Raw genomic sequence first — 72,089 nt, 5'->3', positions numbered from 1 at the left:
GAGAGAGATGGCAGCATAATAATAGTGGGGAACTTTAATACTCCATTGACAGCACTAGACAGGTCATCAAGACAGAAAGTCACAGGGCAACTGACAGTAGTTGACTGACTGATTTCTGAAGTACAAAAACTAGACTTCTTATCTCCAGGTGGAACACTCATGCTTCAGAGCTACCTGTGGGATTCCACTAAGACTTAGCTTCTTCCTCTTCTTTATCCTTCTCCCTTGTTTCCTTATAGATTTTACTGTGAAACTCCCTCAGCAAATCAGTTAGATAAGAGCCCCTGTCTCAAGCTCTGTTTTCTACAGACCCAACCTAAGGCACTGAGGGAAAATATTTTAAGCTGAGGAAACAATTAAGGCAGTTCTGAAACTTTATCCTTCATCACAGGCTTTCTTACATTTGGCTTTCTTACCAGCTGAGTGTCCCGTCAGCTCATGGGTTACTGAGCACACTTCCCACTTTCAAATGTATGCCATTGTACATATTCAAGTGTACTGGAGAGTCACCATAAATTGGTGAAACCATAATAAAATCTAAATTTCTAAATCTGACTGTAACAGAATATGGATCAAGTGGTTCAGTCTCAGAGAAGTAGTCCAATTAAAGACCCGATGCAGATTTCAAATTAATAATATCCTTTACTTGTATTTTTCCCAAACACCATGAGGGAAAAATAAGTCTCCCACAAAATGTTTTTGACCTGTTTTGATCTAATGGCTATGTAGCACAGTTGTTCTTTTCAAAAACATTTACAAATTACTTCTCCTGGGATTCCTTTTCGTTCATTTTTTCCTTGTCATTTTCTCTAATTCTTCATCATAATACAAACGTTTTGTCCCAGGATAGTAAGGCAGGTTCCCTTATCCTGAAAAGAGATTGAATTGTCTTTATAATTCTGTAGAAAGAGGGGGAGGGATGGTAACATTTGTGAATTAATTATCTTATAAAATTAGTTGCTCAGTTTTTTAAAGACAAGTTGAGATGTGTTGTGACAACATGTGATCACTTAGTAAGTAATTTCACTAAATCCCAACTTGAAACAAATGTACTTATATATGTCCACTATCTTATCTATGCCATCAAGAGACCTACTTAAGAGCCAAACGTTTTAAAAATAAATTATATTTATGCCTAATAGCACCTTGACTTTCAGCGTGTGTGTAAGTCATAAAACTACTCTTCTCCCTTGCTCCCATCATGTACCTCACAAAGAGATAACACAGGCCTGCCTCGGCCAGAGAATTTCTAGGATGTCTGGTAAGGAATAACAAGGGAAACATAGCAGAATGTGGAAGTCAGGTAGTAGCAGGAGGTCAGGTGGCATGGGACCTTATAAACCATAGTTAGAATTTAAATCTTTATATGGAGTAAATCAGAAGTCATTGCAGTGGTTGTAGCACAGAGGGACGTGGCTTGACTAATAATATCTTAGAAAGAATTAAACACATTGCATTAGAATGAACTGGAGGAGAAACAAGTGAGAGCAGAGAGACCAATTAAGAAAATGTTATGATGGTAATCTACAGGAGACATGGTATGGGAGGCCAAGGTCATAGCAGTGAAGGTATAAAATATAGATGGTTCACAGATCTATTATTAATGCAATGCCCATATGATTTCCTGACTGAAAATGGCATGTGAGAGCAAAAGTAAAGTACAACTGTAAAGTTTTTTTCCTGAGTGACAGGAAGGAAGATTTCATAGAGAAAATACCAATTTCAAGCCTAGGGAGAAGCAGGAGCTCATTAAAGAGGTGAGAAAGAGCCCAATGCTCTGAGGTCTGATTAGTTCAGGAGAACCTGATAATGAGGACTTCTTAAATGGAGGTGCTAATATCCCATAAATTACACTGACAGGAAAGAGGAGGTATCTGAAGTCACCAGATAAACAAAGATCTTCCTTGTACCTCCATTTTACTCAAATGGTAAATTATTTAAAATTTATTTCATTGTGTACATTTATGAACTAAAATATAAAAGTCATGTAAGTGTTGAAGTTAAATCAAGAGAGTCCAAACCGCTTCTCAAATGTGGTGTCCCATCCGAGTGTGTCAGGGTTAAGAAAGCATTCTCCTGAGAATAACGCTTGAAGCAATGTGAAGGACAAGAATTACCTTTTAAGGCCTTTGGTTAAGTTTAAAACTGTCAGAGAGGTTTTCAGCCAAGTAGTTTGGAGCTAAACCCAAGAATCATTTACCAGTTTGAAAACAGATTTCCCAGTAGCCTCTTACATCTTTCTTTTTCAGTTGTTAATGGTCACATGCTAGTTTCTTGTGAAATAGAAAATAAAAATGTCAAGGTAAGGAGAGTAAGAATATGAAAATGTCAAGTTAGTGATTAATTATAGTGTGTGCTTCTCTTCGTTGATATTTAGAGATTCCTGAATCAGACAATGCTTTAGGGACTTTGTAACTTCAGCTTAGAGGCCTTGAACACTTTTTCTCCGTTGTCCATCATTTCAGAAACATCAATTCTCTCCCCTGCAGTGGCTTTTCCCTTAAAATAGGTAAGAGGACACAGAGGATTCCTTACTCACATTAGAGGGAGATGTCAACACAGGTGTAAGTGACATCTCTGGATATTTCATAAGGTTAGTATATTTTGTTAGTTTTTATGTAAATAATAGTTCCATAAATGCTAAAAAAGTGAAATAAATAATTATGAAAACATTTGTGTCCCAAATATCCTGAATTTGTTATGTCATTTTGTTTTAGTGACAAAAAGTTCTTCTAAAAATTCTTCTGACATTTCATTAGTGAAATGAATACATAGATGTAAAATGTAGAATGTATAATTTTCCAGCAATCTCCATCCAGTTAGTCCAAAAGAGGCAGCTGAATACAGTAAGAGGGGCAATGGTCTGAGTCAGGAAAAGTAGTTTTAGTCCTGTGGGAGTAACTAGGTTTCTTTTGTTCTCTGATGAATTATCTGTTGCTAGGACTGTAGAAACCATGATCTTTATGTAGTACTATATTTTGCTACCCAAATTCTCTATATTTTATTATCAGTTTGATACTCTAATTAAAGGCTAGAGTTTATGCCAAAACAATATTTTATGAGTCACTGATAGCGTTATATAGAGGCTCATGGATCTATTCATGGTAGTATCATTTGTTGTGTGTCTTGTATTTCTAGAATAATTCAAAAGCTTTTGAGGAAGACATTAATTTTCTTAAAACAATGCCTTTTTGAGTGATACAATTTAAGAAAACACAGTAAACAATGGATTTATTTTTATAATCAATGCTTTTTTCTACATAAGAGTGGTAAAATTTGTAGGATGTAATCAATTGTATTTGTTAGCATGACTATATCTTATAAGGATATGTACTCCCTAGAACAGAAAGTATCTCATTTAAGATGTTCTGAAATTGAGAATCAGAGGAAAACACAGAAAAGAAAAAATAAAAAAAATCAAGGCAGCTTGTGTGGTGTTGCTTATCTATCAATCAATTATCATCATCATTATCTCTATCTTTCTACATACTTACCTATCTATATACCTATCTTTGGCTAACATTTGATGTTAAATGATCCCATTTCATCCTCCATGCACTTATTCCAAATTCCAGTATTTACCTCTCTCTAGATTTAATTCATTTTATTGTATTTGTACTGGATACATTCAATATTATAAAGAATAAGAAGTGAGCCAGTTGTGTTGGCTCGTGCCTGTACTCCCAGCAATTTGGGAGGCCAGGGCAGGCAGATCTCTTGAGGTCAGGAGTTCAGGAGCAGGCTGACCAACATGGTAAAACCCCAACTCTACTAAAAAAATACAAAAAATTTAGCTGGGCATGGTGGCACACACACCTGTTATCCCAGCTACTAGGGAGGCTGAGGCACAAGAATGGTTTGAACCCAGGAGACAGAGGTTACAGTAAGCTGAAATAGTGACACTGTACTCCAGCCTAGGCAATAGAGTGAGATTCTGTCTCAAAAAAACAAAAAAAGTGATATATAAGAATATTTGTATAAACTGAATGAATATATCTTACCATTCAAAGTAAAAATTCAGTAGTTTAAAAAAGATGGGCCTTTCTTACTGTAATATTTAAAACATTTTATATGCAAAAATAAACAAATCAAAAAAAATAAAAATACCGTTTATATATTAAAAAGTAAACGTGTATATGAAAGTATATTTAAAAAGCAAAGAAGGATACATAAGTTATAAACATTGATGGCCTCTAGAAAGGGAGCAAGGCTTGTTTCCCCATAGAATTTTTTTTTGTGTGTGTACGGTAAGAACACTTAGCATGAGATCTATCCTTTAAAATTTTCAGTACACATCATGTTTCTATTAACTACAGGCACTATGTTGTACAGCAGACCTCTAGAGCTTATTCATCTTGCATAACTGAAACTTTATACCCATTGAACAGCAACTCCTAATTCTCCCTCCCTCTAGCAACCATCTTTCTACTTTGTTTCTATGAGTTTGACTATTTAACATATCTCATATATGTGGAATCATGCAATAGTTGTTTCTCTGCAACTGGCTTATTTCCCTTAGCATAATGTCCTTCAGGTTACCCATGTTGTTGCATGGGCAGATTTCTTTGATTTTTGAGGCTGAATAATATTCCACTGCTATGTACATACTACATTTTCTTTATCAGTTCATTGGTTGATGGATGTTTAGGTTGTTTCTATATTTTGATTATTGTAAATAATGCAGCAATGACCACAAAGTATATATCTCTGAGATTCTGATTTCAATTATTTTGGATATACAGGTTGAGTATCCTTTATGCAAAATGGGTGGGACATGACATGTTTTGAATGTCTAATTTTTTCAGGTTTTGGAGTATTTGCATTATACTTACTCATTCTGCATCCCTAATCCCAAAATTCACATTCTGAAATGCCCCAATAAGGACTTCCTTTGGGTGTCATGTTGGCACCCAAAAAGTTTCAGATTTGGAACATTTCATATTTTGGAGTTTCGGATTAAGAATGTTCAATTGCTACCAAAAATGGTATATCCATTTTTTTGAGGAATTTTTGGAAATGCCAAAATTAAAAATGCTGGATCATGTGGTAATTCTATTTTTAACTTTTTTAAGGAACCACCAAACTGCTTTCTATAGTGGCTTTACATTTCCACTTTACATCCCCATCAACTGTAGAATTTGAGAGCAATATTTTTTGTTTAAAAGTATAATTTGGGAGGCCGAGGTGGGTGGATCACCTGATGTCAAGAGTTCAAGACCAGCCTGGCCATCATGGTGAAACCCCGTCTTTAAATATATATATAAAATTCATATTGTGGTTGTGTAATTTCCATTAATTTTTGTAAATTTTTTGTGAATTCTTGAAAATAATATGTTTGGTAATTGTGGGTACAAGCCGTATGATCATTCTTGCAATTGTTTTGCTCCAAACTCCTATGTTGCTATTGATTGTTTTTATTGTTAGATTGATGCACCCATTTATGAAGCAGCTGGATTTAAGTGTCTTATAAGCCAAGTATATAATATCTCTAATGCCTTAATAGTCTCTGAAGTTTTAAATGTGAGCCTAATTTAGTTAAATTTATCAAGATAATTGAAATAGTTGTATTGCTGCCTCCTTCTTATTTGTTGTTTCATTCACCAAAATTTTCTTCGCTATATTTTTTGTTTTATTGGATTTTATAGAATTGAAAACCTTTTTGTTTGTTTTTCCCTCTACTGTACTGAGAATTACAAATTGCAATGTTCTGTTTTTAAGGATACCCCTTAAAATGTTTAAAACAATCTGCTTACTCATCCATTTTCCTCATGTACTTTTAAGTTACTCAATATCATTAGCCTCCTTACCTAGATAAGAAATATGCTCTAATTAATCTCTCTTTTTAAAAAAAATTTTTTTACTTTAAGTTCCAGGATACATGTGCAGAATGTGCAGATTTGTTACATAGGTATACATGTGTCGTGGTGGTTTGCTGCATCTATCAACCCATCATCTAGATTCTATGCCCAGCATGCATTAGCTATTTGTCCTAATGCTCTCCCTCACCTTGCCCGCAGAGGCCAGGGTATATATTGTTCTACTCCCTGTGCCTATGTGTTCTCATTGTTCAACACCCACTTATGAGTGAGAAGGTGTGTTTGTTTTTGTTTTTGTTTTTTCCTGTTCCCATGTTGCTTTGCTGAGAATGATAGTTTCCGTCTTCATCCACATCCCTGCAAAGGACATTATCACGTTCTTTTTTATGGCTGCATGGTATTCCATAGTACATATGTACTACATTTTCTTTATTCAGCCTATCATTGATGGGCATTTGGGTTGGTTCCATGTCTTTGCTATTGTAAATAGTGCTGCAATAAACATATGTGTGCATGTGTCTTTATAGTAGAATGATTTATATTCCATTGGGTATATACCCAGTAATGGGATTGTTGGATCAAATGGTATTTCTGGTTCAAGATCCTTGATGAACTGCCACAGTGTCTTCTACAATGGTTGAACTAATTTACATTCCCACCAACGGTGGGATATATATATATATATATTTATATAGAATAATATAGTCAATATATATATATGTTTATATAGAATATATATATATATGTTTATATAGAATATATATATATTCACATACAGATTTTGAATCTTGGTGCTCCTATATTGGATGCATGTACACTTAGGATAGTTAGCTCTTCTTGTTGAATTGATCCCCTTGCCATTTAAAAAAATTATTATACTTTTTAAAAAATTTATTTTATTGCATTTTAGGTTTTGGGGTACATGTGAAGAATATGCAAGATTGTTGCACAGGTACACACATAGCAGTGTGATTTGCTGCCTTCCTCCCATCGCCTATATCTGGCATTTCTCCCCATGCTATCTCTCCCCAACATCCCACACCTCCGTCCCTCCCCTGTTTCCCCCCCCAACAGACCCCAGAGTGTAGTGCTCCCCTCCCTGTGTCCATGTGTTCTCATTGTTCAACACCCACCTGTGAGTGAGAATATGCGGTGTTTGATCTTCTGCTCTTGTGTCAGTTTGCGGAGAATGATGGTTTCCAGGTTCATCCATGTCCCTACAAAGGACCCAAACTCATCGTTTTTGATGGCTGCATAATATTCCATGGTGTATATGTGCCACATTTTCCCTGTCCAGTCTATCAGCGATGGGCATTTGGGTTGGTTCCAGGTCTTTGCTATTGTAAACAGTGCTGCAATGAACATTCGTGTGCACGTGTCCTTATAGTAGAACAATTTATAATCCTTTGGGTACATACCCAGTAATGGGATTGCTGGGTCAAATGGAATTTCTATTTCTAGGTCCTTGAGGAATCGCCACACTGTCTTTGGTTGAACTAATTTACACTCCCGCCAACAGTGTAAAACTGTTCCTATTTCTCCACATCCTCTCCAGCATCTGATGTCTCTAGATTTTTTAATGATCGCCATTCTAACTGGTGTGAGATGGTATCTCAATGTAGTTTTGATTTGCATTTCTCTGATGACCAGTGATGATGAGCATTTTTTCATATGTTTGTTGGCCTCATGTATGTCTTCCTTTGTAAAGTATCTGTTCATATCCTTTGCCCACTTTTGAATTGGCTTGTATGATTTTTCTTGTAAATCTGTTTTAATTCTTTGTAAATTCTGGATATCAGCCCTTCGTCAGATGTGTAGACTGCAAAAATTTTTTCCCAATCTGTTGGTTGCCGATTCACTCTAATGACTGTTTCTTTTGCCGTGCAGAAGCTGTGGAGTTTGATTAGGTCCCATTTGTCTATTTTGGCTTTTGTTGCCAATGCTTTTGGTATTTTGGTCATGAAGTCCTTGCCTACGCCTATGTCCTGAATGGTTTTGCCTAGATTTTCTTCTAGGGTTTTTATGGCATTAGGTCTTATGTTTAAGTCTTTAATCCATCTGGAGTTAATTTTAATGTAAGGTGTCAGGAAGGGGTCCAGCTTCTGCTTTCTGCACATGGCTAGCCAGTTTTCCCAACACCATTTATTAAACAGGGAATCCTTCCCCCATTGCTTGTTTTTGTCAGGTTTGTCAAAGATCAGATGGTTGCAGATATGTTGTGTTGCCTCCGAGGCCTCTATTCTGTTCCATTGGTCTATATCTCTGTTTTGGTACCAGTACCATGCTGTTTTGATTACTGTAGCCTTGTAGTATAGTTTGAAGTCCAGTAGCGTCATGCCTCCCACTTTGTTCTTTTTGCTTAGAATTGACTTGGCTATGTGGGCTCTCTTTTGGTTCTGTATGAAGTTTAAGGTCATTTTTTCCAGTTCTGTGAAGAAGGTCATTGGTAGCTTGATGGGGATAGCATTGAATCTGTAAATTACTTTGGGCGGTATGGCCATTTTCACAATATTGATTCTTCCTAACCATGAACATGGAATGTTTCTCCATCTGTTTGTGTCCTCTCTTATTTTGTTGAGCAGTGGCTTGTAGTTCTCCTTGAAGAGGTCCTTTACGTTCCTTGTTAGTTGTATTCCTAGGTATTTTATTCTCTTTGTGGCAATTGTGAATGGCAGTTCGTTCTTGATTTGGCTCTCTTTAAGTCTGTTATTGGTGTATAGGAATGCTTGTGATTTTTGCACATTGATTTTGTATCCTGAGACTTTGCAGAAGTTGCTTATTAGGTTCAGAAGATTTTGGGCGGAGACAATGGGGTCTTCTAGATATACAGTCATGTCGTCTGCAAATAGAGACAATTTGACTTCCTCCTCTCCTATTTGAATACCCTTTATTTCTTTTTCTTGCCTGATTGCTCTGGCTAGAACTTCCAATACTATATTGAATAGGAGTGGTGAGAGAGGGCATCCTTGTCTAGTGCCAGATTTCAAAGGGAATGCTTCCGGTTTTTGCCCATTCAGTATGATATTGGCTGTTGGTTTGTTGTAAATAGCTTTTATTATTTTGAGATACATTCCGTCAATACCTAGCTTATTGAGGGTTTTTAGCATAAAGGGCTGTTGAATTTTGTCAAAGGCCTTCTCTGCATCAATTGAGATAATCATGTGATTTTTGTCTTTGGTTCTGTTTATGTGGTGAATTATGTTTATAGACTTGTGTATGTTGAACCAGCCTTGCATCCCGGGATGAAGCCCACTTGATCATGGTGGATAAGCTTTTTGATGTGCTGTTGCAATGGGCTTGCCAGTATTTTATTGAGGATCTTTGCATATATGTTCATCATGGATATTGGCCTGAAGTTTTCTTTTCTTGTTGAGTCTCTGCCGGGTTTTCGTATCAGGATAATGTTGGTCTCATAAAATGATTTGGGAAGGATTCTCTCTTTTTGGATTGTTTGGAATAGTTTCAGAAGGAACGGTACCAGCTCCTCTTTGTCTGTCTGGTAGAATTCAGCTGTGAACCCGTCTGGACCTGGGCTTTTTTTGGGTGGTAGGCTCTTAATTGCTGCCTCAACTTCAGATCTTGTTATGGGTCTGTTCAGGGTTTCGGCTTCTTCCTGGTTTAGGATTGGGAGGAGGCAAATGTCCAGGAATTTATCCATTTCTTCCAGGTTTACTAGTTTATGTACATAGAGTTGTTTGTAATAATCTCTGATGATGGTTTGAATTTCTGTGGAATCTGTGGTGATACCCCTTTATCATTTTTTGTTGCATCAATTTGGTTATTCTCTCTTTTCTTTTTTATTAATCTGGCTAGTGGTCTGTCTATTTTGTTGATCTTTTCGAAAAACCAGCTCCTGGATTTATTGATTTTTTTGAAGGGTTTTTTGTGTGTCTGTCTCCTTCATTTCTGCTCTGATCTTAGCTATTTCTTGTCTTCTGTTAGGTTTTGAGTTTTTTTGATCTTGCTCCTCTAGCTCTTTCAACTTTGACGATAGGGTGTCAATTTTAGATCTCTCCTTGCTTCTCATGTGGACACTATTGCTATATATTTTCCTCTAGAGACTGCTTTAAAGGTGTCCCAGATATTCTGGTATGTTTTTTCTTCATTCTCGTTGGTTTTGAAGAGAAGAACATCTTTATTTCTGCCTTCATTTCATTGTTTATCCAGTCAATAGTCAAGAGCAAGTTGTTCAGTTTCCATGAAGCTGTGCGGTTCTGAGTTAGGTTTTGAATTCTGAGTTCTAACTTGATTGCATTGTTGTCTGAGAGACTGTTAAGATTTCTGTTCTTTTGCTTTTCCTGAGGAGTGATTTACTCCCAATTATGTGGTCAATTTTAGAGTAGGTGTGATGTGGTGCTGAGAAGAATGTATATTTTGTGGATTTAGGGTGGAGAGTTCTGTAAATGTCTATTAGGTTTGCTTGGTCCAGATCTGAGTTCAAATCCTGGATATCCTTGTTAATTTTCTGTCTTGTTGATCTGTCTAATATTGACAATGTGGTGTTAAAGTCTCCCACTATAATTGTGTGGGAGTCTGTCTCTTTGTAAGTCTTTAAGAACCTGCCTTATGTATCTGGGTGCTCCTGTATTGGGTGCATATATATTTAGGATTGTTAGCTCTTCTTGTTGCATTGATCCTTTTACCATTATGTAATGTCCTTCTTTGTCTCTTTTGATTTTTGTTGCTTTAAAGTCTATTTTATCAGAGATAAGAATTGCAACTCCTGCTTTTTTTTGCCCTCCATTTGCTTGATAAATCTTCCTCCATCCCTTTATTTTGAGCCTCTGTGTATCCTTGCATGTGAGATGGGTTTCCTGGATACAGCACGCCGATGGGTTTTGTCTTTTTATCCAATTTGCCAGTCTGTGTCTTTTGATCGGGGCATTTAGTCCATTTACATTTAGGGTTAATATTGTTAGGTGTGAATTTGATACTGCCATTTTGGGGCTAGCTGGCTGTTTTGCCCATTAGTTGATGCAGATTCTTCATTGTGTTGATGCTCTTTACCATTTGGTATGTTTTTGGAGTGGCTGGTACTGGTTGTTCCTTTCTGTGTGTAGAGCCTCTTTCAGGAGCTCTTTTAAAGCAGGCCTGGTGGTGACAAAAATCTCTGAGTACTTGCTTATTCATAAAGGATTTTATTTTTCCTTCACTTATGAAGCTTAGTTTGGCTGGATATGAGATTCCGGGTTGAAAGTTTTTTTCTTTAAGGATGTTGAATATTGGCTCCCACTCTCTTCTGGCTTGTAGGGTTTCTGCTGAGAGATCTGCTGTGAGTCTGATGGACTTCCCTTTGTGGGTAACCCGGCCTTTCTCTCTGGCTGCCCTTAGTATTTTCTCCTTCATTTCAACGCTGGTGTATCTGATAATTACATGTCTTGGGGTTGCTCTTCTTGAGGAATATCTTTGTGGTGTTCTCTGTATTTCCTGGACTTGAATATTGGCCTGCCTTGCTAGGTTGGGGAAGTTTTCCTGGATAATATCCTGAAGAGTATTTTCCAGCTTGGTTTCATTCTCTTCGTTGCATTCAGGTACACCTATCAAAAGCAGATTAGGTCTTTTCACATAGTCCCACATTTCTTGGATACTTTGTTCATTCCTTTTTACCCTTTTTTCTCTAATCATGCCTTCTCGTTTTATTTCATTGAGTTGATCTTCGACCTCTGATATCCTTTCTTCTGCTTGGTCAATTCGGCTGTTGAAACTTGTGCATGCTTCACAAAGTTCTCATGTTGTGATTTTCAGCTCCATCAATTCACTTATATCCTTTCTAATTTGTCCATTCTCGTTAGTATTTCGTCAAATCTTTTTTCAAGGTTCTTAGTTTCTTTGCATTGGGTTAGAACATGTTCTTTTAGTTCACAGAAATTTCTTGCCACCCACCTTCTGAAATCTGATTCTGTCATTTCATCACACTCGTTCTCCATCCAACCTTGTTCCCTTGATGGTGAGGAGTTGTGATCCCTTGTAGGAGGAGAGGTGTTCTGGTTTCGTGTGTTTTCATCCTTTTTGCGCTGGTTTCTTCCCATCTTTATGGATTTATCTGTCATCTTTGTAGTTGCTGACTTTCAGATTGCTGACTTTCAGATTGGGTCTCTGAGTGGATATTCTGTTTGTTGATGATAAAGTTATTTCTGTTTCTTAGTTTTCCTTCTAATAGTCTGGCCCCTCTGCTGTAGGACTGCTGAGGTCCACTGTAGGCTCTGCTTGCCTGGGGATCACCTGCAGCAGCTGCAGAACAGTAAGGGTTTCTACCAGTTTCTTCTTCTGCTAGCTTTGTCCCAGAAGGATACCCACCAAATATCAGTCTGATCTCTCCTTCATGAGGTGACTCTTTGGATATACAGGGGTAGGGAGCTGCTTGAGGAGACAGTCTGTCCTTTATAGGGGCTGAAGTGCTGAGCTGTGAACTCCATTGTTCATTCAGAGCTGCTGGGCAGGTACATTTAGGTCTGCTGAAGCAGAACTCATAAACCACTTTTTGTTCCCAGGTGCTCTGTCCCAGGGAGTTAGGGCTTTATTTATGAGTTTCCGTTGTGCTGCTGCCTTTTTTTTTTTCAGGGCTGCCTTGCCCAGCAAGGAGGCAGCCTATTCACAGTCTGCCTGCAGAGGCTTTGCTGAGCTGCTGTGGGCTCCGCCCAGCTGCCCTGTGAACTTCCCTGCAATTTGTTTAAATGGGTGTAGTTAGAACTGCCTCGGCAATGGCGCCCTGCCTCTGTATTGGCAGACTCTCTCTGTAATGGCAGGTTGCCTTGGCAACGGCTGGTTGCCTTGGCAATGACAGGCAGCCTCAGCAATGGCGGGTTGCCTTGGCAACAGCAGGCTGCCTCAGCAATAGCATCTGCAGTGGTGGAGTGCCTCGGTAATGGCGGACGCCCCTGCCCCACAGAGCTGGACCGACCCGGGTTCAGCTGCGCTTGCTGTGAAACTCTCAGTCCAGAGAGTTTCTGATTGCTGTTCTTTTGTGGTGGTGGGACCGAGCCTGATCACCTGGCTCCCTGCCTCAGAGCCTTTTTTTTTCTTTTTTAGTTGAACAGTCAACTCTATCCCAGTTTCCTGTTGAAATGGTGGTGGGATCTGTTTGATTTCCTGTGGGGCGACTCACTGCAAGCTGTCTTAAACAGCTGCGCTGAGATTCGTGGCGCTTTTTTTTGCCCAGGAATCTCCTGGCCTGGCTCCCTGTTCAGTCCTCTCTTTAATCAGATGAATGGGCAACTTCCCGGGTCTCCAATTGCCAGCCAAAAGGGCACCCGGACCAGTGTATTTTGTATGGAGAACTGCCGGCTTGGGCGCCGACAAAGCAGCCGAGCAGGGCAAAGCAGCTGCACAGACCAAAAGAACCGTGTCAGCCACAACACCCGCACTGGCAACCCATGGGGCTCCTCCGCCTGGGAATCTCCTGGTCCGTGGACAATAAAAATTTGCGGTGTCTACTCACCCTCTGTGCTTTCACTGGGAGCTGCAACTTCGCACTGTTCCTAAACGGCCATCTTGGATCTTCCCCGTGTATTTATTATACTTTAAGCTCTGGGGTACATGTGCAGATTGTGCAGGTTTATTACATAGGTATACACGTGCCATGGTGGTGGTTTGCTGCATCCATCGTCCTGTCATCTACATTAGATATTTCTCCTAATGGTATCCCTCCCCAATCTCCCCACACCCTGCTATTTCCTCCTCTAGTCCCCCATCCCTCTGGCCCCAGTGTGTGATGTTCCACTCCCTGTGTCCATCTGTTCTCACTGTTCAACACCCACTTATGAGTGAGAATGTGTGGTGTTTGGTTTTCTGTTTTTGTGTCAGTTTGGTGAGAATGATGGTTTCCAGTTTTCATCCATGTCCCTGCAAAGAACATGAACTCATCCTTTTTTGTGGCTGCATAGTATTCCGTGGTGTATATGTGTCACATTTTCTTTATCCTGTCTATCCTTGATGGGCATTTGGGTTGGTTCCAAGTCTTTGCTTTTGTGAACAGTGCTGCAGTAAACATATGTGTGCATGTGTCTTTATAACAGAATGATTTGTAATCCTTTGGGTTTATAACCCAGTAATGAGATTGCTGGGTCAAATTATATTTCTGTTTCTAGATCCTTGAGGAATTGCCATACTGTCTTTCACAATGGTTGAATTAATTTACACTTTCACCAACAGAGTAAAAGCATTCCTATTTCTCCACATTCTCTCCAGCTTCTATTGTCTTCTGATTTTTTAATGATCGCCATTCTAACTGGCGTGAGGTGATAGCTCAATGTGGTTTAGATTTATACATCTCTAATGACCAGTGATGATAAGCTTTTTTCCCATATGTTTGTTGGCTGCATAAATGTCTTTGAGGTGGCTCAAGCCTGTAATCCCAGCACTTTGGGAGGCCGAGGCGGGTGGATCACGAGATCAAGAGATTGAGACCATCCTGGCCAACATGGTGAAAACCCGTCTCTACTAAAAATACAAAAAAAATTAGCTGGGCATGGTGGCATGCGCCTGTAGTCCCAGCTACTCAGGAGGCTGAGACAGGATAATTGCTTGAATCCGGGAGGCGGAGGTTGCAGTGAGCCGAGATTGCACCACTGCACTCCAGCCTGATGCCTGGCGACAGATTGAGACTCTGTTTCAAAAAGAAAAAAAAAAAAAGAAAAGTGTCTGTTCATATTATTTGCCCACGTTTTGATGGGGTTGTTTTTTTCTTGTAAATTTGTTTTAAGTTCGCCATAGATTCTGGATATTAGCTCTTTGTCAGATTTTTTGCAAAAATTTTTTCCCATTCTGTTGATTGCCGGTTCACTCTATCAATAGTTTATTTTGCTGTGTGGAAGCTCTTAAGTTTAATTATATCCCATTTGTCTTTTTTGGCTTTTGTTGCCATTGATTTTGGTGTTTTAGTCATGAAGTTCTTGCCCATGCCTATGTCCTAAATGGTATTGCCTAGGTTTTTTTCTAGAGTTTTTATGGTGTTAGGCCTCATGTTTAAATCTTTAATCCATCTAGAGTTAATTTTTATATAAGGTGTGAGGAAGGGATCCAGTTTCAGCTTTCTGCATATGGCTAGCCAGTTTTCACAACACCATTTATTAAATAGGGAATCCTTTCCCCATTGCTTTTGTCAGGTTTATCAAAGATTGGGATGGTTGCAGTTGTGTGGCATTCTTTCTGAGGCCTCTGTTCTGTTCCATTGGTCTATATATTTGTTTTGGTACCAGTGCCATGCTGTTTTGATTACAGTAGCCTTGTAATATAGTTGAAGTCAGGTAGTGTGGTGCCTCCAGCTTTTTTTTTTTTTTTTTTTTTTTTGCTTAGGATTGTTTTGGCTATGTGGGCTTTCTTTTGGTTCCAGATGAAGTTTAAGGTGGCTTTTTCCAATTCTGTGAAGAAAGTCAATGGTAGCTTGATGGGGATAGCATTGAATCTACAAATTACTTTGGGCAGTATGGCCATTTTCATGATATTGATTCTTCCTAACCATGAACATGGAATGTTTTTCCATCTTCTTGTGTTCTCTCTTATTTCCTTGAGCAGCAGTTTGTAGTTATCCTTGAAGAGGTCCTTCATATAACTTGTCAGTTATATTCCTAGGTATTTTATTCTCTTAGTAGCAATTGTGAATGGGAGTTCACTCATGATTTGGCTGTCTGTCTATTATTGGTATACAGGAATGCTTGCTATTTTTACACATTGATTTTCTATCCTGAGACTTTGCTGACGTTGCTTATCATCTTAAGGAGATTTTGCACTGAGACAATGGAGTTTTCTAAATATACAATCATGTCATCTGCAAACAGGGACAATTTGATGTCCTCTCTTCCTATTCAAATACCCTTTATTTCTCCCTCTTGCCTGATGGCCCTAGCTGGAACTTCCAATACTATGTTGAATAGGAGTGGTGAAAGAGGGCATCCTTGTCTTGTGCCAGTAAGATCACTCCTGTATAGGGTGTCTGACAACGCCTATTTGCATCAGTTTTCTTGCTTATAAAATGGGAACAGTTACCTTTGAGGGCTGCCTAAGTTGTTGAATAATCAGTAATTTGACTCTGGATTCCTAGAAATGTCATTTCTACCTTCTTCCTTTCTTCAAGTTAAAGTCACACCACATAGGCAGCAGAGCCGAAGCTCTGGGCAGCACAAGTGTAGAGCTCCTCACAGTTGCCCCACTGCTGTCCCAGCCACAGACTCCAGAAGATTTTCAGTTTACATTGTTGAAGAAAGTAGTGATTCCACGTGAGAAATCACTATTTATGGCATCAAAAGCCTTATAAAATGTATTTTTTAAATAATTGGATTTGAAAGTTAAAATTATTTCTTTATACATGTGCTGCAGAATAGATACTTTGATAGCAGGCATGGCAAACAAGTTAATCTCATTGAACATCTCCACCAGAGTTTTTGGGGGACAAGGTGCATTGTCAAGAAGCAGTAATATTTTGACAGAAATCTTTTTCTCTGAGCAGTAGGTCTCAACGGTGGGATTAAAATATTTAGTAAATTATGCTGTAAATAGACATGCTGGCATCCAAGCTTTGTTGTTACTTTTATAGTGAACAGCCAGAGCAGATTTAGCATAATTGTTAAGGGCCCTAAGATACTCAAAATGGTAAGTGAGCATTGGGTTCAACTTAAAGTCACCAGCTGCATTACCCCCTAATAAAGCCTGTCCTTTGAAGCTTTGAAGCCACACATTGACTTATTTTCTCAAGCTATGAAAGTCCTAGATGGCACTTTGTTCCGACAGAAGGCTTTGTCTACATTGAAAAATCTTGTGTAGTGTAGCCACCTTCAAAAGTTATCTTAATTAGATCTTCTGAATAATTTGCTGCAGCTTTTACAGCAGTCCTTGGTATTTCACCTTGCGCTTTTATACTGGTACATAATGGATGCACATATTTTGGGTCACATGTGATAATTTGATATATTCATATAATATGTAAAGGTCAAATCAGAATAATTGTGATATACCTCACCTTAAATATTTACCTTTTATCGATGTTCAAAAAATTCAAATTATTCTTTTCTATTTTGAAATGTACATTAGATTATTGTTAACTGTAATCTGTTTGATAGATCTACTGATCTATCAAACACTAGGGCTTATTTCTTTTATTTCTTTTATCTAACTCTGTACTTGTACCCATTAATCAACCTCTCTTTACCACCTCCTCTACCCTACCCTTCCTGGCCTCTGGTAACCATCAGTCTACTCTCTGTCTTCATAAAATGCACCTTTTTTTTTTTTTTAGCTCCCATGTATACGCGAGAACATGCTATATTTGTCTTTCTGAACCTTGCACTTTTGTGTTATGGCTCGTTTGATGTTTTACCGAGACCACTGAAACTTTTTCCATATAGCCATAAATCTGTTTCCCTTTCTTATCATTCATGTCTTCACTAGGGTAACACTTTTAATTTCCTTCAACACCTTTTTCTTTGCATTCACAACTTGGCTGTTTGTCACAAGAAATCTAGCTTTGGGCCTGTCTCAGCTTTTGACATGCTTTCTTCACTAAGCTTATCATTTCTAGTCCTTTATTTAAAATGAGACTTTTCTTTTCACTTGAACAGCTCAGAGGCCATTGCAAGGTCATTGGCCTGATTTCAATATTGTTGCCTCCTAGGAGAAGGAGCAAAACGGGAGAACAGCTGGTTTCATAGCCTATGGTTTTCCAGCCTCTTATCCAGACCCAGATTGCTGGTTAAAGTGAAAACAACAGTTCTGATTAAATTTTGATATTTATTTGTTTTCCCTAAGAAATCCCCAGATCCTTCAATACATGCTGTACATGTATTCATAGGAAAGAGAAAGGAGAAAGAAAAAGAAGAAAAGAGAAGACAAGGGTTATGGAAGACAGGAAAGGGAAAAATGAGCAGAATTGAGGACTGCTGAGAAAATAAGCACAGTCATTGCACATCTTACAAAACTATTTGTATTTTATTTCTATCTTTTGCAGAAATGTCCTCGAGATAATTCAGAATGTTCCTTCAGGTGTTACTAATGTTAGCTCATACTAAAATAAAAAGTAGCATTAAAAATCACAGAGAACAAAAGGTATTAAAATGTCAAACTATTGAAGAAGTCCAAACAGTAAAGTCTTTTATTTTCCTCTATGCACCCACTTTTATTTACCCAGCAAGTAAGATGTAGTTAATTTCAAAGCTAAAATTTTCTACACAAGATTATCTTATCTTCATCTTCCAGTTAATAGCCCTCAGAAGTGCATGCTGATTTTTTACCTTAAACTTGAGGAAAAGTAGAAGGTTATGTTAACTGTACCAAGTTGACATTATCCATATTGTACACTTGGGGAACTGAATGTTTTCAAACTGTTACTCCTTGTTCTCCTTTCCGCAGTTTTTGCACATAAGGCAAAAGCTTATAATGCTTTATGTTCAGTGATCTTATAGCCATTCCGAGTTATGCATTATAATAGAAAGTTCACAGGACTGTATTCTAGTTGCAGTCCTGCTACTAACCAGCTATATGTGCTTTATGGACAAATCACCTCACCTCTCTGTCTCCACATCACCCTTTGAAACAAGAGGTTTTGGCTAGATGAGTCTAAAGGTACTTTAATTTCTGTCCTAAAATATTTTTATAGGACAATATCATTAAAATTAAATCTGATTTTTCAAGGTGAAATTGCTAAACTGAAAAACATGCAGGGAGACCCAAGCTCTATTTTTCTGGGTGGTAGAAAGTTTCATTTCAAGGGTTTGTGTAGATGCTCCTTGCACATAACAAAACAAAAGCAGGAGAGTTGAGGCATGATTAAATAAATAGTTATCTTCTCTATGAAGCACGTGTGCTCTCTGCTTCTTGATCTTGGAGGTGGAATCATTATCTAGTAAGCATTAAGAGTCATTTTTTTTTTTTTCGTTTTTAACGAGGGGATTGTGAACAATAGAGGGCAGCATTAAGAGAAATAGGGAGGAGAAATAGTTATTTTCAACTTAATCTTTAAGTAAATGTTTATACCTTTATGATCTACCTCCATCCTCAGAATATTACTTGTATATATGGTGTATATATTTCCTATGCTCTGTGAATGTGAGAGATGATCTAGTTGGATCCTGGTACCCAAAAGCAAGCAATAAACTTGAGACAAGAGTGGAAATTTTCTTTCATTTGTAGAACTCACACCTACAATCCCAGCCCTTTGGGAAGCCAAAGTGGGTGGATCACTTGAGGTCAGGAGTTCGACACCAGTCTTGCCAATCATGGCAAAACCCCAACCCTACTAAAAACACAAAAATTAGCTAGGTGTGGTGGCGCACACCTGTAATCCCAGCTACTTGAAAGGCTGATGCAGGAGAATCATTTGAACTGGGAAACGGAGGTTGCAGTGAGCCGAGATCATACCACTGCACTCCAGCTTGGGCGACAGAGTGAGACTTAGTATTAAAGAAAAAAAAAGGTACTTGTTCTTGGGTCATTACATAGGCTGGAATGTGAGGGAGTGAAAGCAGACTTCATGTTCATGGATGCTTCAAGTGATCCATGTCTTCTATTCACAGAGCTGGGAATTAATAAACATTAACCTTGATGCCTGAGCTAAAACCAAGATGGAGTTGACCAAGGTGATCAAAGCTATGGGTTAGATTTTCTATAGCTGGGTACAAAGGCATTTCCAGTGCCCTGAGTCTAAGTAGTCTATGGTTAATCACGGAATCACTTATTAGAATCAACTCCAAATCTCAATTAAGAGACAAGAACATTTGCATCCCAAGAGGCTGAGACAAGTGCCCCAGCACTTGATAAGAGTTTGATTCTTCGCTCAGTACTTTTTGTCTTGAGTTCTGTCTACTGTCATTCTCTGACCAAAATCTTGGTGAGTTACGAATTTCATAATTACAAGCTGTATTTCACCCCATGTTTCATGGTGTAAATTAAAATCAAATATCAGCAGATGCATTTAAAAATGTATTTGGTCATCAATATAAGATACAAGTGGTAAATTATCTTGATAAACAGCTCTATATGACTTTCCCAAATTATTCTCCTAAAGAACCTGAAGACTAGCAGATGGGGTTTGTGTTGCTGCTTATTGTTTGATGTTCATATTATGTTATCCACTTTCATCTTTTAAAAATCAAATAACTGAAGGATTAATAGTAGGTTCTCTTCTCACTGTAAACTTTATAAGATACTGAAACTATTCTTATGGCTTCAGGTGCTAGTTTTATGTTGATGACTTCAAAATTTATTTCTTCTGCTCAATCCTCATCTTTTAGTGCCAGGTCTATAGCTTGAATTTCCTTCTCAATGACTCAGATTGAATGATTCACATGTGTTTCAAACTAAACACACCCCATCTAAACCTATCATCTTACTTTTCAGTCATGACCCCTTCAGGCCACCAATCTTTAAATGGTACACCACCAATATGCCCAATTCAGAAACTGATCATTTTCCTTGTCTTGGCCACTTCGTGAATCTTTGTAGCCAATTAATTATTAAGTTCACTTGATTCTGTCTGCTAAATGTGTTTTAAACCTGCCACCTTTATAAATATCATCATCCTTTTCCAGGTCACTATCATATTTCACCAGGAATCCTGGAAGAACTCCGTTCAGTTTCCAGAGGCAGTCTTGCCCCTCTGGTCAATTCTCCACACTACCATTAGAATGAGGTTTGTAGAAAGTAAATATAATTTTGTCAGTCCCTTCTGATTAACACAACTCAATGGCTTCTTTTGTGCTTAAACTCCAAATTCTAAAAACGACCCATACAGTCCTATGAAATATAGTCTCTATCATTCTAAGTAGTCTCACTTTTGGTACTACCTTGAAAATTAGAGCTTCATTCACATTATCCTTCTTTCAGTCTTTGAAATTATCATTTTTATGCTACTATAAGGGCTTCATGGATGCCATTTCCTCTACCTGAATTATTTGCCTCTGTCAAACTAACTTTGCCAAAATCTTGCTTTCAAGATGTGTCAAATATTTCATACTCATTCTGCTCATCCAGTGTGAATGTGATCTGTTCAAAGTCAGCATTTCCTTAGTTGCCAAACTAGTTTATGAATCATCATTATACTATTTTATAATATAACACACTTCTCTTTAGTGGCACGTAACACTGTGCAAAGCTATGCTTAAATAAATACAGATGTTTGAAGTTATGGCTAAAGTCAGAATTTTTATTTTGCATCATGTTTTTGTCAAATGGTTGTCTTGTTGACCAAATACCATGAATGTAGAAATACAGAGAGGGACTGCAAAGAGAAAAATTAAAGCCAATTTCTTCTGAGAAGGAAGAAAAATAAGGAGAAAGGAATATGTGGCTACTACCAGAGGAGGTAGAAAGTTTATAGAAAAAGCGATACCTAAAAGAGGAGTTTTAAAACTTTCAGATTGCTATGGAATGTAAACACTCTTCTCAGTCTCCTTACAAATTTTAGTTCATTTTCTGCTTTCACATTACTGCTTTCAGAGTTGGAAGGTTATTGGTTTCATAAGAAGATTGCAGAAGCCAATTACAGTGGCTCATGCCTGTAATCCCAACATTTTTGGAGGCTGAGGCAGGAGGATACCTCGAGTCCAGGAGTTTGAGACCAGCCTGGGCAAGATGGTAAGACCCCTTTCTCTATAAAACACCTAATAAAGTCTGCTTCCAGTATCCAGTTATATAGTGTTAGTGAAGAAAAGACAAGTGCACCAAACATGTCAAAACAATATGATAGAAGTTATACAAAAAGTAGAGCCAAAGAAAAATAATGGCACAAAGGAGGAATGGCATTTGCTTGGGGAGAACACAGTAGAATCCATCATAGAAACATTTGAAATTGATCTCAAATAAATAATAGAAGTTGCTCACATGGAAAAATTGGATTAAAATCATTTCAGGACAAGGAAGCAAAAGTACCAAACTGAAAAGGCGAACAAGAACATAGTGCTCTTTAGAATGTATTAGCAGTTCAATGTAGAGTCATGATTCTCAAGCTAGAGATCTCCCAGGGACACACCTAAATATCAGAGACAGAAGCAAGCAATGTGAAACCGAAGGACAGGGGGAATGAAGGAGGATAATGATGCCAGGGTGGGTTATAGAGTGATGGTGAAGAGGTAGTCATTTCAAACTTAACATGTCCATATCTAACCTCTAGATTTCCCTTTCATAACCTGTCAGTTTCCTAGTCTTTATGAACTCATTAAATGGCAAAATAATAACTTCATTGGGCCAGGTGAGAAATTTGTTCATGTCTGAAATAGCTCATTCTATCTCTTAAATTTATCTAAAATCTGTCTGCACCCAGGCCATCCCTGTAGTCCAACCACTGTTGGTTCTCTGCCTTTGATCTGAGTCTCTGCCTTTGACCTGTGTTTATGTGACCCCCTCTGACACATCTTTCTCATAGTTGCCAGAGCAATCTATTAACCAGGTAAATAGTTTATCATCATTCCACTCATCTCACTCAACTCTCATCCTCATTCTTGATTCTTTAGTAATTGGGCCTACTTTCAGTTACTCAAACCAGTGTCTTCCAAGCTGAAAGTTTTAAGTTCCGTTCCCTGAAATAATTTCCCTACACTCCTCACCCAGCTAGCACCTTCTCATCCTTCCATTATCATATTTAAATATTACTTTCTCAAATCATTCTCTATGAAAGCAGCTTGACCTTTTCCTTACTTCTACGCTTTAGTCTTATTGCTTGTGTATCCATCACATTGCCCTTATAAAAGTATCTGTGTGCCAGCTGTTTAATGTCTGTCATAAGCCACTATACTGTAAACTCTATAAGGACAGGAAACATATCTGTTTTGGCATGATTTACTCGATATAATGTCAAGAAAACAGTAGCTTCCTGATGAATCGATCCATCAGTGATAAAACTCGTGTCACTTGGAGTGCTTATTTACATAAATCCCAGGCCCCATCCTAGGAGATTATGATTCAGCAGGCCTGAAGCTGAGTGAAGGAATCTACAATTTTAACTAGCACTTTAGGTGATTTGGAAACTGGTGACCCACAGAACACTCTAAGAGAAACAAAGAGTTTGGAGTCTGATACCATAATGAAGGCAAAATAATGAAGTTTTGAACTAAAGTGGAGGAATTGAAAATAGGAAGTAGAGAGTGAAACAAGAGCACCTTTAATTCACTAGGAATTCGGAAAGTTACTTCCTACATATCGTGATGTAATGGGTCTCAGAAATACCCTTCAAATTTATTTCCTGTATCTTTTTTCCTGAATTCTTCATTTTTGCTATCACCTCTTTGGAGGTTATTTTTTCTTTTTTATCTGCAGAAGTAAGGCAAAACCCAGTGTATATATCAGATAAAATGCATTCATGTGATTAAACCACAATAGCCATTAATACCCAATAGACCCCAAACCAAAAGCAGAAATTGCCAAAGGCCCTAAGTATATGAATACATGGAGTATGTAAAGGGAGGTAGCGTTTGTTCTCTGGGAGAGTGAGAGATGCTACAAAACTGGAGAGGATGGGGCAGATTCTCCAAAGGTCACTGTGAACACTGGAATTAGGGGATAAGGGAAATTGAACAAGAGAAAGAAACTCAAAAGATCAACTCTGCTTCTTGTATGGTATCCTAAGAACTGCAGCAGAAGGGAAGACATGCAAGAAAAGAGGATTTGGGGGATGGACTCAGAGATTCATTCAGGAATAGATGCTTTCCCTCTTCTCTTTCCCTTTTAATATTCTGACATTTGTGTAATATTTTGATATAAAACAGGTAACAAATTGTCAAGTTGGCAATAGATTCACCTCTGTAGAATTGTTTATGAAGCCTTGGATTTAACGACTCAGATTATTTAGTGGCCACAGTAGGCTTAGATGATACAGCCCATTTTCTTTCTTGCCATTGTCCATTCCTCCCAAGAAAAGCCCTCCTTCTCAGTCATGTCATCTTTACTTCAAAACATCTCCACTTATTGAAGTTGAATTGCTTACTTGCAGCAAAACTTCAGTTATAAATGTAATCCCAGATAATTCACCAAAGTTACTGTACTAAATTAGGGCTGATAAAAGAAGAATATCATTTTTAAGGGGCATAGAAAACATGAATAACATAATTTAAACACTAAATTTAAATATGAATACTGAAAAACTACACACTTTGGGCATTAGACCAATGATTCAGAACTATGGTAATTGGTTTCAAAGTAAAACTGTTTATCAAGTTTAAATCAAGTGTTTATAAGAGATGACCAAATGTGAAAAATAATACATAAAAATATTAAATTACTTTGTATCATTTGAAAGAGGGCATTGGTATAATGAAGAGAGAAGTGACTTGGTAGTCTTCCCTGATTCTATCAGTAGCAAGTTTTACAACTCTGTCAATCTCCTAGAGCCTTAGTTCCTAGTCTATAATACTTGAGGACCTGAGGCAAACCAGATAGTTCTCTTCTACTCTTAATATTTAATTCTAGGTCTTGCAAAAAGAATGCAAAAAGAAGTTGATGCATTGCTTTCCTTTGAAGTACTCACAGCCTGGTTTGGGAGATCACAGAAAACAAACCACCCCATTTATAACTTTTCTTTGTTCTTAATCACAGTGAATAAATACATAATCAGTTGTAACTTTTTTTCTATGTCTGCCTCTCTCACCTAATTCTAAGTGCCACAAAAGCAAAAACTATGATTCACTTAGTCCCAGCGATGTGAGCCTGGAAGCTGGAACACCTTAAATGCTTAGCAAATCTCTATATAAATGAGAAAATTAAAAAAGAAAGGAAGGAAGGAAGGAAAGAAGAAAGGGAGAGAAAAAAAGAAAAAGAGAAGAAAGTCTCAAAACAAAAAACAAAAAACCAAGAAAGTTGTCATGAAATCCAGGAAAAACGGAGTGCACTCTTCTTGAACCTGACACTTAATTGTCTCCATGCTCCTGCCTCTTCTGAGTCCCACCAATCCCTCTACAATAATGCACACATGTATGCAAGTATACACACTACAAACGAGGAAGTCTGTGAAGCATCCCATATGCCATGAAGATGAGGGAAAATGTTGGGGGAAGGCTTTGAATCAGCTGAAAGGGGGAAGATACTGAGGGCACCTGGCCAAGAACTCTGCCCAACTCATGAGGTGGGCAGAAGAGGCTTTCTCCATAGTTCTCTATACAGGTATTCCATGGAAGGGAAAATACTCATTAGTCTCTACTTCTATAGTGTACAAATAAGGTGAAAATAAAGTAAGTAATCAACCAGACTTAGATTCTTTCAGCATCATGTACCCTCTCCTATTCATTCATAAATTTGAAGTGTTAAGGTCTCACACTTGCTATGAAACTTCCTGTTGAGATGTCCAAGAGGAGAAAGATCATTAGAACTGGCGCTGCTGAAAAATTCCGATTAGTCATTTAAAGTTGAATTAAGACCTATGGCCCTCTTCAGAGAACTGGAAAAAACCACCTTAATCTTCATATGGAACTAAAGGAGAGCCTGCATAGCCAAGACAATCTAAGCAAAAAGAACAAAGCTGGAGGCACCATGCTACCTGACTTCAAACTATACTACATAGAAAAAAAGTTACAACTGATTATGTATTTATTCACTGTGATTAAGAACAAAGAAAAGTTATAAATTGGATGGTTTGTTTTCTGTGATCTCTACAAAGAACTAAAACAGATTTACAAGAAAAAAACAGACCCATCCAAAAGTGGATGAAGGACATGAACAGACACCTTTCAAAAGAAGACATATATGAGGCCAACAAACATGAAAAAAATGCTCATCATCACTGGCCATTAGAGAAATGCAAATCAAAACAACATGACACTGGTAGCAAAACAGAGATATAGACCAATGGAACAGAACAGAGGCCTCAGAGGCAATGCCACACATCTGCAACCAATCTGATTTTTGACAAACCTGACAAAAACAAGCAACAGGGAAAGGATTCCCTGTTTAATAAATGGTGGGAAAACTGGCTAGCCATGTGCTGATAACAGAAACTGGACCCCTTCATGGTACCTTACACTAAAATTAACTCCAGATGGATTAAGGATTTAAGCACAAGACCTAACATCATAAAAACCCTAGAAGAAAACCTAGACAAAACCATTCGGGTCATAGGAATAGGCAAGAACTTCATGACTAAAACACCAAAAGCATTGGCAACAAAAGCCAAAATAGACAAATGGGATCTAATTTAACTCTAGAGCTTCTGTACAGGAAAAGAAACAATCATTAGAGTGAACTGGCAACCAACAAAATGGGAAAACATTTTTGCAATCTACCCATCTGACAAAGGGCTAATATCCAGAATCTACAAAGAGCTAAAACAGATTTACAAGAAAAAAACAAACCCATCCAAAAGTGGATGAAGGACATGAACAGACACCTTTCAAAAGAAGACATATATGAGGCCAACAAACATGAAAAAATGCTCATCATCACTGGCCATTAGAGAAATGCAAATCAAAACCACATTGAGATACCATCTCACGCCAGTTAGAATGGTGATCATTAAAAAATCTGGAGACAACAGCTGCTGGAGAGGATGTGGAGAAATAGGAACATTTTACACTATTGGTGGGAGTGTAAATTAGTTCAACCATTGTGGAAGACAGTGGGGTGGTTCCTCAAGGACCTAGAAATAGAAATTCCATTTGATCCAAAAATCCCACTATTGGGTATATATCCAAAGGATTATAAATTGTTCTATTATAAAGACACATGCACACATATTGCACACATATGTTCACTGCGGTGCTGTTTACAATAGCAAAGACCTGGAACCAACCCAATGCCCGTTGCTGATAGACTGGACAAGGAAAATGTGGCAAATATACACCATGGCATACTATGCAGCCATAAAAAATGATGAGTTTGTGTCCTTTGTAGGGACATGGATGAATCTGGAAACCATCATTCTCAGCAAACTGACACAAGAACAGAAAATCAAACACTGCATGTTCTCACTCACAGGCAGGTGCTGAACAATGAGAACACATGGACACAGGGAGGGGAGCATCACATACTGGGGTCTGTTGGAGGGGATTGGGTGGGTAGGGAGGTTGGGAGCAGGAACATGCGGAAAAATGCCAGATATAGGTGACAGGGGGATGGGTGCAGCAAACCGCATTGCCATGTATGTACCTATGCAACAATCCTGCATGATCTGCACATGTACCCCAGAACCTAAAGTACAGTTTTATATATGTGTGTGTGTGTGTGTGTCTATATATATAAAAAGAAAGAAAGATTCCAAAAAAAATTTTTTTTAAAAAGATTGAGGATAAAGGATCTCCTTTACTCCTTCACACCACAATTCCCAAGTCTAAAAACTTGCTATTTCCAAACTTTCTGCATTTCTTTAGACGTTGACCTTGAGTTGTCAGGTACTGAGGGAAAGAGGAATAAGAAAGAGGGGTTTCTGAGGAAGTTAAAATATGTTTTTATCCCAGACACACACAACTTTTAAGAATGTAAATGACGAAATGTAAAATTGTGTGGTTCCTTTAGAAAAACAGTTTAGCAGTTTCTTAAAAAGTTAAACACACACTTATCATATGACCCAGAAATTTTACTCCTACATATTTACTCAAAAAAATGAATGCATATATCATTCCAAAAACCTGTACACAAATGTTTATAGCAGCCTTAATTCTAATAGCAAAAAAAACAAACAAAAACAAAACACTGTAAACAAAGTATCAGAGGTAAATAGATAAATCTGTGGCATATTCAGACAGCAAATACTACTCAGCAGTATAAAAACAAACTATTGGTACGTGCAACAACACAGATGAATCTCACAGCTACATTGATGAATGAAAAAGAATACATACTGTATGATTTGTATTGATTATAGGAAAACAATCCATATCAATAGAAATCAGGCTACTGTTTGCCTGGGGAAGGGGATGGAGAAAGATTGACTACAAAGGAGGAGTGTGAGGAAAGTTTCTGGGTAGATAGCAATGTTCCGGAACTTTACTGGCTGGTGGTTACATGGATACAGAGGTTGTCAAACTCATTAAGTGTTCACTTAAATGGTGTGAATTTTATTGTATATAAGTTAGACCTCAATAAAATTAATTTTAACAAAATTTAATTTACTCGGAAGCTGAAGTTTTGTGGTATCCTTTATGGGTGTCAGAAGTGAAAAGAAAGTACTAGATTCACATAGTTAATTACCACCTACCAGCTCTCCCCAACTCTAATCAGCTATATAAATCCCAGGGAGAAATTGGTGGTTAAAATATGTAACACTGAAGTCAAAATGAGAGGAATTGGAGCATAGAGTATGCTATATAGAAAGTAAATTAGGAATATATTTATTTAAATAAAAATACTGACATAAATTTTAGAAGATTGATCAAAGCATCAATCTGAAAGTTGTTTAATAATCTAGCAGGGGTTAGGCATCACTGCTCATGCCTGTAATCCCAGCACTTTGGGAGGCCAAAGGAGACAGATCACTTGAGGCCAGAGTTGGAGACCAGCCTGGCCAACATGGTGAAACACCATCTCTACTAAAAAATACAAAAAGTAGCCAGGTATGGTGGCGGGCACCTGTAATCCCAGCTACTCCGGAGGCTTAGGTGGGATAATCGCTTGAACTTAGGAAGCACAGGTTGCAGGAGCCAAGATCATGCACTACACTCCAGACTGGGCAACATAGTGAGACTTCATCTCAAAAAGATAAAAACGCTAATCATTATCATCATCATTATTCAGTAGGAAGAAGGCTAATGTTACATATCTTCATGCAGTAAGGAAAGCTTAATAGCTGGGACTGAGGTGGGAGGTTCATCTGAACCCAGGGAGGTTGAAGCTGCAGTGAGCAGTGATTACAACACCACAATTGCATGCCAGTCTTGGTGACAGAGTGAGATCCTGTTGAAAGGAAGAAAGGAAGGAAGGAAGGAAGGAAGGAAAAAGAAAGAGGATAAAAGAAACAAAGAGAAAGGAAGAGAGAGAAAGAGAAAGGAAGAGAGAGAAAGAGAAAGAAAGAACGAAAAAGATGAAAGAAAGAAAGAAAAAGGAAGGAAGGAAAATCTTAATAGTGGTCATAATAATTATCATTAATTGTATGCTTATTGTATGCCTGGCACTTTACATACAGTCTCACTGAATTCTTAATACTTTGCAGTAGGTATTAACAATCTTATTTTAGAGTTGAAGAAGCATATTTACAGTGATTAAATAACTTGCCAAGGATTCTACAAATAGTAAATAACAGAACCAAGATTCTATCCCAAAATGACAGTTGGATATATGGTAATTAAGTTTAGGAGAAAGATTGGGTTAGAGATATTGTTAGTCATTTCTGTACCAATTAAATGGGCTGGACAAAGAAAGGATGAAAAGAATGAGGAAACCAACAAGATGATGACAGGATGTTACAATGTTGGACCTGAATACACATATAATACATATATGTAGCAAATATGTATTATATACAAAATATACAAATAGTAGATATGTATTATATGCATATATATGCTAAATATGTATTACATATACATATATGTATTATATATACAAAATATACTACACACACATAAAGTTATTTAATTATTATTTATTTTCTCTTTAAAGAAAAGGGCATTCCGCACCTGGGAATTATGGAGAGAGTGTTGCTATGGGGCTTACTTGGATTTCAAGTCCCCGCCCTTCTATTAACTATGAACAATCTTTAGCAAAGCTCTTTGTAACAGAGCTCCTTCCTTTCTAATGGCTTAGCACCTGTAATTCTTTATTTCCAAATAGCCACAAATTTCTCTTAAATTTCTATTTTATCTCTTTATAATATAAACGTATTCTAAAAAGAAAATAGTTATACAATAACTATTGTATATATTATTGCTTAATCACATCTTTTCAATGTGAAGAAAACAAAGAAACTACCAATTTTATACTATTTGAATGATTTTCCCAGAAGAATTGAGCTGTGTATATCAAAGTTTGGTCAGAATAAAGAAGCTACTCTAAGTATACCAAGCAGAAAGTGTTCTTATATGTGTAATTAGATGCTTACACAACTGATGAACTTTCTTAAGCAATAAAGGTCAAAAAAAGTCACTGCTAGAAATGAGTGACTTATAGGAACTTTCCTGGGAGTTGCTGCAAATGAAAGCTCAGGAGTAAAAGGGGAGCCATGATGGCAATTTCAACTGCCTGCAGCATTGTGTGGGTGATTCCCAGGAGTTCACCCAGAAGCCACCATAAGCTTCTGTTATTTGCCTGTGCACCTGCTTGCAACTACCCCGACGAATGAAAACCCTTTATTAAGACAAAAGCAGAAACACATTACAGGAAAGAATTCGAACTTGCTCCCCTTCTAAACAGAGGAGAATATAGAAAGGATTATAGGTGATGTCAAGCTAATACCATATAATCCAGCACCCAGAAATGATCAGTTTTTATATTTTGCTCTGAACAGCTATATACAAATCAAATCTAGGATTCCCAACAAACATAAATATATAAATGAAGTGATGTAGATGTGATAGGACAAGTTGGACTAATTTTATAATATACATAATGAATTCTTTAATTGATTGTGAAGATTTTAATAAAGTATAATTTAAAATACTTTCATAATCATATGAGTACATGATTTGTCTTTTATTACTCTCATTGTTTTATCAGTGTACAGTGGAATTTCCCATGAACCTCCATGACATGTTATTGCAGTAGATTGAATGCAGACACAAATATAAAAATCCAACTGCTTTGTTAAGCCAGACATTAAAGAGGTTTGCAAAACTATAAAACAGATCCAACTGCTTTGTTAAGCCAGACATTAAAGAGATTTGCAAAACTGATAAGTGTATTTTCTTGTGGCATATCTTCAAACCGCAAGTTAACTGCCATTTTATCTTACACTAAACTTTTTTAAAATCTCATTTTTTTAGAAAAGTTTGCATTGGCTTTGGCATTTGCCAGATGGCTTCATGAATCACAACTGAAAATGGGTTACACATGGGAAATTCAAGAGACCAAGAAACCAACTGCAGGGAATGGAGGACTTCATAAACCTTGAGCCTCTTGTAGGGAAATACTTTCAAGATAAGTGATCTAAGCTCCAAAATAGGCTTTTTTTTTTTCAAGAGAAAAACAGAATATAATCTAAGCTTTGACTAATTCTACATATTATGTTCTAATTTATGTAAAATCATTTTTGGATTAATCATAACTTTTTATTGGACTCCTTCACTTTTTTTACTCATCCCTGACATCAGAGGCGGTTTGGTTTCTGGAGCCAGGGTACAAAAATGCAGATGAAAAGCAGGAAGCAAAATTACAAGGCTGGATTTGGAGGTGGCACCCTCAGATCAAATTAGCAAAGCACATAAAAGCAAGATAAGATTTGAATACCAGGAATGAATTTGCTTAGGCAAGGTTATCCAAGCATTAAAAAAAACCTGCCAAGATTTCTTACATGAAAATATGTATCTAAAATAACCACAACCTCTGAAATAAGAATTTTGTAAAGCTCCTTACACATTAAGCACATTTATATACAATTTATATACAATTGTATTTTGTAGTTCTGATATCAATGTTCAGTTCTGTCTAAGTTTGTCCTTTATCTCAGCAATCAAAAATAGCATTTTCTGTTTATTTCTAAGCTTTACTAGATGTCATCCCATTCTTGTCCCTAGCTACATTGTGCTGGGATGATCATTTATATTTCGTTGCTGTTAGTACTCTTGGTAGATTTCCTCAGTTTCTGCTAATGTAATTTCCAAAATTTATTCACATATAGATTATTGGTATTTAATTTTCTCCAGTGTACTTTGAAAAATGCACTGGAGAAAATTAAATACAAATAATCTATATTTGTATTTATTAATCTATTAACTATTAATCTATTAAACCAGGAATTGCTTCTAGATTTAAAATCTTAAATCTTGCTTTCTGTTTTTCTCTAACTCCCTGTTTCTCTCTGTTACCCTTCTCCTTAATAATGGGAAACCCTACTTCTTTCCCTTTGGTAATAACTTCCTGTTTTGAATAAAAGTAAAAAATTAATTTCCTAATGTAAAATATACATTTTTGAGACAGAGTCTTGCTCTATCACCCAGGCTGGAGTGCAGTGGCCCAATCTTGGCTCACTGCAACATCCACCTCCTGGGTTCAAGCAATTATCCTGCCTCAGCCCCCAAGTAACTGGGATTACAGGCACACACCTCCATGCCTGCCTGATTTTTGTATTTTTAGTAGAGACTGGGTTTCACCAGGTTGGCTGGGCTTGTCTGAAACTTCTGGCCTTAAATGATCTACCCACCTCGGCCTCCCATTGTGCTGGGATTATAGGTGTGAGCCACTGCGCCCAGCAGAAATACACATTTTATCACACACAATAGGAAAAATCATTAAACATTCCTGCTAGTTAATTCAGATCACACTTTTCACTGCTTATTTATTTTAATCCCAGTATTTAAGCTCTATCAAAAATAGTTTACTCAGTAAAAGATACAAAAAAATAAATTGGGGAGGGGAAAAGATAGACAAAGGGAAATATTGGAGACGGTTAGAGAGGCAGATTGACCTAAGCTGAGAAACACCTCCTCTTTTACTGTTTGCTTAATTCTTTCTTCATTTTAGCTGTCTGCCAATGAAACCTTAAATTTTTAAGCTTATTTTAAGCAGGATGTCTCCAATAAAATAACTATGATTGAAGAGCACATACGGATGACTGATGAGACTAATGTTTTCAAAAGTATGTTTATCACCAAGTGGAGATTTTTAACTCCAGTGCAATATCCCTTAGAAGGTTATTGAACAGTAAAAATGGGGAATAGGGAGATGATTAAAGGAAGGTGCCTTGTCCTACTTTTCAATACTGATAAAAGCCCCCAAAAAGTCTTAACTGGATCACAGCTGTTTATAAAGCCTAAAAGGAGACATCTTTCCTCAGCTTTGCAAGTGCTTCATATACTACTGAGAGAAATCAAAATAATCTCATTCCTTAAAGAGAACGTGGTTTGGCCTAAAGAAAAAAGGTCAAAAAGTGCCCAAATTTTGAAGTTGTGTAGCTATGAGTACAAGAGCTTTTTTTTCTTCAAAATTCTGTGTAGTCATAGAGTACATGTAAAGTCGTCTAGGTCATTAAAAATGGATTGTGGGTATAGCTGCCTCGAAAGACTCAAATACTGGAAGAGCCTTAGTTAAAGTAAACTCTGGTGTATTCACATTTATATCTAAAACTAAAAATACTTGTAAAAAATGTTGTTTTTAACTTTTAGCCAAATTAAGTAAACTTAGAATTAACTATTGAAAATCTTGCAAGTATAATGTCTTAGTAGAAATATTGTTTTTTCCAAGATACCAAACCAGGTCATTATATAGTAGTAAAATTTAATGGATGATATAATTTTATTAAATAATCAATTTGACTTTACCTGATTACTAATTTTATTTTCTTAAATAAAATATATTTTAATAAGATATATTTATTATTAAAAGAATATACATTTTACTTGTTTTATTTGTATTTGTTTAAATATCGTGCCATGACTACAGTATGATTAATTTTGCAAATCTGTGTGATATGACTGGCCTTCCGTATTCTTAACTACACTGGTCTACACAAGAGGTAATTGTGGAATTTTATTTATTTATTTATTTATTTCATTATACTTTAAATTGTGGAATTTTATAATGTTCCCAGAGGATACCTAAGATTCAGTGGAACTTTATTCTTTTCAGTAAATATAAAAGAGAAAGTTGAGATTCTATTGTGGACAATAATTTCTGAAATTTTTGTTTTGGTTAATTTGATGTCAAGTAACAAAGGAATTAGTAAATGTCTCATTAAATGTGTGCTCTGAAATTGTTTATTTAGCATTGTTTCTAATAGAATATTTCAAATGGAAAATGTGCCATATATTAAGAATTTTGCCAATTAAGGTTCTAATTACCCCAGGGCATATAGCCACCCTCGGCTTCCCTAAATATTTCTCTGGATATGTGAAGATTCATCTAAAGGATAGATATTCTAATCAAGTTGTTAACCAACTAATTTAAGATCCACAGACTCTAACTGCAACTGCCGTCAAAGCCACACATTTCACACATAGCTTCTGCAGTTCTGGAAATCCAAGCCAGCACTTCTGATACTAAGAAAGCTTCATGGATTTTACCTTAGGTCATAAGAGGAAGCAAGTGATATGCTTGCTTGGGCACTGGTCTCTCATTTGTGATGGGTCTCTCATTTGCTTTGCCTTGGAAAACTTCTCAGGAGTCATGGGCTAACAAGTGAACTTTTTATAACTACTGGGCTTATAGCATTATGGAATTACCTAATTTTTAGTTTTCTGAGCTAATATTGTCAAAAATTTCTCAAATGTTGACCTTAATGAAACAGAAGTTCCAAGTCCCACTGTCATTTATTTCTGCTCACAACCAGGAAAACAAACCAAAGAAAAAACTGTATTTGGCATGACTGTATTTGTTCTAATTGAAGCTAAAAAAGATTCATTTTTGATTTTTAATATTCAAGTTTATATTAGAAAAAGAGTTTCAGGTACTGTATATTTCATTTTATCACACAAGATTTATAAATATTAAGTGAATAAAAACATAGTTTTGTTATTGGTGACTCATTATCTGAACTGTATCATCCGAAAATTTATATGTTGAAGTCCTAATCTTCTGTACATTACAACATGACTATTTTTGGATAGAGTCTTTAGAAAGGTAATTAGGTTAAATGAGGTCTTCTGGATGAGCTCTAACACCATATGACTGGTGTGCTTATAAGGAGAGGAAATCTGGATGCACCAGGTACAGAGGGAAGATGGTACAGACTTGCACCATCTACAAGTCAAGGACACAGGCTCCTCACAAGACACTAACCCTGGAAACACCCTGATGTTGAACTTCCAGCCTCCAAAACGTGAGAAAATAAATTTCTGTTGTTTAGGTCACCCGGCCTGTAGCATTTTGTTATGGCAGCCCTAGCTAACTAATACAGTGACTTTCAATGGATGCTCCAGAGAACCCCAGAGTAGACCAGAAGATGAACTAAGTTCATGAGCAGAAACCCTGCTCCTAGCTCCTTGTCTCCAGCTGCATGTCCTGAGTCCAGTGGGCCTACCTGAGCTGGTGTTCACACTTGTAAACCAATGACATTTAATGGCTAACTTAGGGTTGGCTTTAAAGATTGCATATAATAATGCAAGTAAAAGTACATATAATGGACAAAGTGTTGTCTAAAACTAATGAAACCTTAATATTCTTGAATCTGTTTAACCTACTCTAGTCATCATATGACATAACCAAAGGCAATTTTGTCTTCATGCTTCTGTCATATTGCTTGGGTATTGCCTGGGGCAGCAGATTTTGTCTGTAAGTTCATAGTTGGAGCATCCAGGGCTTTCTCTCCCCAAGGTAGTTTTTTACAATGCCCTCTCAAGACTGTTCTGTCTTTTCGGCAAAGCCTCTTCAGCTTCCTTCCTTGGCTTACCATTTGCCTCTTTTGTGTCAGGAACTCCTTGAAAACTTCTTATCCAAGTAATGTTGAGGGTGGGGTGGGAGGCAGACCTAGGCTGGATTAGGGCTAAACCTTGTTCACTCTAAGGAGTGGAGTCAACACTCTTATCATGAGACCCAAGGGATCAATTTAGGATAAATTGGCCAGAGTAGGAGACTAGGCAGCCACCCAGATTGGTCTTTGTCTAGAAATTCTAAAACACACCTATTATTATCCCTTCAGAAAAGTCAACAAAGCAGATCCGGTTTGATTTTTAACAATCTATTTCACTACTGCCTTAAAGATTAGGAATAAAAATATTGTCCCACCTCTAATCTCAGTTGGTGCATAGAAAGGCACCAAATAACTTGTCAGGTGTACCTGAACTACTCTGATTTGGACCTTTTCCATTTTGCTAATATGAAAATGGTCTTTCTTCTAGAAGCTATACGTGTTAAGGCCAACTCACTTTCACTAATAATAACATAAAAAATTAAGATATACATTGTCTTCTAGTAAAACGTGGTTTTACAAAGACCTAATAATACTTTTAAGTGTGATTAATTGTGAAATCTCTTTTCTTTCTTTGTATTCATTTAGACTACTCCTCTAGAATCTCATGTAAACCACAGAGAAATCACAGCTGTACTGTGAATGGGAAAAAAATCTTACTGTCTGACCCTAAAGATGTCAGCAACTTACTCTATCAAATCCCTAACCTCATTCACCGTCTGTCTCTGCCTTCCTATAATCAACTGGATTTATTCAAAAAGCATGGTGTACTTCAGGATATTTACTCTTGAATAATAGAAACAATAAAGAAGATCTTACTAGATGCAAGGATCTAAATATTTTTCTACTATTTGTTTTGCCATCACTATTTTTTAAGAAAAATATCAGACTTTGTTGATAATGGGATTTTTTTTTCTTGATGTTATTATACATACATACCTTTTATATGTTTTCAAAATATTCCTTAAGTTTCAATATAACATTTTAGTACTCTAAAATAGTTACAGAAATAATCATTATCAAATTTATGATTTATTCTTTAATGCTGACATTGACTTTATAATGCATATAAAATAACATTTTGTGTGATGTTTTTACTTACAGAAAATCCTTCTATTGTCACGAATATTATTCTGTCAGTTTTTTGCTGCCACTCAGTCTCATTCATGCATTTATTGAACATGTTGTAATTGTTATTTGAAAGATTTTTAGTCTTTACAATTCTTAAGCTTTTTATTGGTTAAGGATAAATTTGAGAGTCTAATGGAAGCCATGAAGCTACGCACCTTAGAAATGCACACACATTTACATGAACTTCAGGTTACAAATGCTTGCCCTTTATAATGTCACTGTCAACTATTCAGAGTGACAAGGGCCACCCTAGGTTTCTAAGAAGAGTTGTGATGACAAATGCAATCAATTGTCCACAAGTAATTGTTTTAAGAAAAGACTTTGGAAATTAATGAAGTCAATCAAATAAACTCATTTGCTAAGCACCTAGAGTTGTCTCATGTATTTGTGAAATAATGAAGAAAATAAGCTAATTTAATATTTAAAATGTTAAACACCTGCAGAGTGAAAAGTCCTGCAATGTGCTCTGTAGTGATATATACATATATTCTAATGAAGTTTATTTTCCTGAACTAAGAGGGCATGTTCTTAAGGAGCCACATAAAAGTATAGAGATTAAGACCCAAGATGAGTTTTTTTGTTTTTGTTTTTTTTGTTTGTTTGTTTTGTTTTGAGACAGAGTCTTGCTCTGTCACCAGGCGCCAGGCTGGAGTGCAGTGGCCCAATCTTGGCTCACTGCAATCTCCGCCTCCCGGGTTCAAGCACTTCTCCTGCCTCAGCCTTCCGGGTAGCTGAGACTACAGGCGTGTGCCACCATACCCAGCTAATTTTAGTATTTTTTAGTAGAGATGGGGTTTCACCATGTTGGCCAGGATGGTCTTGATCTCTTGACCTAGTGATCCACCCACCTTGGCCTCCTGAAGTGCTGGGATTACAGGTGTGAGCCACTATGCCCCACCCCAAAATAAGTTTTGTAGTTTTCAAAGTGCAATGGGAGGTCATAGGAAATTGAGGGATGAACTGGTGTTGGGAATTTTAGGAATACTCTTGTTTCATGGAATGGAGGGCATTCTCTAAAAATGCCTATTTGTTGAATGAAATACATTCTTTGCTATTTAAACTCTATTCATGAGACAGTGAAAGCCATTTCTAATTTTCAAGCCAAAGGTGATACAATTGGACTTGGACTGTAAATTGAGCAACAGTTTGCTAATGCACTGAATAATGGAAAATTAGTGCCTAGAATACCAGTCAAGAGTACAGCAAAAATCATAGATGAAGTGTAATAAAAACCTAGAACAAAAAAAGGGAAAAAGGAATGAAAATAATAATTAAAAAAAAAAGATCCATCACAGATAAGCAGTAGACTTGGGGACTAACTGAATGTAAAGACAAAGGACGTGAGTTGATAATAATGATTCAAGGCCAGGCATGCTGGTTCATGCCTGTAATCCTAGCACTTTGGGAGCTGAGGCGGGAGGATTTCTTGAGCCCAGGAGTTTAAGACCAGTCTGGGCAACACGGTGACATCCTACCTCTACAAAAAGTACGAAAATTAGCCAGGTGTAGGGGTACACACCTGTCGTCCCAGCTACTCAGGAGACTCAGGTGGGAGGATCACTTGAGCCCACAAGGTCAAGGCTTCAATGAGCCATGTTTGCACATTTGAACTCCAGCCTGAGTCACAGAGTGATACCCTGTCTCAAAAACAAACAAGCAAATAAACAAATGATTCCATCATTTTGAACTTACACATCTATGAAAATATTTCTACACACTATAAAATTAGAAAGAAAATAGAAAGGGAAACATTGTAATCTGCATTATAAATAGGTTGATTCCTAAGAGATGGTAGCTCAGCTAGAACAGGTATTCTGAACATGTGTGAACATCATGGAATCTGCACAAGCCCTCAGAAATCATAGGCAACATTTTTTGTGAATTGCTGGGAAGGCCTAAATACAAAAGGTAAAACAATAAAATGTATAGAGAAAAACATATCTTCATGACCTTGTTGTAGACAAAGATTTTCACTTATGACATTAAAAGCACCATAAAAGAATGAGGAATTGGATTGTATTAAAATTAATGGTCTTTCCATCAAAATATATCACTAGAAGACTGTAAAAGAAAGCCACTGAGAAACTAGAAGAAAACATTCACAACACATGTATCTAGAAAATCACCAGTCTCCAAATTATATACAGAATTTCTGCAAATCAACAATTAAAGGAAAAAAAACGTTGCTTGGGTGCAGTGGATCCCGCCTGTAATCTCAGCACTTTGGGAGGTGAGGCGGGTGAATCACTTGAGGCTGGGAATTTGAGACCAGCCTGGCCAACATGGTGAAACCCCATAAATTAGCCAGGCGCAATCGCAGCTACTTAGGAGGCTGAGTCAGGAGAATCACTTGAACCCAAAGAGGCAGAGTTTGAAGTGAGCTGAGATCGTGCCACTGCACTTCAGCCTGGACAACAGAGTGAGTCAGACTCTGTCTAAAAAAAAAGGAAGAAAAAAAAAAAAAGAAAGAAAAAGAAAAACAAGTCAATAAAATTGGCCAAAAGTTTTGAACAGGGACTTTGCTAAGAGGATAACTAAATGCCCAGTAAGTACATTAAAATGTCTCTAATTGGTCAGGAGTTCAAGACCAGCCTGACCAACATGGTGAAACCCTGTCTCTACTAAAAATACAAAAAAATTAGCTGGGTGTAGTGGTGGGTGCCTATAATCCCAGCTACTTGGGAGGCTGAGGCAGGAGAATCACTTGAACCTAGGAGGCGGAGGTTGCAGTGGGCCAAGATTGTGCCATTGCGCTCCAGCCTGGGCGACAGGAGGAAAACTCTGTCTCAGGTGGGGAAAAAAATGTCTCTCATTATTTATCAAGAAAGGCAAAGTAAAACTACAATGAAATACCACTTCACACCCACCAGAATTGCTACAAATTAAAAGAATGACAATATTAAGTATTAGTGAGTATATGGAATATTGGAACTCCCATTTATTGCTGGAGGGGGTGTAAGTTTGTATAATCACTCTGGAAAACTGTGTGGCAGGGTCTTATAAAGTTAGTTGTAGGTCTATCCTAAGGAACCAGCAATTCCATTCCTAGAAAAACACCTAGTAGAAAAGTAAACATACATCCATCAAAAAGCCACGTAAAGAATGGTTATAACAGCATTATTCATAAGTGCCAATAAACTCGAAGCAACCCAAATATCTATCAATGGGAGACTAGATGAATTGTATTCACTAAGTCTACGCAATTGAAAACTATAGAGCTATAAAAAGAACAAGCTGTTGATATATGGAATAACAGGGATGAACTCACAGAAATAAGGTTGAGCAAAAGTAGCCAGACACAAGAGTACATATTTTCTGATTCTTTTTATAAGGAGTTTAAAATGGGCAAAACTAATCCATGCCTATGTATAAGCAGAAAATTGGTCTTCCGGGAGGTGTGGGGGATATGAATCTGGAAGGATAACAAAAGATCCTTTTAGCGTGTTGGAAAGCTCCATATCTGGATCTGAGTGGCAGTTACTTCAGTGTCTAAATGTACACAAAGTAATCAAAATGTGCACTTAAGATGTATACAGTACACTTTATTGTGTATATATGATGCTTCAAAGAAAAATAAATTTTAAAACACTACATCTGTCCTTAGCATCTGTCTTGGTAACATTGAAGACAGTTAGCCACACTGTTTTAAACACTTTCCTATCTTGTCTATTTTCATTCTTTTTGGCTGCTCATTGTCAGTTCCCTTTACCGGGAATCTTAGTTCTCTAAGTATTGTAGTGCCTTAGAGCTCAATCTTGGGCCACTTTCTCTTCTCTATCTAAAATCTCTCCTTGTGTCAGTGGTTCTCAGCACTCATGAATGTGTCAGAATTAACATAAAGGTTTCTTGTTTAATGTTGATGTCCAACTAACACCCTAGGGCTTCTTATGTGATCCCTTCTTAAGTGATCAGGGAACTAGCCATTGATATTTAAAAGTTCCCCAGGGGAATCTAATACATAGTCAAAATTGAGAGCTACTTCCCTAAGTGATTTTATCCCATTCCAAGGCTAGATACCTACCATTTGTGTACTAATTACGTTCACATTTGTTTCCAATACAAATGCTTCCTTAAACTCAACAGTCTTATGAAAAATATCTATTTCATGATTTCATCTATGGGTCAAAATATCCAAAATGGATTTCCTGACTTTCTACCTCCCACCCCATCTGCTCCTTCCTTAGGCTTCCCTATGTAATTGACCATCCAACCCACCATCCACCAGTTGGTTAAAGCAAAAACCTATAAATAACTCTTGTTTCTTCTTTTTTCTCTCACCCTGACCTCTCCTGAATCTAATGTTAGTAAATTCTATCAGACGAACACCCAGAAGATACCTTGAATCAGCTCTTATTACCTTCTCTGCTACCATTCTGATCAAAGCTTTATCATCTTTCAGCTGAAACATTGCAAAAGCTTTAACTGTGATTCCTGTTTCCATTCTTTCCTTTCTTTCTTCATCTGTATACAGTCTCCAGGTTGATTTTTTTAAAAAAACATATAGCATATCACTACCCTGCTTCAAACCCTTCAGTGCATTCTACTTCCCTTGAAATGAAATCAAACTCCTTTTCATGAGCCTTATGATCTTGTCCTGGCTGATTTCCCAACATTGCCTTTTACCACTCTCACCTTCACTTCCTGTGCCTCAGCCATTTCCTGGCCTCTTTTCTGTCCACTGAAGATGACAAGTCATTTCCCACTTCATGTCCTTTGAACTTGGTCTGGAATGCACTTCACTGGCTCTTCACAAGGTTAGTTCCTTCCTGTCATTTAGGTCTCAGTTGCTTCCTGAGAGAAGCCTTCCATGGCCACTTCATCCTAAGTGATGAACTCTGCTTATTCTCTTTCATATAACTCTGTTACTTCACAGTGCTTTTCATGGTCTGTTTAAGACTTTTGTCCATTTGTTCATTGTTTGTCTCTCTGCAAAATGTAAGCTCCTACTGAACAGGAATTGATTTTACCTTTTTAATAAGTATTTCTACCTCCTGAAACAGTGTTGAACATGCAGTAGGCACTCAATAAATATTTGCTCAACGAATGAATGAGGTCTTGAGAAATGAGTCCATTTATTCATTATAAAAAGTACCATTTACTGAGTATCTATACTATGCATTTTGCTAAGTATATTAGGAATTAACTCATTTAACTTTTAACAACAACAATCTGAGAGGTAGGGCAATGTTATCCCAATTTTATAAATGAAGGAAATGAGAGACTGAAGTTGATATAAATTCATACAGAAAGCAGGTGGTAGTGCAAAAATTTGAGCTTAATCAGTTTGACCCCAGACCCCATGTTTTTGTGCCTATGCTATTCTTCTCTTGTCAGAAAAAAACATAAAGAAATCTTCACATTATATAAAGGGCAGCATCTGTCTATGAGCGGGTTGGGGCATTCTTGTGGATCTTGTTGTTTTTTCAGTGAGGCCAAGATGAAACACTAGTGATAATACTATCTTACATTTATTTCTTCAGTTCTTTAAATTTTCTAAAGTATATGCTATTATATTATCTTCTCTGATCTCTACTCATGTGCTAATTTATTAATCCATCCACCCTTTCATTCGTTATACACAGTCTAGGTAGGAAACAGATAGCTTATATTTATAGCACAAAAAGTGTGAGAAGTGTGGTATGGCTGAAGACCTAGGAAAACCAGGGGAAGAATGAACTAACTCTGTTGGACAATTCAGATAAGTCCTCATCATGGAAGTGACATTTGAAATGAAACTTGAATCTTGAATCTTGAGTAAAATGTGCCAAGCAAAAAAAGTAAATAAGGTCATTTATCTATCAAACCTATCATGTAGTTGGGCAGATAGTGTTATTATTACTATGATTTATAGTATTACATTAATTACTATGATTTTTACCATGATTTTATGTTATTATAGTATTATTACTATTACTACGATAGTGGCATTATTATAGTGTTTATTATTACTATCATTTATGTACAGTTTATTACATAAGTAAGGCTTAAGTGAATACATGATTTGCCTAGAATCACCTAATACATGTCTCTATGGAGACAATCATTCCTCCTGCTCTTGACCTCTTACCATTACAGCCTAATTAAAGATGATTTCCAAATTAGATTCATGTTTCCATTTGTCCTAATTAAGAGCCTCAAACACTGAATGCGTTAATGGTGTTTGCTGATTTCTGTCCCACATATCTTGAAATCAAGGTGGTTTCGATGAAACAGTCTGTGCAAGACTTAAACTATATTTTTTTCCAGCAGCTTACAAAAGCTTTTCTATTGTTGTTACCAAAATTTCTTATCATTGACATCAGAAAAAAGAAATAGTAATACTCTATTACATATGTGCTTTTCTCACATATATTTAAATATCCTTCTTCATGTTATATTCACATTTAATTAATCATGCTATTTTTTAAAATCTCCATTAGGTAGTTTACTACTGCAATGCACGCATTTGGTATGTCTATGCCAAGCAAATGGAAATTAAAAAAAAGAAAGCAGGGTTGCAATCCTGGTCTCTGATAAAACAGACTTTAAAGCAACAAAGATCAAAAAAGACGAAGAAGGGCATTATATAATGGTAAAGGGATCAATACAACAAGAAGTGCTAACTATCCTAAATATATATGTACCCAGTATAGGAGCACCCAGATTCATAAAATAAGTTCTTAGAGACCTACAAAGAGATTTAGACTCCCACACAATAATAGTGGAAAGACTTTAACACCCCACTGTCAATATTAGACAGATCAATGAGATAAAAAATTTTAAAGGATATTCAGGACTTGAACTCAGCTCTGGACCAAGCAGACCTAATAGATATCTACAGAACTCTCCACCCCAAATCAACAGAAAATAAATTCTTTTCAGCACCACATAGCACTTATTCTAAAATTGACCACATAATTGGAAGTAGAACACTCCTCAGCAAATGTAAAGGGACAGAAATAATAAACAGTCTCTCTGACAACAGTGTGATAATATTAGGACTCGAGATTAAGAAACTCACTCAAAACCACACAACTACATGGAAACTGAACAACCTACTCCTGAATGACTTCTGAATGATGAAATTAAGGCAAAAATAAGTAAGTTCTTGGAAACCAATGAGAACAAAGACACAATGTACCAAAATCCCTGGGACACAGATGAAACAGTGTTTAGAGATAAATTTATAGCACTAAATGCTCACAGGAGAAAGCAGGAAAGATCTAAAATCGACAACCTAACATCGCAATTAAAATAACTAGAGAAGCAAGAGCAAACAAATTCAAAAGCTAGCAGAAGACAAGAAAGAACTAAGATCAGAGCAGAACTGAGAGACAGACATGAAAAACCCTTAAAAAATAAGTGAATCCAGCAGGTGGTTATTTGAAAGATCTACAAAATAGATAGACCACTAGCCAGACTAATAAAGAAGAAAAGAGAGAAGCATCAAATCGACACAATAAAAAAATAATAAAGGTGATATCACCACTAATCCCACAGAAATACAAACTACCATCAGAAAATACTATAAGCACCTCTATACAAGTAAACTTGAAAATCTAGAAGAAATGGGTAAATTCTTGGATACATACACCTTCTGAAGACTAAACTAGGAAGTTGAATCCCTAAATAGATTAATAACAAGTTCTGAAATTGAGGCAGTAATTAATAGCCTACTCACCAAAAAAAGCCCAGGTCCAGACTGATTAACAGCTGAATTCTACCAGAGGTACAAAGAGGAGTTGGTATCGTTTCTTCTGAAACTATTCCAAACAACAGAAAAAGAGGGAATCCTCTCTAACTCATTTTATGAGGCCAGCATCATCTCCGGATACCAAAACTGGGCAGAGACATAACAAAAAAAGAAAATTTCAGGCCAATATCCCTGATGAGCATTGATGTGGAAATCCTTAATAAAATACTGGGAAACCGAATCCAGCAGCACATCAAAAAGCTTATCCCCTATGATCAAGTTGGCTTCATCCATGGGATACAAGTCTGGTTCAATATATGCAAATCAATAAATGTAATCCACCATATAAACAGAACCAATGACAAAAACCACACGATTATCTCAATAAATGCAGAAAAGTCCTTTGATAAAATTCAACACCACTTCATAGTAATTGCACTCAATAAAGTAGGAATTGATGGAACATATCTCAAAATAATAAGAGCTATTTATGACAAATCCACAACCCGAATATCATATCATACTGAATGGGCAAAAGCTGGAAGCATTCCCTTTGAAAACCAGCACAAGTCGAGGATGCCCTCTTTTATCACTCCTATTCAACATGGTACTGGAATTTCTGGCCAGGGCAATCAGGCAAGTGAAAGAAATAAAGTGTATTCCAATAGGAAGAGAGGAAGTCAAATTTTCTCTGTTTGCAGATGGCAGGATTGTATCTTTAGAAAGCCCATCATCTCAGCCCAAAACTCCTTAAGGTGATAAGAAATCAGCAAAGTCTCAGGATACAAAATCAATGTGCAAAAATCACAAGCATTCCTATACACCAGTAATAGACAAACAGAGCCAAATCATGAGTGAACTCCCATTCACATTGCTACAAAGAGAATAAAATACCTAGGAATACAACTTACAAGGGCTGTGGAGGACCTCTTCAAGAACTACAAACCACTGCTCAAGGAAATAAGGGAGGACACAAACAAATGGAAAAGCTCATGGATAGGAAGAATCAATATCAAGAAAATGGCCATACTGCCCAAAGTAATATATAGATTCAATGTTATTCTTATCAAGCTACCATTGACTTTCTTCACAGAATTAGACTAAAACTACAAAAAATAGCCTGTATAGTCAAGACAATCCTAAGAAAAAGAACAAAGCTGAAGGTATCACACTACCTGACTTCAAACTATACAAGGCTACAGTAACCAAAACAGCATGGTACTGTTGCCAAAACAGATATATAGACCAACGGAACAGAACAGAGGCCTCAGAAATAACACCACACATCTGCAACAATTTGATCACTGATAAACCTAACAAAAACAAGCAATGGGGAAATGATTCCCTATTTAATAAATGCTAGCTATATGCAGAAAACTGGAACCAGCCCCATTCCTTACACCTTATACAAAAATTAACTCAAGATGGATTAAAGACTTAAACATAAGATCTAAAACCATGAAAACCCTAGAAGAAAACCTAGGCAATACCATTCAGGTCATAGGCATGGGCAAAGACATCACAACTAAAACACCAAAAGCAATTGTAACAAGTGCCAAAATTGACAGATAGGATCGAATTAAACTAAAGAGCTTCTTTCTACACAGTAAAAGGAACTATCATCCGAGTGAACAGGCAACATACAGAATGGGAGAAAATTTTTTCATTCTATCCATCTGACAAAGGGCTAATATCCAGAATCTACAAGAAACAAACAAATTTACAAGAAAAAACAAACAACCTCATCAAAAAGGGCGTGAAGGATATGAATAGACACCTCTCAAAAGAAGACATTTATGTGGCCAATAAAAATATGAATAAAAGCTCATCTTCACTGGTCGTTAGAGAAATGCAAATCAAAACCACAGTGAGATACCATCTCACTCCAGTTAGAATGGTGATCATTAAAAAGTCAGGGGACAACAGAGGCTGGAGGGGATGTGGAACACTTTTACACTGTTGGTTAGAGGGTAAATTAGTTCAACCATTGTGGAAGACAGTGTGGCAATTCCTCAAGGATCTAGAACCAGAAGTACCATTTGACCCAGCAATTCCATTACTGGGTATATACCCAAAGGACTATAAGTCATTCTAGTATAAAGACATATGAACACATATGTTTATTGTAGCACTATTCACAATAGCAAAGACTTGGAACCAAACCAAATGCCCATCAATGATAGAGTGGATAAAGAAAATGTGGCACATACACAGCATGAAATACTATGCAGCCATAAAAAAGAATAAGATCATGTCCTTTGCAGGGACATGGATGAAGCTGGAAACCATCATTCTCAGCAAACTAACAAAGGAACAGAAAATCAAACACCACATGTTCCCACTCATAAGAGGGAGTTGAACAATGAGAACACATGGACACAGGGAGGGGACCGTCACACAATAAGGCCTCTTGGAGGGTGGGAAAAGGGGAGGGGTAGCATAAGGAGAAATACCTAACATAGATGATGGATTGATGGGCGCAGCAAATCACTATGGCATATGTATACTATGTAACAAATCTGTACGTTCTGCACATGTATTCCAGAACTTAAAGTATAATAAAAAATAAATAAAATAAAGCAAAAGTTTCTAAAAATCAATCATAATAATTTTAACAAATTAAAATATAATTCTATTTTTCTTTCACTGTGAGCAACAGATGCTCATGATGGTTATAAAGGATCAACTGTATTGAAAAATATAATTTAATATATTTTTTAATTGCACAATTCATTTATAAACACATTCACATTGTTCAAACTCTAACCAATAGATATTTTTGTTTGCTTTTTTTCTAACGTTTATTCTAAGTTCAGGGGTACAAGTGCAGGTTTGTTACAAGGGTAAATCTGTGTCATGGAGGTTTGTTGTACAGATTGTTTCATTACCCAGGTATTAAGCCTAGATTTCTTATAAAGAAAAAGACGCCACACATATGTTCTTAAAGGTCAAGGGCTGGGTTTTGTGTATTAGCTAAACCATTATCTGTAGGATTTGAGACCCTGGTCAAAGACCATAATAAAATATTAATCTTTGCTGAACACATTCACTTATCTAACCGTCTAGTCAGAATGGCTTATGTACTGCAATTTAAAGAATAACAGGTGCCCTTTTGTCATTTTATACCTTTTTATCTGAGCCAAACTATATAATCATCTGCATTATACCTTTGGCTCAAAAACTTTTATATGTTTAGGCTATCAAGGATTATTTTTAATGTTTCCTAAATCATTTTAACCCTCAGAACTGCTTTGGCCAATATTTGTGTTTGTTAAAAGTTAAAGGTGAGCACTCAATACTATGTGAAAATGAATGCAATATTTAATTTCTAGTTTTGTCCTGTTAACATTAGATGATGCCCAGATATTAAGTCTTTTTGGCAATGTGATCAGTGGATGAGTAATCTGACTATTGTTGAAGGTTTTGTATATAAGAAGTCAATACAACATTAACCAAAATACTAGCCATCCAGAGAAACATAATCCTATTTCTGAGGAAACTGTAAGTATAACTTCTGCTGAACAAAACTGTTATTTGAATTATTAGATTTATTTTTTCTTTAACTCAAGTGTTGCTTTTTTTTAAAGGCTTAGATATTTGTTGCATATTCACCTTTATAAATTAATCTGTTTGAATTATGGCTTATACCTCTAGGATTTGATTTATTTTTTATTTTTTTCTATGGACGTGAGATTCTTAATTATCGAATGACAAATTTGCTTATTATTGCAATTAATGCCTAATGTGAAAGTCTTGTAATTTCTTAATTATTGAATTACAAGTTTGTTTATTAAGTTCCTAATGTGAAAGTCTAGTCTCTGTGATTCTTCTTTTTGAGAAGGAATAGACCAGTACTCTAGTGTCATATAATTGGCTGTATTAATGTGCTGTGTTGAATATTTAGTATCATTCAAATCAACTGCTGTTGAATTGATCATATTAATACTATTGTTACACTTCATAGGTTACTAAAGCATTTATTTAAATTATAAATTTTTCAAAATAGAAGACTAGAGCAAATTACATACATCTCTCTGGGGATGATCTCCCTATAAAAGCTGGCCCAGGGTCATACTGAAGAAGGATTACAGTGGGAAAGAACATAGTCTTTGGAAACAGACTCCTATCTAGTTCCAAATATGAGCTACACTACTTACTATATTTTGGTTGGATGAGTCCTCTTTTAGCCTTACCTTGCTTATCTGTAAAATGGACAATATAATGCTACCTACTTCATAGAGTTGCTATGAGAATTATTAAAGGAGATAATAATAATAACTATATTTAAACAATGTTTTTAAGATACCCAGCATGTTAAGAACTCTACTTTTGTTATCATAATGAATTCTTCTAACATAGAGAAATGAACTGTTACAGGCCCTATTTTATAGATGGGAAAGCTGTCTTAACAAAAATAGTTCACTTCATATATACTATGTTGAACACACAGTTTAGCACACAGTGGATCCTCTGTACATGTTAACTACTGGTATTTTCGTAGCACTTGGTAACAAGCATTTTGAGAAATTTATTCTGACCTTGAACTCCTTTGAGCCTGTTGGTATGTACTCCAATGCAAACAGTAGGTTAAGTATCCTCACTTTACAATGGCAAATCACTTAATGGAGACCTTGTGGGTTCCTGAAACGTTTGATGAAAGCCTCTGGTTTGAATGTTACAATACTGCTGGTTAGTTTTTATATACAGGGTTATCCCTCCCTAAAATATCATGGTAAAGACAAGGCTTAGTTAAAAACTGACTTTTAAGAGACACCCTTAAATCTAATTCTATACTAAATCAGTGGCCAAACTATTAGACCAGAGGGTCAGATTTAGATCTTGAGAGTTCTGCTCTGGCTTTATTGTAAATCAGGAACTATGCTATGTGCTCTGCATGTATTACTATAAATAGGTTTTGTTGAAATATTATCAGCAACTGAGAAGTCACCGCTTTTCAAAGAATTTCACTTGAATCCAAAGATCCAAATATTACAATTTCTTCACTGTATTCAAGTCAAATATTTCTATATATGACCTCCAAATATTGCTAACACACAGTTTCTCAATAAATATTTAATGAATAATTTATTTCTGACACACTAAAAATAAATTGATTTAAAACTGTCCTCTACATGGCTTCCCTTCGGATATTTGAGGACAATATCACTTCTCCATTGAAGCTTTTTCATGAGCTTAGTATCTGAAGATTCTCAAACTTATAGTTGGTGACTACAACATAGAAGGAAGTCCAAGGGTTGTAGGTCTAATATCAAATGTTGTCTATCGGGCCAGATGTGGTGGCTCGTGTCTATAATCCCAGTGTTTTGGGAAGCCCAGGCAGGAAAATACCTTGGGGCCAGTTCAAGACCAGCCTGGGTAATGTAGGAACACCCAATTTCTAAAAGAAGAGAAAAAAAAAATAGCTAGATGCACTCCTATAGCCTTAGCTACTGTGGAAGCGGGGCCAGGGGCGGGGGGAATCACTTGGGACCAAGAGCCAGGAGATCAAAGTTGCAATGAGCTATGATCATGCTACCTTGGGTGACAGATTGAGACCTAGTTTCTCAAATATATATATATATTTACATGTATGATATAGAAATATATTTATTTACATAAATATAAGAATTTACATAAATATATTACTATATCATATATGTATGTACTCCTACCTGGGGGACAGAGTGAGACCTAGTTTCTCAAATATATATATAAATATGATCAGTTTGAGAAACTAATCTTATGATATATATAAATAAATGATATATTAAGATAATGTGATATATATAAATAAATATATATATCGTAAGATCAGAAAGTTGGAGTCCTACAGAAATGATCTTTGAAAAAAGATAGTTATGAGTTGAAATTTCGGTCAAAATAAAAAAAATTGGAAGGAGCATGAGTTTCATTCTAAGTTTATATGTACATGAAATTCCTAGTTATTGTACAAGAGAAAATGCTGACTAGTTGCCCCAAGAACCACATATTGACAAGCAAGGCTGATAAATTTTAAGCTACTTTAACCTGGAACCTACTCAGCTTTTATGAGGGGTTAGCTCTTGCAGGCTCATCAATTAGGCTATTTTCAAGCAAGGTCACACATCTACAACCATCTGATCTTTGACAAATCTGACAAAAACAAACAATAGGGAAAGGATTCCCTGTTTAATAAATAGTGTTGGAATAACTGGCTAGCCATGTGCAGAAAGCAGAAACTGGACCCCTTCCTGACACCTTACACTAAAATTAACTCCAGATGGATTAAGGATTTAAGCATAAGACCTAACACCATAAAAATCCTAGCAGAAAACCTAGGCAAAACCATTCAGGACACAGGCATACGCAAGGACTTCATGACTAAAACATCAAAAGCATTGGCAACAAAAGCCAAAATAGACAAATGGGATCCAATTAAACTCCAGAGCTTCTGTACAGCAAAAGAAACAATTATTAGAGTGAACGTGCAACCAACAGAATGAGAAAAAATTTTTGCAATCTACCCATCTGACAAAGGGCTAATATCCAGAATCTACAAAGAACTAAAACAGATTTACAAGAAACAAACAAACAAACCCATTCAAAAGTAGGCAAAAGATTTGAACAGACACTTTTCAAAAGAAGACATACATGAGGCCAACAGATATGTGAAAAAGTGCTCATTATCACTGGTCATTAGGGAAATGTAAATCAAAACCACACTGAGATATCATCTCACGCCAGTTAGAATGTTGATCATTAAAAAATCTGGAGACAATAGATGCTGGAGAGGATGCGGAGAAATAGGAACACTTTTACACTGTTGGTGGGAGTGAAATCAGTTCAACCATTGTGGAAGACAGTGTGGCGATTCCTTAAGGACCTAGAAATAGAAATTCCATTTGACCCAACAATCCTATTATTGGGTATATATCTGAAGGATTATAAATCGTTCTATTATAAAGACACATGCACATTTATGTTCACTGCAGTGCTGTTTACAATAGCAAAGACCTGGAACCAACCCAAATGCCCATCGATGATAGACTGGACGAGGAAAATGTGGCACATATATACCATGGCATACTATGCAGCCATAAAAATGATGAGTTTGTGTCCTTTGTAGGGACGTGGATGAATCTGGAAACCATCATTCTCAGCAAACTGACACAAGAACAGAAAATCAAATACCACATGTTCTCACTTATAGGCAGGTGTTGAACAATGAGAACACATGGACACAGGGAGGGGAGCATCACACACTGGGGTCTGTTGGGGGGGAATAGGGGAGGGACAGTGGGGGGTAGGGAGGTTGGGGAGGGATAACATGGGGAGAAATGCCAGATATAGGTGATGGGGGGATGGAGGCAGCAAATCACACTGCCATGTAGGTACCTATGCAACAATCCTCCATGTTCTGCACATGTACCCCAGAACCTAAAGTGCAATATATATATATATATATATATATGTATAATAACAGACACATTTTATCACTGGCCTGTATTGCTCTTGACCTGTATTGCTCTACACCTCAGAAAGCCTAACAATTTTGATAGAGTAATTATGTAAAAGGCTGATTATTTAAATAGTATCACTAATTCAGTTTACTTAGAATTAGCATTGTTATTAAAGAATTGAGTTGTTATTTCTCATTTGTAAAATATGTGAGGATTCAATTAGAATATCTCTTGGATCCTTTTCAAATCATGATACTAATTTTCCTTTTTATTGTTAAATATTTGTTAAAAAGGATATTGGACCATCCAATACATTGCTGATTTATAATTTTCAAGGCCTACCTAAGTAATTTCAATGAGACAATATTCAGCAAAAATTTAAAAGAGCAATAACGCTCCTGAAATTATATTCACACATAACTCTGGTTATGGCACCATTTTGAGAAGGTGGTAGCAGCTTTTAAATCCACATAATGACCACCAGTCAGTAAATGTTTATGGAATGACTATTATAAACAACATTTAAAATTATCATATTGACTTTGAAGCACATTATATAGAGACTAGAGCTAAAGAAGTCAAAGGCCCACACATCCCCCACCCAAATCTGGGCTTTCAAAAGAAAGTGGTAAAAGTCTTAAACACAAAGCATAATAAGAATACATTGTTATGCCAATTAGAGAAAATTTTTTGCCAATTAAGATTAATTCAGTATGACTTGAAACCAAGTGGGAAATGTTCTTAAACAAAAGGAATCAAATAGTGAAAACATGTTAAGCATTAAAAGCATTAAGTTACTTGTGCTGACATTCATGTGTCGCAGTTTATTGCCCAACTGAATATAATCAAACCCAAGCATTCCTTTACTTGGCACAAAGGTAAAATTGGCATAAAATATGAGCATTATGAAAGTATAATGGGTTAACTATGGCATGGGTTATTCTTTTCTTTCAGGCAGGTCCAAAATGTGGCTACTTTTAACACTGGCGAGTTTGACATCTGTACTGGGAACTACACATGGTTTCTTTGGAAAAGTAAACCCTGGAAGCCCTGAAGTGACTATGAACATTGTAAGTTACTCTAGGGAAAGAAACTCTATACAACTAAAAGATACTATTATTTAAAATCATGATGGGTTTAAGATTTTATACGACCAATTAAAAATAAACAGCAATATTTATTTATTAGATGTATCTAAAAATAAACAAAAATGTAAAGTTTTGGGTTTTCTTTCTCAGAGTCAGATGATTTCTTATTGGGGATACCCAAACGAAAAATACGAAGTTGTGACTGAAGATGGTTATATCCTTGAAGTCGACAGAATTCCTTATGGGAAGATAAATTCAGGGAATAGAGGTATATCTCCCTTCCTTTCTCAGTTTTTTCCTTTCCTTCTTTCTTCCTCCTTCCCTCTTCTTTCTTCCTTCATCTTTTCCTTTTTTGTTCTTTCCTTTTTCCTCCTTTTATTTCTTCCTAAAGATTTAACGTATTGCTCATTCTGGAAATGCAACAATAACTAAGCTGTATTTTCAGTTTTAAAGGAGATCATCATCAAGCCAATCAAATAGATAAGTAAATGGGTGATTGTAATAATATGTACTCAAGCTATAACTGTACATAGGATGTTAAACTGAAAGTTTTAATAAAATGACCTAACCCAGCTAGGGGAGTCAAGGAAAGCTTGGATGAAGCTTTAACTGGATGAAGACCTAGAAGATCAGGAAGAGTTAGCCATGGTGTGTGTTGCAGAGGGGACGATGGGGAGCCAATTCAAGGCCCATTTCCTAAACATATACAGTCCAATTTTCACTAGTACTATTGAAAGTTCACCCTTTTCTCCTTGTAGAAATGTTGTTAAGCACAAAAAGAAAAAAAAGATTACTCATAATTTTACCACTCGCAGTTTACCTAATTTAACATTGTGCTGAATTACCTGAGAATATAATTTTTCAATAGTTTTATTGAGATGTAATTGGCATATAATAAACTGCTCATATTTAAAGTGTACAGTTTCATAAGTGTTGGCACCTGAGAAATCAACTCCCTGAGAAATCATCACCATGGTTAAGATAGTCAAAAATATTCAACTCAATCAGGCAAATGTATTTAATGCTAATCATATGGAAGACTGTTTCTAGTCTCACATTTATCCTAGAATAAGGAATGCATTTATGAAGTTTATAAACTTTTTTTTTTCTTTAGGCCAGAGACCTGTTGTGTTTTTGCAGCACGGTTTGCTTGCATCAGCCACAAACTGGATTGCCAACTTGCCGAACAACAGCCTTGCCTTCATTCTGGCAGACGCTGGTTATGATGTGTGGCTGGGCAACAGCAGAGGAAACACCTGGGCCAGAAAAAACTTGTACTATTCACCGGACTCAGTTGAATTCTGGGCTTTCAGGTAAAGAAAAGGGACAATTAAAAATAAACATTGGGCTTTAAAAGCATGGGCATTCACCCCTTCTAACCCAGTCCCTTTTTAACAAATTACACTCCAAGTAGGAGGAGAAATAAGTCATTTTCATTCTAATCCATTCTTGGATTCTTCCATGTACCTCATTCCTAGGGTAGTTTTTCCTTCAAACTTTCTGTGATCTCAGGAGTCTCCATAAGGGATCCCAGAATGTGCTTTTCCAAACGGAATGAACAACATGGCTGAAGCAAGGAAATTCGCTGCCCCTGGAAAATTCCAAAGGAATGTCCATATGGATTCAAGAGGGATGTCAAAGCCCAGTTGGGGATAGGAGAACAGCAATCTGAGTCATCATCAATAGGAGGGGTGGGGAGAGTGAAATTCAGATACCATGGAGAGATTATCACAGGCTTCTCTCACTGGTCTTCCTGTGCCTTATTCTTGGAAATTACTGATGGAGGTGGAGAACAGAAGAAAATATGGCTGCTGTTGCTAAGGCATGAAAGTGTTCCGAGAGTTCTAGCAGCTGAAAAGAAACCTGTGTATCCCAGGTGTGCTGGGAAGAAGGAGAATGACATGAATAAATACTGAGGTGCTGACAGGGCTGTAGTGGTGATAGTGAGAGTATTGGGCCTCATTCTAAGTACACTGAGAATTTTTAAATAGGGAGGTAGCATAATCCAGTTTTCGTTTTCAAAATATGTTGGCTGATTTGTGAATAATGAAATAGAGAAAGATAGGATTTATATAAAATAACACTGGAACACAGCATACACATTATTATTAAATCTGACATTCCATTTCAAGGATAGAAATAATTCCTACCTACAGATACTATCTTGTTTGGATTCAGTTGCAGCTGTAATGCTGTGCTTCAGAAATGATGTCAGTTGTTTATAAGAAGCCACCCAAAGGCACCTGACACTCACTGATGGTCTCTAAGCATCAATATTTAGAGAATGCAGTTTTCTATATTCCAAAGGGATCATTGGCTATGAATGCTTGAATTTTAGAAACTATATCAAGGAAATGTATTCACTTTCGTCTTTTTCCTTTCAGCTTTGATGAAATGGCTAAATATGACCTTCCAGCCACAATTGACTTCATTGTAAACAAAACTGGACAGAAGCAGCTACACTATGTTGGCCATTCACAGGGCACCACCATTGGTAAGTAATGGCAGTCAAGGCCAAGTGGTTTACTCCTCATAAACATTTTCCCAGTGATTATGGTAGGTGTGTTAGCAACCACACTAATTGCTTTCTATTCATTTAATGCCTCCAACAACACAATGACATAGGGACAATTATAATTCCTATTATATGGGAAAACAAAGCAAGCGGATAAACAGTTTGTGCAAGGTAACATGGTTATTACCAATAAGATAACTCAGGCAGTCTGACTCCCAAGCATATACTCTGAAACGTTATACCACATGGCCACTGAGCTGAGTTTATTCTATTCATTTGACCATATTTATGGGGCAGACTCCTATGATGTATCCGAAGAATACAGCAATAAATGAAATAGATGAAAACTTCTGCCTTTGTACCACTTACACTCTAGTGATAGAGGCAGTAGTATACTAGCAGATGAGGATGTGATCAAGTAGTTTAAAAATGGCAAAAAAAGTAAAATATAGGCTGGGCATGGTGGCCCACGCCTGTAATCCCAGCACTTTGGGAGGCCGAGGCAGGTGGATTAGCTGAGGTCGGGAGTTCAAGACCAGCCTGACCAACATGGAGAAACCCCATCTCTACTAATAATACAAAAATTGGCCAGGCATGGTGGCACATGCCTATAATTCCAGCTACTCAGGAGGCTGAGGCATGAGAATTACTGGAACCTGGGAGGCAGAGGTTGTGGTGAGCTGAGATTACACCATTGCACTCCAGCCTGGGCAACAAGAGTAAAACTTTCCAAAAAAAAAAAAAAAAAAAGTAAAATATAATATATTTTAGATAATGGTAAAGCTATGGAAAGAAAATAACCCAGAGAATCACATTATAGAGCACCAGAGGGGTTCACAGCAATTGTAGATAGGTAACACAAGCACCCTCTGGGTAAAGCCATGATAGAGGTCAGAGTGAGCCATATGCCTACCTAGCAGGCTGGTGTTCCAGGAAGAGAGAATAGCAAGTGAAAGAATCTGAACTGGAGCACACCTAGTTTGTTCAAGGAATAGCAGTGAGACCATGTCTTGCGTGGATGAATCAAATTGAGAAAGAGACATAGAGAATGAGCGATGAAATCACAAGGGTTGGAGAGGAAAGACTGTTTAGGGCTCTTTGGCTGTTGTAGGGATTTTAGCTTTCACTCTGACAAAAAAGAAAAGCGCAGAATAATTTTGAATCGAAGAGCTACATAATTCATAACAGGATCCCTTTTGTCGCTGAGGGGAAAAGGGGCAGGAGCAAAGAACCAATTAGAGGACTCTTATAGTACCCATGAAAAAGATAGTCGTGACCTGGATGAAGGATGTTCTTGGAAAAACCATTTTCCACAAAGAGAATCAGGCTACGTATTATACAGATGTCTAGATCAGAGAGGGTTTTTTTCAGGCCATTCTTGAGTCTCATCAATATGTCATTAATGACAGGGAGAGGGCCTTGCCTATGTAGTTATACTGCAAAGTTAAACTTGAAAACTATGTAATCACATCCTCATCTGCTAGTATATTAGTGCTTATAAAATTAATTAATTACTGAAAGTCTTTAAATGTATAGATATTTGATTTCTCTTGGGTCCTCATTTATCAAGTATTTACTATGTGCCAAGAATAATGATAAATCCTTTCTTTACATGATTTACTTCCTTTAGTTCCTAACAACCTAACGAAGTACTCACTACTATCCTTGTATTTCAGATAAGGAAACAGCGGCTCTTAGAGATTTGGTGACTTGTCCAAGGTCGAAAAGCTAATAAACCACAAAGCTAACAAACCACAGAGCCAGGATTCAAATCGAGTTTGGTCATATTTTAAACTTCTACTCTTAACCTTTCCACTTATATACTCTCCTCATATTAAGTGTTAATTATCTCACTGTGAAGAGATAAATTTAAATTCATAAAAATATATAGCATAAATAACTATTTTTTGTAACCATATGAGTATCCTAAATCTGGCCTATTTTCTAAGGTCAGATAAAGGTTTATGATAACTTTTAAAACGTTCTAGCCTCATGTCCCTACAGAAAACTATGAAAATAAAACAAATAACACAAAAATCTAATCACTTTGAGCCAGCAGAGATGCCAATTTCTCAGGTTGTCTCAAACACCATCCTTAGTAAGTCCAAAATAATGTCACACTTGTAAAAACAAACCAAACAACAACACACAAATACATACATACCCCCTTTTCACCAGTTCCTTGTTATTTTTCAGGTTTTATTGCCTTTTCCACCAATCCCAAACTGGCTGAAAGAATCAAAACCTTCTATGCTCTAGCTCCGGTTGCTACTGTGAAGTATACGAAAAGCCTTTTAAACAAACTTAGATTTATTCCTTCATTCCTCTTCAAGGTATTTGATTCTCTTTAATTAAGTAATGGGTCAGCAATGCCTGAAAGTAGTTTTGCTTTTTCACAGATGGTTTGTTTATCAAGCACTCTATACAGTTGTGTCAAGTCTGTGATTCCACTCCAGGAGAGGGAAGGAGAAATAAAAACAAAACAAAATAGTCAAATAAGGAGGTTAACACACTTGGGCCAGAGAGACTGGAAAGAGGAGGGAAAGGAAGGGAAGGGAAAAGGAGAAAAGGGGGAATTAAGTCAATGATTGAGTCATTGACTCAATCATCTCAAGGGCAAACACCTTGAGATCTCTCATGGCTTTCCCTTTTGGCTTTCCTAAGAGCTCCTTCATCCTTAAATGGGCATTTCATAAGACAGGAATGTGGATTTCAATAAATTATAAATATTAAGTGCCTTATGCAGTAGTCACACATGTTATGGAATTAATAATCCTTTTGTTTGCCAATACTTATATGCTAATTATTTTACCTAGTAAAACACACAAACACACACACACACACACACACGCATACACACACACTTACTTTCCACTTTCCTTTAGGAGAATGGTTTAGCTTCAGGCTATAAAATGTAATGACGCCATTTCCTTCTATGATTTTGTATTGTTCATCTCTTTTCACTCTGTATTAACATATATGTCTAAAGCCTAATAGAACTTGCCTTTCCAAAACTACATTTGGAAAACTTGTATTCAAATCTAAAGTTTTGTGGTGACCCAAATATATTTATTGGCAACACTGATTAAGAACTTATCTCCTACTTGTACACAGATTTTCTGATAGGCAATGCAGACATTAATTAAATTTAAAAAAGCACTAGACCTCAAGTTAGAGGCTCGGGTAAGGATTTTAGGTATAATTCAGCTCTAATTAGCCCAAGTTGCTGACTCATGTTAACCTCATGTTTCCTTATGTATAAAATAGAGATAACAAATTATTTGCCTTCCTCAAAGAGAGTTGGAACAAACTCTTTCAATCTTTTTTTTTTTTTTTTTTTTTTTTTGAGACGGAGTCTCGCTCTGTGGCAAGGTTGGAGTGCAGTGGCACAATCTCGGCTCACTGCAATCTCTGCCTCCCAGATTCAAGCGACTCTCCTGCCTCAGCCTCCTGAGTAGCTGGGATTACAGGTGTGCACCACCACATCCAGCTAATTTTTTTTGGATTTTTAGTAGAGATAGGGTTTCACCACATTGGCCAGGATGGCCTTGATCTCCTGACCTCATGATCCACCCGCCTGGGCCTCCCAAAGTGCTGGGATTACATGTATGAGCCATTGGACCTAGGCTTCAGTTCTTATACGGAGCCTCACTGCCTCTGTAAAGGCTTTTTTGAAAATATGGCCAAGTCACCATTTCTCCTCCAAAACTTTTCGTAATTCATTGCTGAAATCTCACATCTTGACTCTTCATTATGACAGTCTGCCATGTTGTTTAAAGATTTCATCCCACAACTCCTATCACCCCAACTAGATTGTAACTCTTTGTGTCTTATACTTCCTGTTAGCAGTCAGTACAGTTCTGAATGCCACAGTAGATACCCAGTATTGATATCTGTGCTGCCCATTTCACAACTTTATTGAGGGAATTAACCAACTGAAAGTATTGGAAATTCCTAAAACAACATGTAAAAATTGGAATATATCATCATCCTAATCACACATGTATAAGTAGATTAGATAAATTAGTGAGTCTTTTCTCCAGCTTGATTGCTACAACCCTCTAATAATGCCTTTATTTTTCAGATGATATTTGGTGACAAATTATTCCTCCCACACAACTTCTTTGATCAATTTCTTGCTACTGAAGTGTGCTCCCGTGAGACACTGAATCGCGTTTGCAGCAATGCCTTATTTATCTTTTGTGGATTTGACAGTAAGAACTTCAACACGGTTTGTATTCATTGTAATTTCTATATTTTGAGCAACATCTTTGATTACTTGTTTCATTGCCACTTAGAATTGGTGCTTTATGAGAACTAGGAGCAGGTTTAGAATTGTGATATCCTGATAAACACAAGAGAATTCACAAATCATTGCTCCCAATTTCATCATTTCCAAAGTCCTTCCTTTACCCTGATTGCCCCTAAAATAAACAACATGAAGAAAAAAAAAATTCACTACTTACTATGAGCACCTAAATAATAGGTGTTACATTTAAATTCTGTGACAGAATGGATTGAACCATATGTTTTGGTAGGCTCCTCTGTGAGAAAAATGTCTAGGTATTGAATAAATATTTTCAATAAAGATTTTTAACACTGATAGTCATTTCCATATTTCTGAGCAACTATTTATGTAAGACTTTGCCCATATTCTTTATCTGTCCTTTTACTCACTTTGTACTGAGTTGGGGTTTTAAAATGTATGGACAAAATACACTATCATAAGATAGTTAAGAGTATGGATTTAGATCAGTTTAAATTCAAACCCTACATTTGGAACCGACTTAAACTCCTCTGTCTTGATTTCCTCATCCACAAAATCCATTATTGTGATGATCAAATGAGCTAGTATGATTAAAGCATATAGAACATTGTACAAAGCATCTAGCACATAGTAATATCATATAAGGTTTTCTACTGTTAATCATAGACAACTGTCTTCACTCAAAATTATATAGTTTATACCATTGAACACCTAAGAAAATTATGTTTATTGATAAGAAGGTATAATTCTATGAAGTGTTGTGGTTATCTGTCATTCCATACGTGGAGTTTAACAGAGAGTAGCCTATCCTCATCACACTAAGTAAAGGCAGAACAAATTGCTGTATTCCATTAGTGAGAGTCTAATAAGAAAAATGATAGTAAAATAAGACAAAGGAAATTAGAAATTTCATCTTCTAATAAAATTAAAAATTTCATCTGTAATAATTTGCAGAAGAGAATCTTCAGTCTCCAATGAAGATGGCCAATTTTTTTCACTCTGGCCACAGTCTACTATATTAATGGCATTAAGACCCACTATGGAGTGGCCCTCTGCAAGTGGAGAAAGGGACTTCAGTTTGCTATCTGGGGTTCTGCAAAGCAAAAGGCCTGTGTGTGAATATTTAACCTACAGCACTCTGGCACTGGGTAGAGAAGCATAAAAGCTGAGAATTTAGATTCAGGGACCTGCATTAAAGTATCTGGCTCTATTCTGTGTGAATATTAGACATTCTCTAAACTTCTTTGTGCCTCAGTTTTCATTCTGATAAAATGGAACTAATAAGCTCTCCTCATTAGGCAGCTACAAATTAAATGAGTTAACACATGCAATTACACTTTGCAAATTCTGAAGTGACATGCAAATGTGTTGTTCATATCCTACCAGTAAATGTTACCTTTAAACACTTGACCTGAATCAGAAAACACAGATCTTAACTGTTTTTGAGATACTGAGTATGTCGAAGTATGTATATGTCATATGTGTGTGCTGATTTCTAGAGTCGCTTGGATGTGTATCTGTCACATAACCCGGCAGGAACTTCTGTTCAAAACATCTTCCATTGGACCCAGGTATTATTTTTCAAATGCTGTTAAAATTTATTTTGTGGGCCTCAACACTTTACATTTTATGTAAGCACATTCTTAAAATATCCTGCCGAGTGCACCTAGCAGGTAATTTTTCTGGCATTGACTACCACACAAAAATAACTATGAATTTATTTCAAAGAAGTAAATGCTTTTTATGACTTGGCATGCAAGAAAAATTGAGTAAAGTTGCATTTAAACTTACTTAAATACCTTGTGCTAGATTATAAATAACCTTTTGGAATAAGAAAAATGTTTTATAATTGTTTAAATTGAAAATAAACTGATTGGAAATGTTTGAATTTTATTTTTCACAATATAATAATTTTTATTTGTTTTTAATTTCCCTATATTAGGCTGTTAAGTCTGGGAAATTCCAAGCTTATGATTGGGGAAGCCCAGCTCAGAATATGATGCACTATAATCAGGTAAGCTTCTTAAAGTTGGAATTATTCACATTTTAAACAACAATATTAACTATGTGAATGTTAAGGAAGAAATTATGTTAATTGCACATCTATTTTCCAAAGGAATGTTGATGCCCTGTCTCTCATTCTCACACATGACTATGCATTCATGCTTCGGTTGCTATGCTCATTTAAAGAGGTTTACAAAGCTGCCCTTGAAGTACAACACCCCCATATGTGAGAGACTTCCCAGGACTTACCACTAGCCATTGCCATTACACTGACCTGTCCAGTATCCCAGATCCCCAACACACTGTTCTCTCTGTTCTGAAGTACAAATACCTAATATAATAAGCTGATAATTCTAATCATTCATGAGATAGAGTTGGAATTTCTGGTCTTCTTAAACAATACGCTTTCCTTTGTTGACAGCCAGAGGAGTGATTTCACCAGAATATATGCCCATATAGAAGAAAAATATGTTGTGCTTGCAGGTCAAGGCTGGAAATATTTTACAATAGGAAGAGGCCTTTAGCACAGGCAGACATACTAAGCAGTCCTCACGCTTATCATCCTAAGAATCCAGACCTTGGAGTTTATATTATCTGTAGTCAATATGAGTTTGGGCAATCATTTCTTCATCTCTCCACTTGGGCTCAGGAAGTTGTTGACAGGATTTCATGCTATAACATCTATAAGCTCTTAGTTCAGGGTATCACTGACTAATTTTGAACAAAGGATGTACCCTACAGTATTTTGTAACCTTCTATTTTTCCTTTTCACCACATCTAATTTTTCCAACCAAGTAGTAGCTGAACAGCTCTACTAATCTTAACGTGTTTCCATGACTCAAAATTTATAAGGGATTTATATGCTTTAATAACAGTATCCTATGTGTAGAGAAGATGCCCCCCCATCTTGATTTTGTGTTTTTTATGTCTTTAACGTTTTCAGAATAGCATGAGATCAAACTTTTGTTGAAAACATGTTTTTCCTCCACCATCATCTTCTTAAACCTCCAAAACACAGATTTGCATTGAGTGTCTCTTTCTGCTGGGCTCTAATAATCATAATAAGAAGACTTCATCTTAGAGGAACAAGTGAGACATAGAAACTCAGTCCCAAAGTCCACCCTTCTTCCAACCAAACAAATAACATACCAGATTGGTCTTTAACTAACTGAAGCAGTGACACTAATTTAAGAGCCAGGGCCAGCATCTAGAAAATTCTTTGAATAACGGGATGTAAGTAAAACAAAGTGGGTTTATAATCATGAATATTTTCCACACTGCTCCCTTTTCTCTAATATTTAGGAAATATAATAGAAATCATGAAAATATTAGGGAAATTAAATACCATAAAATATTTTGCTATGGCAAGCTGGCTATTACACAAAAGCTGAAAATACAGAAACTTTTAGTATATTGGATTACTATTCCTGAAATTATGATCTAAATAAACTAACAAAATTCTCTCTGGGCAGCAAGAAAATTGGAGATGATTCTCTTATTCCCTTTTCTGCTTTGTAAACCTCTTTAAAATTTATGTGTGATTGGGATTTTTGAGAAATAGGACATGGAGATGATAACAACCTTTCTCAGAATTTGAAGCAACATTTTGAAAATATTCAGGTAGCTATTCAACAATTACAGCTCTGTAACTGAACCAACTGACCTATCCCCTGACCATACTGGGAAGTCAATACAAAGCCGAAATAAATGACTTGGGACATTCTAAGATTATACTTTGGAGTGTTTAGGTAGAAACAACCTATTAACAATTAGAATCTAATCAAATCCATTTCCCTTAGCTTGAGTTGCAATCTATGTTCTTAATTTGTAAGACTTACTGTCTAAAGCCTTGCTGTTCAGAGCATGGTTTGGAGCCAATGGCATCAGCATCACCTATGAATGCAGAATCTCAGGCTCTTCCGCTGAATCTACTGAATTAGAATCTTTATTTCAATGAGATCCTCAGGTGATTCACAGGTCCATTAGAATTTGAGAAGCACTGATCTAAAACATATTGCATTCACTTTGCTCTGTGGATAAAGGTGGTTTTCTCTGTGCAATCATTGCTAGAATTCACTTATAAAACTGTCAGTTAATGTTTTACACTCTACTTGAAGAAGAAGAAGTACTGGATTTAAAGTGTTGTTACCTAAACTCTGATTCTTTCTCTTGTGTTTTCTAGCCTAAGCCTCCCTACTACAATGTGACAGCCATGAATGTACCAATTGCAGTGTGGAATGGTGGCAATGACCTATTGGCTGACCCCCAAGACGTTGGCATTTTGCTTCCAAAACTCCCCAATCTTATTTACCACAAGGAGATTACCTTTTATAATCACTTGGACTTTATCTGGGCAATGGACGCCCCTCAAGAAGTTTACAATGAAATTGTTTCCATGATGTCAGACAACAAAAAGTAGTTCTGGATTTAAAGAATTATCCATTTGTTTTTCCAAAATACTTTATTCTCTCACACACAGAGTTCTGTAATGTTTGACATGCAGTACTTCTTTCTGTAATTTTGACTTTAGAAATATACTAGCATCAACAAACTTCCATTTGTCATTTTGAATTTTTTTAATTTAAAAACATTTAATTTTTCACCTGAAAATTTATCTAGAAACACTTGAGAGAACATATTTCTGGGGAAATGAAGCTTCTCTTTCCATTTTCCCATTCAATTTGTCTTCTGAACTCACTTATATATGAGCTGTGAACCATGAGTGTTACTAAATGACAGTGTTGGCTTCATAGTCACTCTGCTCATGTACACTTGATATTGAGTATACTGCTTTCTATTGTTGATGATGCTGAGTCTTTCCATCTATGCAGTGGGGCTATCACTTGCTCTTTTGCATATTTAATCTTATGGAAAGCTCAGTTGGGATATAAAATAAATCAACTCGCTTTCACTTCCCAGGGAGAGGAGAGCAAGTGTAGTTTGGGAAGTAACAGTGACCTCAACCTCAACCTTGATTCAGGAATTTGGGAGGAAAAGGATATGCTGTGCTACTTATTATTGTTCTGCCCTCATGTTTTTGGGTCTTGGCTACCAAATAGACACCAACTAACCGAACTATTTTTGAAATCCCTGCCATAGGGTCCAGAAACATTCCCATGATATATAAATTAGGATGTACAACTGCAATCAGTTAGTAAAAAAAAAAAAAAAAGGCTAACCCAAACTTTCAAAATTTCTAAAAACATACAGTCAGTGGCTAGCTACAAATGTACATGTTGGTGGAAGCAGTTAAGGACTCAGATGTTTCATCAACTCTACCTTCTTGAGAAAAGAACAATCATTAGACTCTTGCAGTCTCTTATGCTTTTCCAGCTATCTGCCTTTCTTTTAGTCTGTACTCAGCAGCTGCAGGCTGTTCTGGTTTGGATTTTGAACACAATTAAATACTATCTTATTGCTTCCACAGCAGCTTTGCTGTCTCTCATATGTTAGTTTGAACTGTCAATTTATCAGCTAATCTTCAAGAGTTTATTTCTATCTGCCTGTTGTAATCACTCCTTGGGAAACCTCTTACCATGTCAAGCTCAATCATTTCAAACTCAAATTCATCATCCCGATGTCTCTGAGCCAAATAAATGTCAAGTTAATGAAGTTCTCCCAGTAACCAGGGAGTGAGACTCTGGAATCAATTTTGAATACTGCCTCTCCTCTAGCTATACTTTCCCTTTGTTATATAAAAAAAATGTTAAACATACATAATTTTAGACAGAATAGTTTAATATCCTCTTTGTACCCATTACTCGGTTTCAACTATTATCAATACATAGCCTTGTTTCATAATCTGCAGGGATTGAGACCCTGGAATCAACTTTGAATACTGCCTCTCCTTTGTAATATAAAAAATGTTAAACATATATAATTTTGGACAGAATAGTTTAATAATCCCCTTTGTACCATTAGTCAGCTTCAACAGTTATCAATACATAAACTTGTTTCATAATCTGGTTTCATCTGTACCTCTAGCCACTTCTCTCCTCTCATCCTAATTTGAAGCAAATCTCAAGTATCACATATTTCATCCATGAGGATTTCAGGATGAACTGCTAAAAGATAGTCTCTTTTTAACATAATAATACTATTATTACATCTAAAACTTTAAAAATATCTAGCGAGTCCTCAAATTTCCAACAGTCTCATAAATGTCAAAATGTTTTATAGTTTCTTTAAATTGAAATTCAAGTAAGGCCTTTTATCACTTGATATTGTCTCTTGTTTCTTTAGCTCTATGGGCTCCTTTGCCCTTTCTTTTTTTTCCCCCTTGCATTTTGTTGTTGAAGAAACTGTATTTTGTGTTGTAGTTTCAAATCATTGGAATTTTGCTGATTATATTCCACATTCCTTGCCTTTCATATTTCTTGTTAAGGATTATCTTTACTTATATTAAAATTATATCCTCTGTCGCTTGTGAGAGCTTCTGTAAGTTGGCTCCAAAGTTCTTTTGACCAAACCTGTCATTCTGAATGTTTGCTGCTTCTGCTAATTATTTCCCTAAGAGGTCCTGATTCCTTTTAATGTGGAATTTTACAAGATCATATTCTATAGGTGAGGATGATCATTGTTATTAGGTCATTATTTGTAGGCCTTTTCAATACAGAGACATAGGAAATGTTTTTGAGATAAGACATATCAGTACTTTGTGTTCATTTTTTCTGTCAATTAAAAAAAAAAAAACTTAGCTCTTCATCCCTTCTCCATCATAACAGCTGTCAACATACAATGCTTGAACTGTTAAAGTCGCATCTTAAATGGTCTTCCTTTCTCTCATCTCTGCTTAACATTCCAAACTGTTCCTAAAATCCTCTTCATTGTTCCACCAAAGTTCAAATTGTTCAACCTACCATGTAAAATCCTCATAAAGTTGGTTACTTACATATACTATCTCTTTTCCAACTACTTAACTAGTAGCTTAACTCCCTTTCAATCAAGTTGTCTGTTTATTATGCCTCAAATACACTTCTTAACTTGTATCATCACATTGTTGTTCACATTTCCCTCCAAAATTCTGTCTAAATTGTCTTGGGGCTGCAGGTAGTTTTCTATGCTTCTGCGCATAACTCACATGAAAACCAGTATATATGAACCAAGAACTGTGTTGCAATCTAAAACCCACTAGAAATAGCATGACTCATATTTTTAAAAATCATGGTATTTTCAAATTTGAAGAATCTAAGCAATTATCTAGTATAATCCTATTATTTTCCAAGTGGGGATATTAAAGTTAATAGAAGTTTAGCACTTTGATAAAAGTCATACAATTGGCATTGTCAGGGATGGAATCAACATCTTCTAATCCAAGCACTCTTCTCCTTTAGCTGTGCAAGGCTGAAATGAATAGCTCTGTTACAGTGTCAAACACTTCTAGAGTTATCTGAGGGAGAAAACGGAAGAGGGGGATTTCTAAGAGTTTTAGGAAGTATTACAGGGTAATACTGGGTATCTTAGCTCCTAGGGTTACACACAGAAATCTGGTGAAAGAAAAATGCCAACTGAATGCGAGCTTTCTCTGAAAGTGTGAGAAAAAGTGAGAACTAGAGTTATCTGAGGGAGAAAATGGAAGACGGGGGTTTCTAAGAGTTTTAGGAAGTATTACAGGGTAATACTGGGTATCTTAACTCCTAGGGTTACACAGAGAAATCTGGTGAAAGAAAAATGCCAACTGAATATGAGCTTTCTCTGAAAGTGTGAGAAAAAGTGAGAACTAGCAGTTAGATATTATAAGGAAAAAGAAGGAATGGAGGCAAGAAGGAAGTAAAGAAAGGAAGATAATAGAAGACACAGAAAGGGACTTGAGCTTCCAGATGCAAACATTACCTGCATGTCTCAGTTGGCCATTATCCTAGCTCTACTGGAAAAATTCTAATTCTAAAAGCTATATATAATCTGAGCCAAACCAGAAAAGGTATTTAAAGCATAGAGGGAAGGTGCAACTCTAGAATTTTCTTTTGAAAGTAACACTCTGAAGAACAAATAGAAATACAGATGAGGCCAGGTGCAGTGGCACATGCTTGTAATCCCAGAACTTTGGGAGGCTGAAGTGGGTGGATCACCTGAGATTAGGAGTTTGAGACCAGCCTGGCCAACATGGTAAAACCCCATCTCTACTAACAATATAAAAATTAGTAGAATGTGGTAGCCCACACCTGGAATCCCAGCTACTTGGGAGGCTGAGGCAAGAGAATCACTTGACCCAATGAGGCAGAGGTTGCAGTGAGCCAAGATACCATAGCGCTCCGGCCTGGGCAACAGAGTGAGGCTCTGTCTAAAAAAAAAATAATAATAATAATTACAGATGAGATTATTTGCCGAAATAACCCACCCTATGCAGTAGTTTGCAAGTGGGTTGCTGATGATACCTGTGAGTCCAAAATTTCCTCAAGGATTTTAAGTTATCCCTAAAATAAACTATAAACAATACAAAGTATCATAACAAGGTAATTCCATAATAAAATCTATAGTAGATATGGATAAATGAAAACCTAAAACTGAGTGTATTCTAGCCAGTGTGAAGGTGGAGAAGAGTACATGCATACATTTTCAAGCAAACCATTTAACAAAATTGTTATAAACATAGAGAGTCAGAGTGACCTGGATTGAGTTCCTGGCCAGCCATTTAATAAATGGAGAAAGTTATTAACTTCATGAGCTTTAATTTCCTTCATGGAAATAATGAGTGTCTACCTCCCAGAGTCCTGAGGATTTTTGTGTTTATTTCTTGAACATTCTAATATAATCAGTGCATGATCTGTGGTATCACTCAACTAATATTACCCATTATTATTAGTTTTATAATTGTAAGGTATTACTTATTAAGATTATTATTCCTTTTCTCTTACATATCAGACAATCTTCTTGTAATAACGTATAGGCTATTATAAGTTACTATAACTTATAGTAGGTGAGTCAAGATAGACTCATCTACTAAGTGGGAAATTGTTAGAGCAGCCTAAATAAATATCTGATTACAGAACAGTGGATAATTTCTCTGCACACATAAAAGTTGGATACTCTGACTTATTATCTCTTCTTTGTGGTTTTGGCTAGCATAAATCAGTTCCTAGAAGCCTGATTATCTTTCAGTAACATAATAAAAGCATATTCATAAGTGTGCAAAGCCAAAGCTTACATACAATTATGGAACCAAGTTAGGCTGAATCTGAGAAACCAGCTTCCATTTAATAATTTTATTTTTAATATTTACATTTTGGCACTTAGCAAATTATACTTCCCTGAATTTTAACCTTCCTGTGTAATTACTTCAAGGTTTGTTTTCAAGACTGAGAGCATGTGAGAAATTTTGTCTTCCTGTATTCATTTGGTTTCCCCACTTAGGTTTTCTTCTCATCTGTTCATATCATGTAGTTAATATATGTGAATTAAATATTGAACTTATAGATATGGTTGATCTGGAGAGTCATCTGGATGATATGAATTGCCATATCTATGAGTTCAATATTTAAGAAAAACATCTATGCTTTTCTAAATTTCCTCAGTTAAAGGTCTTGGTGCTAAGAATCTGTTGTTCTTTATTGGAGTAAACCCAATTCACATGTGCCAGTAGATTACCTGACTTACTATCTTACTTTCAATTTATGTCACTGTAGCTAAGTCAGTGCCTACTGATTGGAAAGGTATAATCCAAGAATATTTCCTGGGAGTTGGGTAGCTCTGTGTTGTGAATCCTTATCTCAAATATTTTAAATAAGGTTATAAGACACTGAAGATGAGGAACATATGCTCATTATGCGAGTGTATATATGTGTGTGTGTTATGTGTATACACTATATATTTGTAAATATACATTTACAAATAAATATACCTTTACTGAGAATGTGTTTATACAGACATAGGCGTAAAGTCAGAAAAAGAATTAAATTTCTTTCAATAAATATTCTGCCAAATAATTTTAATCATATAAGCTTTAATGTTCCTTTTCCAAGAACTTCAAGAATGTACCTTCTAGTGAATTTAGAAGTCTTTGCTTTATGCCTTTAGTTTTCAGCCCCTCACAGCAAATATTTACTATTCTTTAGAATTCCAAAAGTTACTTGAATTCAAAACAGGTCAAATCAGCAAAGAAAGTTAAAATATTAGAAGATCTGCAAATGGTTTGGCTCTAAAGGAAGTTCAGACCAAAAATGAGCTAAGAAGGCATTGGAAATTATATACCTTTGGGCTAAATAATTAAATAATATGCCTTCTGCCAGACACATGTCAAATTAATGATATAAAATGTGACAACTTACTAACAGGCCAAAAATTGATCTGATTGAATTAAAAAAAAAAAAGCTTCTTGGTCTATTAAATCTGCACTGCTTGGAAAATATATATTCATCTAATAAATTTAAATCCTATATAATATTGATATTTGTTTAATAAATATTTATGTAAACTCAATATTTATCAAAACAAATATTGTTCCCTTTGTTCTAGGAACAAAAGACAAACTCCTATTCTGACAGAACTTACATTTTAATGGTGGAGGTTGATAATTATAATCAGATATATTATGATATCAAGTAAGAATAATTTCTGATAAAACACAGGTTATAGAGTAGAAATGAATGGCACAGGCACTATTCTTTTTTGAATTATGGGTATGTAATAATTGCATATATTTATGGTATACATGTAATGTTTTGTTACAGGCATAAAATGTATAATAATCAAATCAAGGTAGTTGGAGTATCTGTCACCCAAGCATTGATCATTTCATTGTGTTAGGAACATTCCAGTTCTAATTTTAAAGTTATTTAAAAATAGATAATAGATTATTATAATTTTATCATCCTATTGTGCTAGAAAATATTAGCTCTTATTCATTCCAACTGTATTTTTGTGTCCATTAACTATTTCCAATTTATTTCTACCTCCCTACTACCCTTCACAGCCTCTAGTAAGCATCATTTTACACCCTCCATCTCCATGAGTTCAATATTTTCCATTTTTAGCTCCTACGTATGGGTGAAAATGTGAGAAATCTGTTATTTTGTGCAAGATACTATTTTAAATTGAGTGTTCAGAAAAGGCTCCCCTGGGAACTGACACCTGAGCAGAGACGTGACTAAAGTGAGGACGATCCATTTTAATGGATCTGATTGAGTGTTCTGGCCCCACAGTTCTAAACTGCAAAGGACCACAAAGAGTCTCACAGGCTAACAAGGTAGCCTGCCAGTAGGAGATAAGAAACTCTTGGCTCAAAAACAAAGGACTCAATTATTTGTATCACAGCAGACCTCATGACCTTCACATCCTCCTTGTTCCCCAAGTCCGTAGAGGAGATGCAGAAGTGGACCCAGGTGGATGTTGCATATGCAATAAGTGTATGTCATAGTGAAGAATTCCAAGTTTAGGAACCTCCCAATCTCCTAAAGGAGCTGCCAGCAAAATTGTCCAAACTTTGCCCCATATGAAGACATCTTTATTATACTGGTTAGAAACAAATCTACCCTCTACCCTGGAAGGAGACACTTCTAACTTTCAAGGCTTTTCACTATACACATATCCTTGAAAACTCTGGGACAAAAACTGATTTGAGACATGAAGAAATGCCCTGGAGAATAGTCTACTACCATCAACCTTTAGCATACACCAGAATCATCTGTAGTTTGCCAATCTCTGGTGTTCCTGCATCAGTAGGTCTAGGGCCAATCTAAGAATTTGCATGTGAAACAAGTTCCCAGCAAATGCTGATGCCACTGGTCAGGAATTTCTACTTTGAGAATTAACTGTTTTGAGTCTATTAAACACATCACATTTTGTTGCAGTATTATTCGTTTGCTTTCATTTGGCTGTGCTTTGTAATCAGCAACTCACAATTGCAGATTACTTAGACCTATTATTATCTTTGATTTCATTAAATATAGTGAATGACATATCTCTTATTAGAGACAACTTTCATATCTTACAATGTGGTTGAGCTTACATATTTCTTCTCTAGATAAACCTTTGCTAGTATCAACTCCAGATTTTACAGATATGAAACAAAGGAGGAGGCAATAGAAATAATAGAGAATAAACTCTGCTTCTGATAGCATTGTAATAATTGTAGTATTAACCTTGTATCAAATGTTATTATTAATGACATTCTGTTCTATAGCTACAAAATGCACTACTTGAAGCACAGATGATGTGTACCATTTAAGGAGTGTTGATAATTTTCTTTTTTCTCTCTCCTTATTTTTTCTATAACATACTCAGTTTCTTCATCCTTAAAAAGCTTTTGAAGTCAAAATTGACTTTAAATAACCAAATAGTATTTCGACCTTTCAAATTACACACAGCCCAGAATCTATGCCATTAATAAGGAAATTATACGTTGTGATTACATCAGAATTGCTGCAAATCAAGCAGTGTTTTTTTTTCACAGCTCTAAAATTTAACTGCTCTTTGAAATTAGTTCCGTAAGTGGCCAAACAGAGCATGCAGCTAATAATTCTATGAAAAAAACCTATTATTAAAAATAACATTTTTACATTCACAATCTATTTTCACAGAATTTCATAGAACTATGCAGTTATCCAGATTTGCCACTAGAGGGTAGGGTAGATTTGGAGGCTGCATGTGTTTTTCCTCTTAATCCAGGGGCATTTACCCTATTTAATCAATAGATGGTGTCTGTACTCATTTTACTTAGCATGTCAGCTCCTGTATTAAAAATTGTGAAAAAAAAAGATTATCTAAATAAGCAAAATCCAATCAGGAATTAAATCTTAGAGAAGTTCTCAGACAGAAGATAGCT

The 72,089-nt window shown here is 36.3% G+C and overlaps 1 protein-coding gene across 3 annotated transcripts; it reads left to right on the top strand.

The window, feature by feature from the left end:
- Positions 1 to 47,474: 47,474 nt before the first annotated feature.
- LOC116528374 (gastric triacylglycerol lipase) lies at positions 47,475 to 63,881 on the top strand. Of its 3 annotated transcripts, none has more exons than XM_032245600.1 (10): positions 47,475 to 47,518; positions 52,411 to 52,526; positions 52,695 to 52,812; positions 53,659 to 53,857; positions 54,929 to 55,038; positions 57,256 to 57,392; positions 59,144 to 59,290; positions 60,826 to 60,897; positions 61,269 to 61,340; positions 63,513 to 63,881. In XM_032245600.1, exons 2-10 carry the CDS (start codon positions 52,422 to 52,424, stop codon positions 63,747 to 63,749), a joined length of 1,197 nt encoding a protein of 398 aa, XP_032101491.1. In that variant the 5' UTR covers positions 47,475 to 47,518; positions 52,411 to 52,421; the 3' UTR covers positions 63,750 to 63,881. The 3 variants fall into 3 exon arrangements, with proteins under 3 accessions (XP_032101491.1, XP_032101490.1, XP_032101492.1); XM_032245599.1 differs by lacking the exon at positions 47,475 to 47,518 and adding an exon at positions 48,581 to 48,599 and having other exon boundaries at positions 63,513 to 63,845; XM_032245601.1 differs by lacking the exon at positions 47,475 to 47,518 and adding an exon at positions 48,581 to 48,599 and having other exon boundaries at positions 53,758 to 53,857; positions 63,513 to 63,749.
- Positions 63,882 to 72,089: the final 8,208 nt, after the last annotated feature.

This window comes from Sapajus apella, unplaced genomic scaffold (genome assembly GCF_009761245.1).
Source record: "Sapajus apella isolate SASKATOON/1434 unplaced genomic scaffold, GSC_monkey_1.0 scaffold58, whole genome shotgun sequence".
Classification (NCBI taxonomy): domain Eukaryota; kingdom Metazoa; phylum Chordata; class Mammalia; order Primates; family Cebidae; genus Sapajus; species Sapajus apella.
This window is presented reverse-complemented; position numbering and strand designations above follow the sequence as displayed.

Excerpts from the sequence above, each read along its gene's own strand:
- LOC116528374 (XM_032245599.1), top strand. Across the intron at positions 52,813-53,658 it reads GATAAATTCAGGGAATAGAG|GCCAGAGACCTGTTGTGTTT; the intron begins GTATATCTCCCT and ends TTTTTTCTTTAG. Across the intron at positions 61,341-63,512 it reads ATATGATGCACTATAATCAG|CCTAAGCCTCCCTACTACAA; the intron begins GTAAGCTTCTTA and ends TGTGTTTTCTAG.